This window comes from Lonchura striata, chromosome Z (genome assembly GCF_046129695.1).
Source record: "Lonchura striata isolate bLonStr1 chromosome Z, bLonStr1.mat, whole genome shotgun sequence".
Lineage (NCBI taxonomy): Eukaryota > Metazoa > Chordata > Aves > Passeriformes > Estrildidae > Lonchura > Lonchura striata.
In genome coordinates this window covers 4388819-4459576 of record NC_134642.1, presented here as the reverse complement: position 1 = coordinate 4459576, position 70758 = coordinate 4388819, and the positions used below count along the sequence as shown (strand labels likewise).

The 70758-nt window shown below is 40.7% G+C and overlaps 3 protein-coding genes across 6 annotated transcripts in view; 1 reads left to right on the top strand and 2 right to left on the bottom strand.

The window, feature by feature from the left end:
• The first annotated feature begins 19810 nt into the window (after positions 1 to 19810).
• On the top strand, positions 19811 to 64594 carry IDUA (alpha-L-iduronidase). 3 transcript variants are annotated; one of them, XM_021547992.2, is made up of 14 exons: positions 19811 to 19989; positions 23099 to 23239; positions 50275 to 50357; positions 50949 to 51056; positions 51695 to 51790; positions 52339 to 52541; positions 53522 to 53701; positions 55348 to 55564; positions 56153 to 56368; positions 56967 to 57088; positions 58315 to 58440; positions 59102 to 59178; positions 59956 to 60056; positions 61580 to 64594. In XM_021547992.2, exons 1-14 carry the CDS (start codon positions 19871 to 19873, stop codon positions 61678 to 61680), a joined length of 1890 nt encoding a protein of 629 aa, XP_021403667.2. In that variant the 5' UTR covers positions 19811 to 19870; the 3' UTR covers positions 61681 to 64594. The 3 variants fall into 3 exon arrangements, with proteins under 3 accessions (XP_021403667.2, XP_021403669.2, XP_021403668.2); XM_021547993.3 differs by lacking the exon at positions 19811 to 19989 and adding an exon at positions 20070 to 20292; XM_021547994.3 differs by lacking the exon at positions 23099 to 23239 and having other exon boundaries at positions 19881 to 19989.
• Positions 25278 to 61527, bottom strand: SLC26A1 (solute carrier family 26 member 1). Of its 2 annotated transcripts, XM_021547989.3 has the most exons (9): positions 61490 to 61527; positions 61109 to 61209; positions 46833 to 47070; positions 45105 to 45208; positions 42294 to 42376; positions 40255 to 40334; positions 39039 to 39118; positions 31683 to 32331; positions 25278 to 30336 (listed from the first exon to the last, which is right to left on the bottom strand). In XM_021547989.3, exons 8-9 carry the CDS (start codon positions 32298 to 32300, stop codon positions 28816 to 28818), a joined length of 2139 nt encoding a protein of 712 aa, XP_021403664.2. In that variant the 5' UTR covers positions 32301 to 32331; positions 39039 to 39118; positions 40255 to 40334; positions 42294 to 42376; positions 45105 to 45208; positions 46833 to 47070; positions 61109 to 61209; positions 61490 to 61527; the 3' UTR covers positions 25278 to 28815. The 2 variants fall into 2 exon arrangements, with proteins under 2 accessions (XP_021403664.2, XP_077646069.1); XM_077789943.1 differs by lacking the exons at positions 40255 to 40334; positions 42294 to 42376; positions 45105 to 45208; ... (1 more) ...; positions 61109 to 61209; positions 61490 to 61527 and having other exon boundaries at positions 31683 to 32329; positions 39038 to 39170.
• Positions 64595 to 68418: 3824 nt separating the features above from the next.
• Positions 68419 to 70758, bottom strand: part of LOC110480209 (purpurin) — a 4443-nt gene continuing 2103 nt past the window's right edge. The window contains exons 3-4 of the mRNA XM_021547975.2: positions 69692 to 69804; positions 68419 to 68648 (exon numbers count right to left, since the gene is read on the bottom strand). Coding sequence (XP_021403650.1) covers positions 68419 to 68648; positions 69692 to 69804 — 343 coding nt within the window. The remainder of the gene's footprint in view (positions 68649 to 69691; positions 69805 to 70758) is intronic.

Here is a 70758-nt window from a genome sequence, read left to right as displayed (position 1 = left end):
TGTGGTGAACTGTAGCTAACAGAATTACACAGCCATGTGGCTGGCTGCAGTCATGGCACATGCACTCCTGTTAAAGTCCAGTCCTTCTAGAAGGATGACATATGGTAAGATAGATACAATTTGAAAACAAATTCACCCCAATTTAAAATCTTTTGTCATTTTCAAACTTATTGTTCTTTCCAAAAAAATGTAACAGGCCAGGGAATCAGGTGGGAGAAGTTAACAGATCAGCACATGCATGTCTGCAGACTGAATGGTCTTCAGAGGTGAGGGCAATGGGTGTCCTTCCCCTCCAGAGAGAAGGAGAGCTGTGCAAGGACAGCTGGCAAAGATGATCCTTGCTGCCTCACTTGAGGGGAAGAACTGTTGTGTTTTGGGGAGCAAGGGATTGGGAAGCAGGCTGAATTTGGAGGCAATACCAGTCATTCAGGGAGCAGATGCCAGGAGAAATTGTGCTGCTGAGACGCTGCTGGAGTGGGTGCTGCCTTTGGGAAAGGCTGAAGAGGAAGGTAAAGGTCAAACCGAGCCATGGCAAGTGGCTGATGAGGCATCCAGATGGAAAATGCAGAGAGACGAGCTGATGTACTGCCTCAGCACAAGGATGCCAGCTGGAAGCAGAGCAAAAAGTTGTGAATCACTGCTGCTTGGAGAGATACCTAATTTAATCTAATACGAACTGGCCAAAAGAGGCGTCAAAATGCTAGGCTCAAACAGAAAAGCATATATTGACAGACTTTCATTTTTCGCCCTCTAGGCATGGAAGAAGAGGCTGATTTAGGTTGATTTAGCCCTTTTTTAGCCCTAAGCAGATATTCACTCAGAAAAAAACCCCTCTAATTTATTTTCTCCAGGTAAGGTGCTCAGGAAAAAGAGGGCAAGCAAGTTGCAGGGATGGACAAAATCTGCACACCAAAAAGGTTTCTAGGACATAGATGCACTTCTTAACTGGAACTTGATGTAAAAACTGCATGATATTGACAGTGAAATAAAGACCAACAGTGAGAGGACCCATTTGGAGGGTTGCCTATACACCCAGAAGCTGAAGGCATGCTCCCTGGTGCTATTTGCAATCCTAATGGCACATCCACTTGGAGCCAGGCTCAGGTTTGAATGGCTGATTACTTCCTCTAGAGCCAAGCAGTCCTTTTTTGGAAAGCTGTATCTGAGTATTTTTTAAGGATTTGACAATGCAATAGATTAATCTGAAATAGGACAGTTACAAACACCAGTTACAAGCTCTGTGACAAACACCTTTTCCATCATGAGGTACTAATGTCCTGATCATCTGCTGAGAAGCCCCTGCATCCAGTGGAGAAGTTCACAGTCTGTCAACTCTTTGCTAACTACCACCAGCCAAGTGAGTTTGCACTAAGGGCACTTTCCACCCTTTCCTGCTCTGGAAGCACTGTGGGGCTCTGAGCCACTTCTCACTGGCTTCTTGCTCAGGTCTACCTAAACATTTACTTGTGACACCTGCCCTGAAACAGCTGAGTGAAATCTCAGCAGCATTTAATTTTATGTCTACTCTGCTTCTTACTGCTTTTGTAAGCAGACAGTTATTAGCAAATCAACCAGCTCATCCAGAGCTTGGTCCTCTTTGCATATTCACACACAGTGCTTCCTCTGGCATGGGAACCTACTGCTAGTGGAAAGGGATGCCAGCAGAACAAAACTGTAATGGAACAGTGAAAGAATCAGTCAAGTCCTGCCACCTGGCTGACAGTTCTGTAATCAGGCTTGGATATCTTGTGCATTAGCTAAATTAAGGTAAACAGCAAACTTGCTTAAGCTCACAGGGGAGATTTCTGAGAAAGGCAGGTACTTAAACTGAGCAGGCAATTGAAGGACAATCTCTAAAGGCTGGAACATGAAGCTCCTTATGTTCTGAGTGATGAAGGAATTGTTTAGTTTGTAAAGTTTATATGGACTAGTGCTTTTTCCATGGGCAATGGAATGCATGGGCAATTCATCAGCATGTGAACACGGATATTTTACCTTAAAATGTTCTGTTCTGATTCGTGACATTTGGATACCATCATTTTCCATATCTTTCAAGACAGTTGACTGTAGAAATAAAGCAGACTTTTCAACCATTCAAGGCTTTGCAGACATTAGGCAGGGAGGCAGAGGCCACCTGTGACAACTCTCTGAGGGAAGTATTTGATCTTAGCAAGCACTGGGCTCAAATTAGGACTCCCCATGAGACATTTTTCACACAAGTACTTGGGCAAAAAGGGTCACAAAGATTTTTACACCTGGAGGCAAAAACCATAATTCTATTATTTTGTGTTGTCAGAGTTATCCTTCACTAAGAAGTGTGCATCTGTTACTAAGGCAGAGAAAATTGTTGCTCACTATGTTCTCCCATCTGACATCATCCAGATGCTTTCTCAGCTGTTTTTCTTGGTTGCTCCTGCTTGGTTTCTGAAATGCATTCTCCCAGCCCTACCCCTTCTCCCCCACTTCAACAGACAAGTGATTGTCTGATGAGCTCTTGGTCTGTGTTCTACCTCTCACCTCCCTCACACAGGATAATTTCCTACAGCTTCATAGAAGCAATACTGACAGTAGCCTTAAATGTGACAACTCTGGTCTCATAGAGGTAAAAGATTACTATTAATCTGTGTAAGCCCTGAGTGCTGTTTGGATCCAGTGTTTTGTTTCAACTTCTGGTATTACTATAATAAATCAGACTAATAAAGCATTTATCAGAAGAATCCAACTTTCACTGCCTTGTTGGAAGTCATTCAACTGTCACAGAAGCCTTTCCAGGACACTATCCTCTGCTGAAGTGTGAGTACAGTCCAGTTTGCCAAGTGTCACACCCTGAGCAGTATGTTCACACCCCCTGCAGCAAAGCCTGGATCTCATCCATGTGTAAGTCCTGGCCTTTGGCCTCTCTCATGTACTGGAACCTCATATGTCAACTCAATGTTTTCTCCCTGACCCACCAGACACAATGGCTTTCAGTGTGCAGATCTGAAACATGAATGAAGATGGACCTTCAACAACTACTGCATGCAGAATAATGTGCTCATGCTTCAGGCATAATTTTTTTTGTGTGGTTTTTTTTTTTGTTTGTTTGTTTGTTTGGTTTTTTGTGTGTGGTTTTTGCTTGCTTGTTTGTTTGTTTGTTTTTTTGTTAGTCAGATTTTAAATGATGTGTGGGAAGAGGCTTTGAAGCTTGTGTTGATTAGGGCATTTCCACAAACTGAGCACAGAATTTCTTCAGTTCAGTAGCTTGCTTTGTGATGAAGTCCTTTCTTAATTTTTCTTTTGTATTAAAGAGATTGAACCACAGCCCCTCTGTGAGTCTGCCCCTGCTGCCCCAGCTATGAAGTGGGCAGTCAGCAAGTCAGGCAGTCATCATACACTGAGTAGCCAAGCACATGAATGGGGATGGCTATTCCCATGATCTTGTCTGCTAAGGAGATGCAGTAAACAGAGTACAGCACGAAGATCCAAGCTGAAATGTCAACTGATGGCAGCATCCATTGTACTAACTAGCATAACTTTTTTTTTTTTACCTTCACTGACCTTCAGCTTGGACCAGTTCTTCTTGTAACCTGATGGAGATTATATAGACTGATAAAATCTGATTCATTTCAAGGAACTAAACTTCAAACAAATCACCTCTGTTCAGCTTTTTAAGACTTCTCTACTAAAGCAACAGCTCATGGGAGTAGGTTTTGAACATGTAATATACATGTTTCTACACTTTCCTAATGTAAGTGCCTTTCTTTGCTGCAAGCATACTTTGAAATTTATAGGGAAGGTGCATTGGATATTTCTGTACTTCTTTTGAGCTCCTCACTATAGATGCCATTTCTCCTTAATCCCAAGATGGAAATCACAAAATGTTTAGAAGCAGCTCTACAGAACTGTAACAGCAGAAATCTCATATAGCAGAAATCTCAATAGCAGAAATAACATGAAGACCACACAAGTTTGAATAGGATCTTATGGAAGCAACCAAATTCTATACTGGGACTATTCTATACATAACCTCCAGGGATGCTAGTATAGCCAACATTTTATTTCTAAGAAATTTAGCATTTCTTAAATAGGGAAAAAAAAAATCAAGCAGAAGTGTAAATGGGAATGCTCACAGGGATGCTATGATGTAACATCCTGAAAATGTTGGATTCAGTGACTGTGGGGGGTGTGGGTCTTCTCATGTCTTTTCCCTGCAGTGAGGATAATGGATATAGTAGCAATATTGTTAGGGAAAATACAATAGCAATGAATGTGATGCGTGGAAAGGGTAAGAGTATTAAACAAAAGGTACAGGGCCAGATTGATCTAAGAAATTATGGGAATATGACTGCAGTAAAGAGCTCCAAACTGAATGTCTGAAATCACTTAGCCTAAAAAGGATTAAGATGAAAATGCCCAGTTTTAGTCCTTACAAATTAATGAAATAATAGACCATCAGAAAGAGGAAGTAACTCAAGCACCATGTGTACAGAGCACACCTAACAGTGCTCTTGTTGATCCAACAATTCACAGTTGTGGTCATATGCTGGCTGAATAACTACTCTCAGGCCGTTATAGTGGACTGAGATTTGTGGGTGTGTTCCAAAGAAATAATAAAATTTATGGAGAACTTGGTGGTTGGAAAAAAAAAAGGGGGGGGAGGGGTGATGGAAAGAGTCTTTAAACTAATTAGTGTGTAAAAAAATCCCCTAACAATTGAAAAAGAAGAACCAAGTTGCCATTATAGAAATGGGCTAGTCAATGAGCTGGTGCAGCAATGGAACCTTATTTTTTGTTTATACATCTTTTCCCTCCTTCCCTCCAAACTTCCAGTGTCTCAACATCCATGACCATTCCTCTTGCTGACTTTTAGATCCCTAAGGGGTACAAAGCAGCATGTGTAGAATCTAGGTAGGAGCTATGTGTATGTATGGTGATTATTGAATAACATATATGTGCTGTCTAACCATGTGACTTCTTCCAGATGAGCTATATAGTCTGTCTGTTGTTTCTTCAGATGAGAAAAATCTCGAGTTGTTTGGTTAGTGCAGTTTTTGATTTACAACAAATTTACAGAAACTTAACTTTCTTAAAAATTCATTAAAAATTGACTTTTGGAAGGGTAACTGAGTAGATGAAAAAATGTCTGATGAAAAAATATTGTTTAAGCAGAAAGCAGGGGTGAAATAAAGAACAGTTTTATTCTTGCTTCAACCATTAGCAACATATATAGAAAACAAAGCCATCAGATGGGAAATAAATTAAGTACCTGTCTTATTTTTCATCTAAAATCTGGAGTAGAAAGAACACCAGCTTGAAGATGAAAGATAAATCTTCTCATATAAGGTTTAGCTCCTGGAATATTTGGGCCCCAACATATCCAAATACAGCAGAAATAACAGATGTTTGACTGCATGGTAATGAACACTGTTTCAATTTATATAATTAAATGTCAGATTCTACCTGTGATAAAAACCTCAGAAATACACCACATCTAGACCAGGCAACTTGACATTCCTCTGTCACTAATCTTCTGTCAGAGAATAGAATTTAGGAAAAGCTAGGTGAGGGGAAAGGTTTTGTCACGTTGAATAATGAAGTAAACCACTTTACCTTGCTGATGCTGGAGGAAAGCCTTAGCAATGTCCTGATAATCTGAAGGTGGAGCTCAGAACAGGCACCCCATCCAATTAAAAAGAAAAAAAAAAAAAGAAAGAAAAAAGAAAAGGTGCCATTTGACAGAACTTGTAAATATATGAGATAAATAATCCATGTCTGTAAGAACTCTGCCATTCACTTCTCAGATTTCCACTGTAACGAACCTAATCAATATCCCTTTGAAAATACCTATGGTACCTTGGCCTGAAATCTGAAACACTTTCCTAGGTGATGAAAAAGTTGAAGGACACAGCTTCTACACATATCAAAAAAAAGTTGGCAACCTTTGTTTGAAAGTTCTCAAAACTTCAGTCCTTACTCCTTATTTTGGAACATTGAAATGATCTACTAATGTTTCTCTTAAAAATTCTTCATGTCTAACTCTCCAACATTTCCCAGGATACTACAACATTTTATGGACACTGCAAAGATGTTTTCACATTGCAAAAAGGACTCAATATGTTCAAGACATACTCAAAATTTTGTGTGGGAACTTTCCTTATTGAATGCAAATGAATGGAAAAACAATTTGAACTTGGGCTGGAAGTTTAAGTAATCCTGGTAGTTTCAGAATCTGTTGAGATGCTTTTATCCTTAATGTCTTGTATATTTTGAAGAAACAGTCTTGTTTGGGATTATCTGTGCTTGGTTTTGTGAGCAATGTCGATCTCTTGTGATAGGTGAGAATGTTACTCTTATTAACTTAGCTTATTCCCTTTTTGCTCCTAAAGAACATATCACCACTCTGGAACAACAAAGTAGTAGTAAAAATGTTTGTGTCTGACTGAATCCAGTATTTGTCTCTCTGCCTGTTTTCCCAATCCATCACTAAAGGTTTCTGGAGTTTCTTAATGCCAGTGGGAAATGAGGATGCAGTGTTACGCATGGGCAACCAAATTTCAGTGTCAGAAATGTTCCAGTGTCAAAGAGATTTACTTTGCAAGAGCTCTACACAAATACACTGACAGGCAGAAAATCTTCAGAGGTGTCAATTTCTAAACTGGCACAGGAGGCAAGGCAAAGAGAAAAAGGAGAAGCTCAGTGGTCACATGAACAACTGGAACACCCAAAGCACTGAGCGATCAAGGAAGTCAACAAAAATTGAACATGAAAATGTGGGCTTTAATGCACTAACCACTAAGAGACTTTCTGGGCAATGAGACATATTCACAGTCATAATTTCATCTGAAAATAAGTCTCTTCTCTTTTTCATCAGATTTCACTGGAAATTTGTCAGGAGGAGCCCTTCTGACAAAAATTATAGACACAAGATCTTGAAAAATTTTAGAGCAAAATCAACAACAGAAACAGGCAGGAACTAAGTCAGACCTCAACAGTCATGTAAAGATTCCATGCAGAACTGAGAAATTGTGTAAATGTTTTTCTATAGACTCCCTGAAAAGCAGTCAAAGCACAGAGATTTACAGCAGCACTGATGTCAGATCCTTAACATGCAATAAAGCACATCAAGTGTGCTTGGATTTCACACCAGAATTCTTCACAGAGGACATTTTCCCCTCCAGAAAGAACTGCAGCCAAGAGTCTGAAGAATTTTGATCTCTTTGAAAGAGCAACTTGTTATCTCTGTGCTAAAACTAAGTGTGCACTCTACCATAGAACTTGTGCCCAGATTGTGCTGATGTGCCTTAGTGCTGTTTTAAATAGCCCAAAGCTATTTACCTGAGCCTTTCCCACAGTTTATCAGAAAATCATGCAGATTCTCACATGAAATTTTAATTTTAGGCAAATTGCAAAAAAATGAACTAAAAAAGTATTTGGTCAAACCTAAACTTCCTGGTGAGGGGAAGCATGCTATGACTGCAGCGACATACAACACTCTCAGAAGAGCAAGTAGCCAAGTGACATCTTCCATGAAATCTCATCATGGCATATCTCCTCCAAAAAATATTTCAACTGCCAGTTGATTTATATGAGGGACAGGGAGAGGACTCTTCTATCCTTAGAAAATGCTGCCATCCTTCTATAAGCAGAACTGCTCAGACAAAAATCCGTTTTCTTAGCAGAGAATATTTTTAATTATTTTAAAAACTAACTTCTGAACCCCTTAATTATTTACTTAATTGATGGCTCTCAAATGAAGCTTGCTGTGAAAAAGACTGCTGTGGGACTGACAGAATTTAAATTAGCAGCAGCATAAAGAATGAAGACACTGCTGTGTAAGTGACCAAAGCTGAGGAGATCCTGAGATTTTTTAACCTTTTTGGGGCTGGCTTAAGTTTGTAGCTGGAAGGAGAGCACTTCAAGTCTGCCAAAGGAGACTAGCAGCCCATTCCAGTTAAAATGGATCATGAATTAAAATACAAATCTTCTGTTAATTTAGAAAGAAAAAAGTAACACCTATCCTCTGTTATGTGAAGAGCAATCCTCCTAAGAAAACAGTGATTTTGTAACTGGAGGCACAAATGGAAGCATTTAGGTTGACAAGAAGTAGGTGGCAAGATTCTGCTTCTGGTAGGTCAGTGGACTTGTCCATCTCTCCTTATGGATAACTTTGTATTAGTGAAGGAGGCAGGAGGCCATCAGCAAAGTTGACTGACTCTTCTTTATATAGCAAAGCTTTATTTTTGTTAAATTACTGACAGCTACAGAGTCCTGTACACTTCATTTAATGCATGGCTTTGTGAACCTGATATGTTCTGACGTTTCTAGGACAGGCTGAGCCATCAATACCTCTTGTGCCTCTGGGCAAAAAGTCTAAGAGAAAGCCTGATGTCATTATGGTCAGAAACCATCTTTTCTTTTGTGTTCTGTTTGAAAAAGCTCTTGGAAGGAATATCAGCAACCTGATAATGGGCATTGTGACTGAGAGAAGAAGGAAGTGGAAAAATTAATTTAAAACATCATCTGCTTTAGTTACAAAAGTATTGCCATTGGCTATTATCCTAAAAGGCAGTGTCCAGGGGATGCCTTGGGGAAAGGCTTCAAGTCTTGTACACAGCTTTTAGATTAGACCAGGAGTGTTTGGTGATCTGTTGCCAATGCCACAGTCTTTGTGATGAAATTTTAGGTTTAGGCAGAGCTGAGATATTCCTGTCTTTGCTTCAGGCAGAAGTAGATAATCTGATTAATGGGGATTCATTTCATCTAGCTCTAGCTATACAGAAATGAGGCATCCCTTTCAAGGCTTTCTCTGTTATCAGTAGAAAATGGGCTGCTGCAGAGACTTCAGACAGAGACATCTCAGAGACTGTTCTGCAGGGACTAGTTTACTCTGCCTTCTGGGTGGTGTAGGTTGGGCTAGCTAGATCCCATCCTTTTACCCCCAATTGTTTCATTTGACACAACAAGATAAAAAAGTTTTGCATCTCAGATCTTCTCTAGGCTCTGAAACTGGCACAGAATCCGTTCACTGAATGCTTGTACCACCCAACACCCTTTAAAATTTGAAACATAGGCAGTAACAAGGAAGACATTCAGACGGATAGTAATCAGGGTAGACTAACATGAATAATGTAAGTCTAAAATTTTGCTTGTTTTTATGGACAAAATTGGGTTATGAATTGAGGAAAAAATGGCAGTTCCTTTGCAAGCCTCCAGAGGCTGTGCAGCAAGTCCCATGTCAGCTTTCTATGACAGATGCCTTAAGGCATTGTACAAATAATATTGTACATCTATGGTATTTGAGGTCATGACTCATCTATACTAGTACCTGATGAAGTAAAAATTGGTGCAAAACATATGAAAACAATCTCAATAGAGTTGGGCAGCTGAGTGCTGTAACGAAGTATTGTTCTTTGTTTTTTGTCAGAGCATCCAGTAAAAAATTATTAAAAGCATCTTAAATCATCCTGCATTACCTACTTAAGGAGGGATGTAAATATTAAGGCATAAACAAAGTCAGCAATGTGTTGAGATGGAATGTGCATAAAAGGGCAAATGTCAACTGTCATTCATTTATACTACAGATTATGCAGCAGTTTTGAATCAGAGGTGAAGAAGGTAAATGTAAATTGGCATGACACCCCCTGGATTCAGGGTGCAAATTCAGTTAAAAATGTTCTAGGGCCACAAATGCAAACAACAAGGGGAAGACATGGTGAAGATGAAAAACTGACACACCGTGTCAACTGGGCATCACAGTGTGTTGGTGCCATGCCAAACATCAGCACCAAGACAAGCAAGAATGTGTCAGTGATTGCCTGACGTATTTTATGTTGCCAATGAACTGCAGCTTGACAAAGGTGAAATTCCCTGAGCAGACCCATGAGAAGTGAACAGCAATAACAGCTAACATCTGCTGGAACTAAAGTGTTGCTGGCTCAGCTAACAGGATCCCCTTGTTTAGAGATGGCTAGAAGCCTTGTAATTCAGAAGAGGTCAAAGTTTGCAAGAAGGCAAAAAAATTAAATGAAACACATTTTTTGCAAAGAGCATCTTGTTTTTCTTGGCCACTTCTGTGGCCAGCAGAAATTTTTCAGGTAAAATAATTTGTGTCTAAATTCTGATTTGTGGGGTTTTTTTTGAAGATAGATCTCTTGAAAAAAAAAGGTTAGTTTTAGGAAGGGTAAACTATTAAAATTCAAAGCCAGTCTCATAAACACCTCTAAATTTTACTGCCTTGCTACCCTGTACCCACTTTGTTCCTTCTTACATTAGTAGCTATCAAAGACATTATTCATTTCTATTTTGTTTCTCTTGTTTCATCTTTCCACCTTCAACCAAAAAAGTCCAACAACTGTGAAGAGATTTTTATCAGTACGGTTGAAGTTTGCAAAATACAAGATATCTATGTGTTTATGTCTGTGCATGCATTTACATTTTAATCATGTCAATAGATAGGGAAGGATGAGTGCAAGGACTACTTGAAATGGATGCACTGTGTTAAGCTCATCTCTCCAATAGTGCTGGTCTGTCCAGATTAGGCTGCACACAGAATAGAATGGTACAGATGCACATATCCATAAAATCCCAAATGAGTGTGCAATGCTCATATCTGATGAGTTGCTAAATGTGCTTTGGGCTCTAGAGGAAAGCAGTTATGCTCCAGTTCAGTGAATTTACCAGTCCGTTTTCAGAAGGAGGTAAAACTGGGAATTCTAACTTGTGCAGAAATAGTCACATGTTCCGTGTGGGAAGCAGCTGCAAACCCCTGAAGCTGAATGACCTTGTGCTCTCTTTTAATATGTTGTGTGATCTTCAAACCCAGCCCATTTTAACATGCATTATTTTAAGCATTCTTTTCCTGAAAAGGAGTACTCAGTTAACATGAACACACCCACTCCTCCACTGTGCAAATGAGAAAACCTTACATCACAAGATTTCCCATTCATTTCTACCCACAATTGTAACCTACACCTTCTGCTTGAATGGAAACCCGTGGGCAAGCACAGTAACAATCTTTCAAGCCATGCATCAAGTCCACCTTACTTAAGTTTGGGTACCACTGTGCCCACAGAATTTCTTGTTTTCTCACTGTGCATCAGGCTAAGCGTGGCTATAAGCCTGAGGTGCAAACCTCACATGATAGTGCTGTGTGCTTTAGCAGACTCCTGCCATTACAAAAAGCCTGTAGAGAGCACTGTATAAAATGGTGAAGCAGCTGTCAAGAGGCTGTTGCTCTGTGACTGGTCATTGCTCCTGTAGAAGAATGGGTTTCATGGGGAAGCTGTAAGAAATGCTGTCCATGAATATTCTGTACTATCATTTGGAATGACAATGAAATGGGAATGTTATCACAAACCATCACCATTCATTAATGGCTCATGTACAGCTGTGACCACAGGTAAATCTCTCAAGATACAAGGTCTGTTATGAGTCTAAAACAGATAGTGCAGGGGAGGATATATGCCAAAGACTTATATGCAGGTACCTAAAGGAGATACACAGCCATATCACAGACAGCTTGAGATTGACCAACTCTGGAGGGCTTAGGGCATAAATTTGTTCTGGTCCTGCAAGGCAATGCACCTGCAGAGCTGCTCAACAGCTGAAGTTGCTGACATCTCTTCCTTTCTACCTTCTTGTGCCTTACCAGATGATGCCCAAACACTGGAAGAGCACAGAAGGGCTTTTGCCAGCATTTCACAGTGCACTGCCAAGGCCATGCTAAGACAGCAAAGGTATCTGTCATCCCCTCTACAGCTTCAGGGAACTGACAGTGTGACTTCTTTATGGAGAGAACTGTGTATATAAACCCATGAAACAAAAATATTGCAAGTCTTGCACTGCTGAGAAGATATCTCTGAAGCTCCTCTTCTAATGTACTAGCATTAAACCTTGCAAAACAACTAGAACAACTTAATGAATTATTAGGCAAAATATTTCCAGTGGCTTTTCTGAACTTTATTCCTTCAGTTTCTAAGTATCACTTAGTGGCCTGTTACTCTTCTCTGTTCTGCAGTTCATGACTAAAATAGAAAGGCTCCAAAGCTACAGGGAAGGTACTGATGGACAGCTCTGCAAATTGTTCCAGCTGAACCATAAAACTGTCAAACAAATGATACATGTTAGTTGTGATGGCCTCATGCCTCCCAGAAATAAAGTGAATCCTTAATGGAAGACTTTAGTGAGAAATTAAACATTAATTAGGACTTATATGAGATAGACATAAAAAGCATTAGAGACAAACCACAGGTTAGCTGTAGCAATGGTAGAATGAAAGAGCATTTATTTTTGAACTTTGGTTGACTGGTTAAAAGCAATAAAGATAAGAAGGCAGAGGAAAGCATCTTTATTGCTTGTTTTGAAAGGGGTAGTGCCCATTGCCTTTAGTTTTCCTTGCTTGCTTCACAAGCATAGTGCTGTGGAGTACTTATATTCTCAGTTATTGACATCGTTAATAGCTGGAAAAGCTTCTAATGTGTTGACTCATAAATTCATGTGATAGCCACAGGAAGTCTAACACAGAAATTATGGCTACACTTGGTGTCAAAGAGGCAAATAGCTTTGTAAAGGAGATATATTTTTAACTGAGTACATCTGGGTTGACTTGTTTAGACAAAAGTGCCAATGTAAGCTTTCCAGAGGACTCATAGAGTGGCTATTCTGATTTTTCTTGAGGACTCTTTGATTTGTTATTATTTTTGCCTCTGCCTCTCCACGGTCCACACAAAACATCAGTTAAAATCCAAGTCCTGTGGAACAAACAAGTGAGGATATGTACATCATTGCCTTTCCATTTTGGGGGCAGACTTCCAAACGTGTATTTATTAATTGTTGACTGGCATCTAACATGAACCTAAGGTTCCATCCATGAGTCATCCTTTGTATTAGCACAACCAGCATCACAGATTTCCAAAACTTCCTTTCAGACCAAATATAGAGTACTTTAATTCTAATCCACAAAAAAAAAAAAATTATTGGATTCTGTTTACAGAGCATTATGGCAAATGAGTACCTGGAAACTGTAACCACAGATGCCAAGCTACCAGTGGCTGATCACAACCTCCACTTGTTTAGTACTGTGAAGTGTAATTCAGTGCTAGAAAGATCCACTTGTTAATGCTCTCTGTGTGGTAGCAGACTGGCACTGCTGAACCACAGAATTTGAAACTTTACCTTCTGGTCTTCAGCTATTCCCAACCATGCAGAAGAAAGGTGCTGACAGTGGATAAAATAGATCCACCACCCCTTCTCATCAACACCCAGTGCACATAAGGTATCAGAGAGTTGCAGTGGGATCTTCTCCTACAATGATACCCCAGATCTTTGAGAAGCCATGATGGTCAGGAGAGGTGCCTGAGGACTGGAAGACAGAAAATCTCACCCTACCTTCAAAAAGAGCAAGAATAAGGACCCAGGGAACTACTGGCCAGACAGTCTTACCTCAGTCTCTGGAAAGATGATGGAGCACCTCATTCTGAAATGAGGCCATCCATATGGATGACAAGAAGGTGGTCAGGAGTAGTCAGCCTGGATTCACTAAAGGGAAACCATGCTTGACCACCTGACTGCCTTCCAACAATGAAACAAAGACCTGGATAAACAAGGGAAGAGCAGCTGATGCTGTCTACCCTGACTTCTTTTCAAATGAGCTTGGCAGATCAAGCTGTGGAAATCAACTGCCCATGCTCTGTCCACCCTGTGTACTGATGTCAGTTCTAGGAGCAAAGACAATACCAAAGATTGTTGAAGTTTGAGGGATAAATCTGTTCTTTCCTCCACACTCAGCCTCTCTTCCTCAAAGCAAGTGGCGGAACATGCTCTGGCCATAGGTAAATATATGCAAATCCTCATTCCACCAAGGGACCTAAAGGAATTGCAAGAGAAATGACTATGTGAGGTGCCACACAAATACATGGTAATTTTTATCCTGAGGAGCTAAATGCAGCCAAAGAGGGAGCTGAGGAGAGAAGGTGACTTGTTAGAAGGATGCATCCTCAGCTAACCAACATAGTGATGTCTCTCTTCTACCTGACTCCAGTCATAACAGATGTGCCTGCCATTAACATCAATGACATTCTCTCTGGTAGCTCTACAACACTCTTCCTACATTCTAAAATAAATTTTGCTATGGGCAGAAGGGAATACAAATTATACATGGAGCTCAGAATTTATGTTAGTCTATCTTTGGTATAGTTTTGGTAAAATCAACACTGAAAATAAGAGTGAGACTGATACATATTAAATTCCTGCTATCTATCTCTTTTCTCTGTCCTTAAGTTTAGCTCACCATTGTCCTTCTGAGTCCTAAGGTCAGGGAGGACACAAGCTCTCCCCAGGCAGGAAATGGGTATCACATTGAGTCTTTGGAACGCCAATTTTTTCATCAAATGTAGTCTCTTGGTCATTGTAGTGTGGTTGCCTGAGTCCCATTTGGGGCTATTTTAGATGTCTTGTTAATAAAATCTGTTTTGCTTTCAGCTGTTCCCATCTCATCTTTGACACTCAGCCATAGTGTTCCTCTTTCCTCAGGGACAGTGGAGCGAATCCAGAATTTTATAATTGGCAGTAAAATATTTCAGATTTATTTCCCCACCAAGTTAAGTGCAGATGGAATACATACTAGCTCAGGCTCAACATCCCAGTCCCCCTGAGTGGAGGAACTGGTACTTAACCCAGCATAGGAAGAACACTGCATCTTTACAGTAGTCCGTTCTATCTGTGAAAATTAAATATTGTCATTGTTTGCAACACAACTTTCCCCTTTCAGTCCAGGAGCCCCATTTCAGAGAGGCTTCAACTTACCCAAGCTATCTTGCATAACTGCTAATCTCAGCACTGCCTACACCTGGCCACAGACCTTTAATCTAGACTCTGATTCATAACTGACTTCCCAGTTCGGCCCCACAGTTGTCCTGTCACAATACTTGCCTGGTACAATTTAATGACCTGGACTCTGGGCTGGTCACATTTGTGAGCACCTGCCTTGCTTCTCAGTTCAGAAGCCGTGAACGAGGGTGCTGATGAGGATGCCAGTTTCCTCGGGGATAAGCTGGCCCTTGCTGAGGCCTGTCACATTTTACCCTGGATATTATTCACAGAGCTAAGCTGAAAAAATTTAGGAAGCAATCACACAACTATCAAACAGCCCTTACCACAGCTAAAACAATCTTGGGCCAAGACAAGCCCTGAGACAACACACTGTCAGGCTGATGTGAAGCCCTCAGCCTAAGAGTCATAATGACAGAATTAGATGTACCAGGTTACATCTATTGTCAAAAATAGTTGTACAGTGGTGAACTGTAGCAAAACAACCCCCTTAAGTCATGCTCAATCATGGTGGAAAAGAAGGTGACATCTAGATGATAAGGTCCATGTCCCTGTAAAAATAAGAGAGCATTTAACAAACAACCCTAGGCCACATGCATTGGATGAAATATACTCAGGTATCACAAAGGCAAGGACATGTCAAATTCCAGTCTTGAATATAGCCAGTTTTGGGATATTAGAGATATGCACATGGACGGTGTCTAGAATTTCAAGCATTCACATAATACTTGTTAAATTTGTTGTATTCAGCAGAGGTGATATCAAGACTTCCTACACAACTCTTAGGTAAACTAAGTAATGAAGAAGAAAGCACTTGTAAAGAGCTGAGAAGTATTTTCATCACTCTGAGTCTGTTTGCATCAACCCAGACTGTGTTGTACACCAGCAGTTGGTCTCCTCAGGGCACAGAACACATCCATCTTAGCTATGAAGTCTGGAAAGTCCACTTCTGAACTTGTCAGAATTGTATCTAGACCGAAAGTGGGAGATGGAAAAAAATTTATGGCGTCACACCAGGAAAGAAGCAGAAACTAAAAAATTGGAAGCTCTTGGGAGGAAACAGCACATCCCACCCTACAGCAGAGTTATGCACCCTGTTCTCTCCTATACAAATCACCAACCCTCAATAATTCCATACAGCTCTAGCATGATATGTCCCAGGCATCTTCAAGCTTTTAAATGTTTTTTCTAGTGCTAGAGGTACTGCATATCTTGAGGCAGCATAGCACTGTCCCACTCAGGGTAAAGGCAACAGATAGCTGCAGGCCACATCCAGTTCAACTACTCATCCCAAAGGCTGGAAATAAACTGGGGAAGAAGGAAATCTTGGGGATCACAAAGCCCACCAGATCATGGGTAAAAGCTGCAACATCATCATAAGCTGAGATTTGTAAACAAGCCATCCATAAGAAAAGCAGAACTAAGATTCATACTGTGTTGCTGATAAGAATCCTGATGTGAGATATGGATGTCTGATACCTTTAGTATGTTGCAGAGACATGAATGCAGTGGCAGTTTCGTGATTGAGATGGGCATATAGAACTGCCAGACTCCTGCAAGAAACAGCACCAGTTCAGAGTTAGATTGTACAAGGCCAACCATGCTATGGAAGCCACGAAGATCCAGGAGTTGGAGCACAATTTCACACTATGCCTTCTCCAGTCTACCAGCAGGCAGTTCAGTCAGGGCTGGTCTCATTCCCTCCTGCCTCTGTCCCTGTGCTTCTTCTGTTGTGGACTACCAGGCTACACGGTGTCATGTCTCTGCATCTTACAGGGAAGAAGAGCAGGACAGAAATCCTGGTTAGACTGGATTAGATGTAACACGAAAGTTGAGACCATTCAGCCAAGTCTATCTGTCCAAAGACCAGCTGCAACCATGTGGGAATGTGAAGTCATCCAAGCAGCAAAGGCTATCATAAACCTTGGAAGGCCTCACCAAGAATTAGTTAATTATAACAGTAGTTAGTTATTACAAAAATATCCAGAGAATTCCAGATGATTTTCTAGGCTTCAGGTTCCATATGCTACAGCAAAAGTCTTATTCCTGCCATGTGGCATGAGATGGCAGTGTGACAAAGCCATCTTGGCATATTCAGGGATGTTCTTTGAAGCCAAGTTTATAATTCAATTAAGTACTAAATTAGCTGGAGGCATCTGAACAGAAAAGCACACACACACATTCATAACTCACACAGACACATGGACACGCCCTCAACACGTACACCCAAATTTTCTGTGCATTGTGCAGGTACCTCTTCACAAAGAAAGAAATTGCAGCAGGAAGTTACTAGCTCCTTGATGTGTCTAAAGGAGCCTGGAATGTCTGTGCTCTCAGAACATCTGCAGGGATGCTGCTGGGAGAGCTGTTGGGACTAAATCCCTTAAGCACTCTTTCTCAGAGGAATGACTTGGTTTGGGAGTAACAGGTTTTACATCTCTCATCTCCCCAGTCTGAGACACTGGAGGATTTTAAGCTGGCCAGGCAGCTGGGAAGGGTCAAACTCAATATACTGGAAAGGGCCAGTGAACAATGCTGCTTCCCATTCCCCATGCCCGTGTGCCTCCTCAGGAATGCCTCAGTACAGGAAGAGCTCTCACTCAGTCTTTGCAGGGAGATGGGAGAAGGCCGTGGTAAAATCCCCAGAGTACTTTGGATGGGAGGGCCAGCTGTGGGAAACCTCACTGTAAAATGCTACATAGAAAAACTGCTGCTGGACACTTCCCAGCCCTTGGAGTAGCAGAAAGTCAAAGGAAAAAGAGAAACCTTTTTCACTTAGTCACCTTGACCGAGGTTTTTATCATGGCTCTGCTTGATTGTTTGTAGAACCATGCTCATAGACACCTAAGCATATGGGTTTAGCTATGAATCAGATTTTTAAACCCAGCAAACTGTGTGTTGGAAGTAATTTGAGGTAATCTTGGCATTTTTGCTGCCCATGGAAGTTGAGGACGGGGAAGACTGCAGAGCAGACAAGGGAGTTTCACCAGTGTAGCCTGGCATCTGACCTGCAAATACTGCCAGAACACGCTGATTCAGTCAACTACTGTGATTGAGAAAAGGCAAACCATATGCTCCCATCTGCTCTCCCTGCAGCAGCCCTCAGATGTTTTAGGAACAGAGGTGTATTGGGCTCCTTCATAGGGTGCAGATAATTCTGATGGATTTTCTTTCTCTGACAAGAGGCACCAGAGCAGCCGTGGTGAGCAGAAAATATTTCCTGCAGGCAATTGCAGCTCTTCAGAAGTACCTTAAAAACCTTGTTAGCTGCTTTGTTAGACATGGAAGAGAAACCTATGGGTGATGGAGCTATTAGCAGGGGTTTTACTTCTCTTTTGTCACCCAAGTTCAGGCCTGGTGTGGCCAGTATGCTACATGCAGCACTTGCCCATGCCTTGGGATAAGTTATAGAAAACAAGGGGGATGTTCTCTTTAGCCCCTACCCCAATCTCTGAGAAGGATCTTCCTGGAAATGTTCTGGAGGTCATGTTCTTGTCAGACTCCCTGGGAAGAGACTTTCCTGGAGCTCTGAGAGAGACTTCTCTAAAATGTCAACACAGCACCATTTTACACCCATGGCCTTGTGGTGTTTCAGGACTTTTTACAACATGCCTGAGGACAGCCAAAGCTTCCTGGCCAAAAACTGCATTGCATTGGTTTGACACTCTGTCTTCCAGATTGAACTTTGAAATCAGCCAAACTGAATGCAACGGATCTGTTTTAGCAGTGTCTGAGGAAAAGTCAGCTTGGTCTCCAAGGGTCAAGCCTTCCTGATGTCAAAAGGAATGGTCTGTGGTAGTACCTATGGGCTTCAGGGGATTTCTCCCTTGAAAACAACTTTCTGCTGAAATTTTTTCCAAGTCTTTGACTGGGGACGGAGCTGCTGTTTCCTCTGCAAGGGATGGTTTCTACGTCCATCAAAGCTAGGTGTTCAGACAGTTGGCATCTTGTGCTGGCCCCACAATGAATCTTCCCCACTTACAGACACAGAGGTGTAGGGTTGGTGTTAATAAGCAAAAAATCACAGTATGGTGTTTGGTTGTCAAGTGGGTGCAAGGTCCTCCTCTCATGGATCACCCTTTCCAATCGGCAAATGCCATCAGCCTTCACCGAAGCCCAGACAGCAGCATGCACCCAAAGGCAGCTGTGCCCCAGCTCAGGGTGCAGCTAGCGGCATAGAACCAGATTCCCTGCCTGGAAGGCTTGACAAGATTCCTGAAGGCACAACAGGCAAACGAGAATGATCCTGAAGACAAGTCATACCTTATGCAGGTTCTAGGTAACAAAGAAGTATTTACAGATCCAAGCTGCAGGCTGTGTGTGATATAGCACATTTAAAGCCCTTCATAGAATCACAGAATGTTAAGGGTTGGAAGGGACTTTCAGGGTCATCTAGTCCAAACATCCCCCTGCCATGGGCAGGGACACATCCCACTAGACTGGGTTGCTCAAGACCTTGTCCAGCCTGGCTTTGAACAGTGCCAGGAGGCATCCACAACCTCCATGGGCAACCTGTTCCAGCATCTCCCCACCTCCACAGTAAAGAACTTCTTCCCAACAACTAACCCACGCTTCTCCTGTTTCAATTTGCATCCGTTGTTCTCTAGGACTGAACAGCCACAACTTTCTTAGCCTGTCTTTGCAGGGGAAAGCTTGTAAACTTCACGGCCCTTTCCCGACTTGCTCCAACAAGTCCACGTCCTTCCTGTGGCGGATCCCAGACCGGATGCAGCGCTCCGGGAGGGGAGCAGAGGGGCAGCTGCCCACGCCGATTTGGAGGCGGCCGAGACCACACTCTCCCCCCGGCACTCCGCCATCAATCAACTCTTTTACACGTAGCCGGCGGACGCAGCTCCCGCCCTGCCCCTGCGCTGTTCCGGGGCAATGAGGGCGGTTCCGCTCCCGCCAGCGCGGCCCTGCCGGGCCCGGCGCGGCGGCGCGCACCGCCCCCGTGTGGGGCACGGGCGAGCCGCAGCCGCGGCCCCGCCGGCGAGCGGCGCGGCGGGCGGGACGCTGCCCCGGCCGCGGGGCCCCTCTGGGCGCGCCCCTCTGGGCCCGCGGCGCCATGGGGCCGCTGCTGTGGCTGCTGCTGGTGCCGCTGGGCTGCGCGGCGTACGAGGTGTACGTGGATGCCCGGCGAGCCGAGCGGCCCCTGCGGCACTTCTGGAGGAGCACCGGCTTCTGGTAAGCGCGCACCGCCCGGCTCGGGCGGCTTCGGCGCTCGCCCCGGCCGCGTCCCGCCTCCCATCGCCGGGCCGTGCGGGCGCTGCGCTCCAGGGCGAGCCGAGGCGCTGCTGGGCTGGCTGCTGTGGGATCAGAGGGCTCTTGCTGCCCCTTGTTGGTGCTGGAGCGGGACCGCAGTGTAGGGCGGGATGTGGGATGTGGCCAGTTAATGTGAGCTGTCCGAAAAATAGGCCTCGTCTCCCCTTCTCTGACTTGCTCCCTTGCTCGCTGGAACATGTAAAGTCCCTCTTCTTCCGCAGCGCAGTACGTATGTTGATACTCAGAACTCATTTCCCTTTACTTTTCAGTGTTTCCATTGCCAAGGCCCCTAAAGGGCCCCAGGAGAAACTTCTGAGAGTTCTAGTACTACCAAACAAAAGACTAATAGTTCTAGGAGTTTATTCTTCTTGACAGACGTTTTCCAGATGCACCACCAGATGCAGCCAGTGGGTCAGGTTGACCCAAGTTAGGGGGGAGGTGGTGACCATGCAGAAATTCCTGTAGTCTGGTTGTGCTTTCCTTCACGGAGAAAGCCTGGTCTTGCTCGGTTAACTGGGATTGGAACGGCCTTTAAGTTTTGTGAGATTACTAAAAGCTTCTGGCAGGCATGAAAGCAAGAGATGGTATATTGCACTGCCATGCTTGTATTTTACGCTAAAGTGATTGTTATCTGCTTCCTTTAGGCACGCAGTGGGTTAAGTAACACTTATGTGGAAAAGCGTTGCAATAGGCATGGAATGAGCACGTGCTTTGGAAAAAGGACTTTGTGCACATTTTTTTTATAACACATAAAGGCCCCCTAAGAAAAAACTTACAAGATTTGTTTTTTTTGGTTTCAAAGGGGAGAAGAACAGAGCAGGACCTAAAATACATTGTGATGAAGAGAAGCGTTAGGACTTTCAGGATTTTTTATTCTTTCATTGTTGCTATTTTTGTTAGTTTGTTTTTTTGTTTTGTTTTAAATTTTTCTTGTAATATTGTGAATCATTAATGAAAATCTGCCTTAAAAATAGTATGTTTAGCCCATTTAAACTGCAGCCTATGAAACACTCATGGTTTTAATTGTGCGAAAAACTTCGGAAAGCTGCAAACGTGAAAGATGCGTGAAGGAAAGACAGAGTAGCAGTAGCAGAGGCAGAGGCTATCCATCGGTCAGCAGTTACTTTTTTATAAAACTTGGCCAAAACTAGTATTTCTGAAAATCCCTTGAAAGGTCATGCAGTGGCACAACTGAGTTCCAGCTGCTAAAGCTTCTTTTCTGGGCAAGTGCCCAGCTGTGGATCAGCAGCGGAGAAAACCTGGGAGCAAGGCTTGAAGTTCTTTTGGATGGGCACTTTGCACTCAGAGCAGCAAAGGACAGATACTGATAGCACCACTAACAAACTCCACCATTCTGTCAGTTTTCCTTTGTATTCCATCACAGTTTCTGCAACAGGGTAACAGGGTGTGAATTTCAGAATGTTAATTCAACATGGACTAAGCAAAAATAATTGTCTTTGTTACTATTGAATGGAAGCCAGTTTGAATTTCAGAGTAGTAGTAAAGCACTCCATCAGAATCTGATTTTTAATATTGTCCTTATTCACTGGAATAATAAAAAAGACCCAAATGCTCATAACATTTTTACTAAGAGTAAAGCTGATAAGTTATCAGTATCACTTGTGTGACTTGAAGCTATCTTATGGAGATAGTTTTTAAGTGCCTTATATGCTGGTGAAACTGCAGAGGGGGCTGATTTGTAATAAGCATTGTAAATGGATGTGGTTTGTGTAAAGACTTGAACTTTCAGGTAAGGATGCAGGAGATGGGATAATAGATCAACAATATCTCTGTGGTGTCAAGTTCTTGTCCAGGTGGGGTCAGGTGTTTCTACCTTTGTACACAGATGGCTATACAGTAGGAGATTCATTCAGTAGTGCCATTGGTGGTGGGATGATTATATGGATGGGTACAGAGTAAGCAAGGATGACATAAATTACTCTTCCCAGCAGAGTTACAGTCAGCACAAGTCTGGTCGATATCATAGGAGACAGACTACAACAGGCGAGGTATAGACTACAACAGTTTTTGACTTAAACAGTTTGTATATAGTGTGTAGTTAAAGCACAGGTCATCTCTTGCTGCAGTGTGAAGACACATGGATGTATTTTACCAAGCTTTTACCAGTGTTGTTTTATTCTTCTTGTCATAAAAATGCTTTATCGTTCAGAATGTGCACAATACAAGGAGGTTTAATTAAAGTCCCTAAGGATGCCCAGACCCAGTGAACCGTGCAGCAAAAAGTTGCTGACTTGTGAAGAGTGGAGTTGAGATCTCCATCTTGCAGTATTTATCTGTGGAGATAGGATCAACAGAAATTTGCCACAGTGTAGTGTTAATTTCAGTGGAATAAGTAGGCATCAAAGTCAAGTTGATATGATTGTTACTGTAGAGCTGTGAGTCTGTTAAACTGCTTGCAGAATCAAACATAGAAATCTCAAACTGCACACCCCTGTGCTTTTTAATGCTTAAGGGCTAGCTGAACATGGCTGAAGAATATGAAGACTCTAAGTATCTAATTCTGCTTCAAAAAAGTTTGGTAGCATCCACAGCAGAGAAAGAAGTGATATAATTGCATGAACTTCATCAAGAAGGTTAAGAGCATATTTTTCTTACTGCAGACGTCAGCATGTCTGACTTCCACTGTAAAGCCTTAAAGATAGTGAGCTCCTTTATGATTAGTAACTCAGAGACAAGGCAGCTGTCACTGTATGGTTTCCTCTGGCCATTGCTGCCTGAGATTGCTGTCTGTGCAGCAGTGACTGCTGGCAAGGTTTTCCTTTGAGCATGGCACTGAGATGCAGCCTTGCATTCTACTTTGTATTTCTACTTTGCCAAACAGTGTACCGCCAGTTGGCCCCAAATAACCTGCAACTCCATTTTTCTTTAATCTCATGTTAGACAGTGCGCCTCAATCCCTGCAGGAATATGCACATGGTATAGAAATGTAGCGTAGGAACTTTTGCAATGCCCAGTGGAGCTGTTGTTTAATATTTCACTGTATTTCTTTTCTGTCCATCTTTTCCTAAAGCCCTCCTTTACCTCACAACCGTGCTGACCTGTTTGACCTGAGCAAAGACCAAGAGCTAAATCTTGCCTACATTTCTTCAGTTCCACATGGCGGCATTGAACAAGTTCGGATTCACTGGTTACTGGAATTAGTTGCTCTTAGGTAAGCAAACACCTCAAGTCCAAGTCTAGGAAAATGTGACACATTAAAGAGTTCAACAGATGCTCACTTTGATGTTAGCTGAATTGCAGGCTGGGCATATCTTTGCTTCTGTGGAATTCAGCTAAGTTCCAAGAGATGGGAATAATTCTGGAATTTTAAGAGATGAAGAAAAACAGTTTCTACTGAGGAGCGGAGGGATTAGAAAGGTAGCTTACTTTTTAGTGCTTTTATATAGGAGATACAGCAAAAATACCCAACAGGTTGATACGAGCCTAACTTACTGAGACGTCCAAATGAAAGCTGCCAGTAATCCTTCTGCCCATTTTAGATGTTATTTTTGCCTCCTGAAGCCACCTGTGCACTGCCTTAATTGACAGGTAGTGAGAATTAAAACAGGCTGGATTCAGGTAGTACCAGTTAATACCCTGTTCCAAAAGGTTTTATATACAAAACAGCATTTTTAGTTTCAGGGAAATATATGTCAGACTTTAGGAGAGCACTTGGAATTCATTGCCTTTCAAGTCCCTTTTAACTCAGCTTGAACAGATTGATACCAAGATGCCCAGTGGGAACAGCCAAATAGCCAGATGCCTAGAGCAGGAGCAATTGGTCTATGAAGAAAGACAAACCATAAAAACCCCATGAAAAATTGTAATAGCTCTTAAAAGTTCTGACTGGCTCAGACTCTTGCTGAGCTGAGCACATTTACAGTCCACATCATTGTTGCATCTAGTGTCCCAGAAACAGAAGAATGGGAATTTACCACTATGGGGAAGCAACAGGGAAGGAGAGCTCAGACTATAAATGCTGTGTGAGCAGAGGAATAGGGAGTTTCAGTCTGCATTAGGAGCAGGATTTTTCTTCTTCAATACTAAGCTGTGCTTGTGTATGTCAGTTTTTTAGGAAGGTGGTCTAAGTCCTGCACACAGGTAAGTATTGCATCAGTACCCCAGGGTGGCCTCTGTTAGTTCATCTGTGAGCATAGCAGGTAACAGAGCTCCTCGCTCTCTTCTTTCCCTCATGAAGTTTCCACTGAACACACTTTCCTGTGTGTGTCTTCCTCTCTTACTGGACTGTGGAAGGTGTACTCTTGGAGTGGACCAGTATCAAGGACAACCATCACTGCTCAACACTTCTGAAGTCCCTGTCTTAGAGAGTTCTCCTGGGAGGTGGGTTGGGTCTCTAAGGTTTCTGTAACCAATTCACTTAGGAAAAATCAGTGAGAGCCTTTGGAAATAAATAGCCACATCTACACTTGGAGCCCAGAATCCCTTCTGGCAGCCTGTGTTAGCTGTTGCCATTGTGTTGAATTGGGCTTTCCACATGACTGAGGGAGAGGAATGCAGCTGTCATGGATTCTGCTCAGCCTTTGTGGAGACTGAACCGCTGAGCCTTTTAAAAAAATCCTTGACACAATTAAAATTCTAGGACCATGGAAACAGCTCCCAAAAAAGCTGTAGTGTCTCAAAGGTAGAGTTCTACCCTACCAGCCTCAATCTTTAGCCCACCTTTGACATGTAGAAATTAGAAACTGCTACTGTTTAGAACCAAGCTAAACCTTCTAATTTTGCAAAAAAATGTGTGCATTTGTCAAGGACAAGAAGACATGTAAGTTGTGGGAGGACAACTAGTGGAATAAATGTCAGCACTTTTGTAAGGGGAAGGAGCATGGAGCCTGCAGACAAACATTGGGACTGAAAAAACCAACAGGAGCAGGACTACAGAGAAGTTTAGTGCTTAATTTTGTGCATGTGTAAATCTCTTCCTGAACCAGTGAATTCCAGAAGGATGTAAAGAGGCTTGAGTGCAACCATCTGAGTGCAGAACTGTATTATGTCATGGTGTTTATGAGTAGAGAGCACTCCTTGGAATGTAGAGATGGGCACTTGACTGAAGAAGAGCACTTAGGAAAAACAGACCTTTGTGGAAGTCTAGCAGATAGAGGCTTTGCTTTTCTTCACAGCTGCCACCGTCTGTAAAAAAGTGCCATAAATGTTTCTGCCAAGAAATAGATGTGCTCAAATAAAAGACTGCCACCTTCCCCTTCTCAATTCTGTAATGGTCTTTCTCACTATGTTTTTTAATCCCCCAATACCAAGTGCATCCCTTTATTTTAACTTTTCTAGTACAGCAACCCCCTCTCTTCATCTTTGTCTTTATTTGGAGTCAGCCCATTATTTCGCCACTTCTCAAAGGATTCCACAAGGCAAACTGTTTTCAAAGAACTCCTAGTTTTATTTTCCAACGAGTAGCACACGTTTTGTCTCTTGGTCTTGGTCTTGTGACACAGGAATATTCATGACTGTAGGGAAATCCCGGATGTCTTTCATGGACTGGACATTCCCAGGTTGTTGGTTACCAGTGCCAGTAAAAACAGCTATTTTGACACCTAGACCACACATTCTGGCCATGCTTCACTAGTCAACAAGACAGGACATTTTGAGCTGAAGACTCCGGCTCTTTGCCCAGTTCCAAGGGACACACACAGTCCACAATAAGAATCCTTTCCCATTTTTATGTAGCAGTACTAAGATCTGTTGGATACATGATGCATGGTAAATCACAAGGTATCACAGTGAACAAAAATATGGTCAACCTACATGAAGCATATAACATTTCTTAAAAGGCATATAATGTTTTTTATTTAAATATTAGTATTAACCTAGTTGGAATTACCAGCCTATCCCCAGCTCCTCTTAAAGACATGATAGCTAATTTCTGGTAAATTAGGAGAGAAGAGAATCAGTAGGTTTTTTGTTAATTTTCAATCTTCATCTCTTTAATCTTAATATAACTCAGTATAGCAAATATAGATGTTCCAGAAAAAGGCTTGTTTTTTTAGTTACCTTTTACATACTCCTTAGAAATAATTCACAGTCTGCCAGCATCCTTACATCATAGCACTGAAGCTGTTTCCATGCTATGTTTGACAATGTCCAACACAGTTGATTGTGAGCTCGGCTGCCAGTAAAACCAAAACAGGAAATTGTTTTTACAGTTTCTTCTGACCAATGGTTTCTTTCATCAAATATATATTGTAAAGTTTACGTTGTCTCTTATGTGTAGTCAAGTTTCTTTACTTAGGTATCCTTTGGTACCAACTTAAAATAAATATGGTGAATATAATTATTCACCATATATATTACTTTCTTATCCTCTTCATTATTCTCCAGAGACCCTTGCAAGGATACACCTTCCACTGGAATTTCTCTTTCTTTTTCCTTTTTTGTCTTTTAAAATGAGATTAATCTAGAGTTAAGGGTATCTTTGCATTTTTTCTTTGTGTTTTATGTTGGTAGCTGGATCTATAAAGCTAAAAAAAATGTAGATTGGTCGGATGTTTTATTTGACTTCCAATGACAGCTTGTTTTAGCACAGTTTCCTAAGAGTGTCTATATTGATACTGTCTGGTAGTAACTCTTACAACTCTTATTTGCCTTGTTAGGCCCAAACAGGACCTTAAAAGAGGTATTTCCTGATCAAAGACTGGTTACAAACAAAGCAGGTACTAAGCAGTTTTTGTCCTTGGGCACTACTCACTTCCTTTTAGAACAGAAAGAAACTAATCATGCCAAGTCAGCAAATTAAATAATAATGTGGCTTGTTTTATGACAGGAAAATACTGCTAATGGTCAATCCTTTAATCTCATGTCAGATATTTCTGTCAGGTTTTGCTGCTTTAGCAGTACTAACAGTGTGCGGCTGATTGGCTTCCTTTGCAATGAGTGTGTGAAAGTGCCAGCATTAATAACCTGCTACAGTGCTAGTCATAGTCCCTGTGAGGATATTTTTGGTTTTTTAGAAGTGCACTGCTTTTCCTCTAAGAAAATACTTGTTTCTGAGAGCCAGACAGATTCTGGAGCACCTAGAGAACCTCAGTTTGACTGTTCTTTCATTCAGTGACCTAAGAAATTGAAATGAGTAAGTCATATGATGTGTTGACTTGACTTTATTTTTAAATGGGATGGCAAAAAAACAACTTCTGCATATATGGAACCTATTTCTACAGCCTGTTAGTTTTGAGAGGCACAGCTGTGATAGAATTTCCTTCCATGCTTGGTGGTGTGTGAACATGACATGAAAAAGGAGGGAGAGTGAGCACAGCTGTCTTTTGTGCAGGTAATTATAAACTTGAGTATGAAACAGAATATTCTGCCCATGCCCATGGACTGGAACACTGCATACTGTGTTACAATCAAAATCCAAGTCTATTCTTATTTCTTAAGAGAGAACTTACATATACATCTGATGATATACAATACAACTGATGATATAAAGCATAATGAACAGCAGTTAATGCAAATTATTATAGAAAGTAACCAGCCTAGAAAACATGGTCTAGTAGACCTCAAATCAATGATTAATATGATAGGAAAAAAACACTAAGCAAACAAAACCCCTACAACATCTGTAGTATGTACAAACAGTGGTGAAAGCTTTTCAACATAGAGGGATACACAAGTTACAAAGCATTGCTCCGTTTACTTGACCCATGTATGTTACTTGTAATACTTTATTAGCATTGCATCAGTGAAGACCAGCCAGCAGTTCTGACTGATCCATCAATCCCCTTCAAGAAAACTCGTAGATTTACCTTCCCACCCTACCCTTATTTTCTCCTGTTTTTCTTTAAACCCAGGCAGGCATTTATAGGAAGATAGTGATATGCTGCATCACAGCTCTGAGGTTTTATGTTTGATGGTCCTATGTATCCCTGAATTAGAGTTGCATCTGCCCACCAGAGGCAACTTATTTTACAGGATGGTACAACTAGTTGGTTAGCTGCCAGTTAAAGTAATTCAGTTTTCTTAATCCTGTTTGTCCTTTTGCTAGTTACAAATTTGTGCATTAGAGTAATTTCTTCCAGCATGATCAGGGATATCTCAGCCTTCAGTAACTAATTACGACAGATTTAATCCAATAGAATGGATGACTCCTGTAACTCCAAAGCCAGCAGTTTTTGGAAATGGTAATTTTGAGAGGAACCTGTGATGGATCATAGTTATTCTCCTGTGGCATGTTATATTGTTAAGCTTGTGGGATCAAGGAGGAGAGATATTCTACATTCCACAATATTTTGTACATTTTATTTTTATGCAAACAGTGGGGACTTGTTTAGGAGTACACCTAGAATGACTGGAAGGGGTAGGTCCTAGCAAGCCACAGTTTAAACAATTACGTATCCAGAATGCCATATTGATTGCATTTTCATGGAAGTGGCTTAGCCTTCTTAACATAAACCAGCCATTAAATCACACGAACAGCAGCACTGGGAAGGCCTCCCACCACTACAGTCCCCTGACATCCATGTTGGGTCACAAACAGTCATGGTATGATGGACAAGTCAAACCCAAACTTCCTTCGCCTGTATTTTAAAGTGTAGATGCTGGTCTAACTTTTCCATGCTTGTCCTGGACTGCCTCCCCAGAGGCTGCCCTATGTAGCATATGACATAAAGTGGAACTCTTTAGGGGGAGTGGCTTTACACAGCCAACAGTGTGTCTGATCACTTACTTGCTGCAAACTACCCGTCTCTATCTGTCACTCTGTAGTAAATCATGAAGGAAGAGACAGGGTTAAACTGAGCAGTCTGCTGGAAGCTTTTGGGCTTTTGCAAACAGCACAGCATTATGTATGCTGTAGAATAGCATTTCTTGCATACACCCCAAATCCTTTCCGAAGTAACCCCCTCTTTTCAGAGAATCTATCACTGAGGGATTGCAGCAAGCCAGGAGAACAGAAATGTTTAAATTCTTGTAGTCTTTCAGGATTTCCTTCAAAGTATTAACTCCAGTGGTGTCCAAAAATGAGATGGAAGAGCAGTCGACAACAAGGGCTTGGAAATCAATTTGCTTAGGAACTAGTTGCAAAGTGGTTTCTCCGATGCCCAGTCCATTAGCCGTTCTGTGATTTCCCTTTTTCAGATGCTGCTTTTCCTTCTTCTCGTATTTCTTCCTCCTAGCAGCTTCTAGGTTAGGGTCTAGATTGGTCAATCTGTACAGAGACTTTAGGAAGAAGTTTCTGTTTGCATAGTAAAGTGGGGCCTCAAAACGAAATATTTTGACCTTTGGAACAGTAGAGAGATTTTCATATTCTGAGTCATCCTCATAAAAGCTTGTGTCTTGAATCTGACCAAGCAGGGCTGTGCGTGGCCGCTGGGTCCGAACAATGATGCATAACATGGAGAAAACAATGCCAACCAACAGCCCTATTTCTGTGCTGATCAAGGCAGAGGCAGACATGGTAACTACCCAAACAAGTGTGTCCACCTTATTCACATGGTACCGTGCTGGTACATCTCGGAACTTCCTCAGGGCTCCCCGAAGGCTCACAATGATAATACAAGCCAGGACACACTTCTGCAAGTAGTAGAAGAGAGGGGCCAGGAAGAGCAGCACCAGCAAAACCACCATTGCACTAATTACTCCAGAGATTTGAGTCTGGCAGCCTGTAGATGTTTTGACAAGTGTTTTTGCCAGAGCTGCGCTGGTTGCAAAAGAATGGAAGAAAGAAGGAATGATATTGCAGAACCCCACAGCAAACATTTCCTGATTGGCTCGGATGGTGTAAGCATATTTCTTTGCAAACATTTCAGAAAGGGATACAGTGAAGACAAAACTGACTATGGCAAGAGGCAAAGCATCTAGAGCAACTCGGAGCATTAAGTTGAACTCTGGTACCTTGGGAGGGATAAATCCTGTTGGAATTGCTCCAGAAACACTAGATGCATACACTTCATTTAACTTACCATAGTGTGACACCAATGTTGCCACAACAATAACTACCAGCTCTGTGGGAAGAGGAAATTTCAGTTTGTGCTTATACCGATCTCCGAGTTCCTTAGCAGTGACCAGCACCACGATACAAATGGCACTTGTGATGACATCACAAAGGTTAGCCTGAGAAATGTTCCGGAAAATGTTAATCCAGGTAATAACCAGCATCCCATGGCCTTGGCTGCGTGGAATTTTTATTCCAATAAGATACTTCACTTGAGCTGTTAAAATGGTTAAGGAAGCACCAGTTGCAAAGCCATCTAGTACGGACTCAGACAGGTACATAGATATGAAACCCAGACGGAAGATCGCCATTAGAACCTGAGGAAACAAAAGAAGAAAAAAACCCAAATAAACTATGAGCTGTAACCATTGCTGCAAATAATTAGGTATAGATCGGAGAGAACTTGCTGGAGGGCAATAGTATTTAGCTATTTCATTCTTGAAACAGGAATCACCCTTTTTTGTTTCCAATCTACTTTTGAAATGTGATTCCTTTTACTGTTGTGGAATGCTGCGAACCCAAGAGGTTAATGAGGAGTTTGAGACAGGTTGGTCAGTCAAACATTTGTCTGAAGTGTCTCCACTGAAGTGGCTTGCTGGATTTTTATTCCCCATGCAGAGGAACAGTAGGTCCAAAATACTTCTGGTTATACCAAAGTCAATTTTCCTTTTTTTCTGTCTTAAAGCAAATACAGTTAAAATGTATGGCCTTTTCCTTGTAAACAAAACTTGAATGACAGCAAATAAGATCCCTACTTTAGCTTTTGCATTAAACATATTTTAATTTTAGCCCTTTGGACAGAGGGGAAAATGGAACACAGATGGCCTTTGTGGCATGTCTAAGACCAGAAGTGTCAGAACAGCTCACAAACTCCATGATTCTCTCCTTAACTACTTGATTCTCCTACTTAGATGGTTTTGGAAAATACAACTTCACAAGGGTATTTTTTTATTCATATATGTGACGTGAAATTTCTTACTACAGCAGGAACACAGCCAGCTCTTCCTGCATTCATATATACACACGCACACAGAGTTAACAGAGTTCATGCTGCTTCCTTCTGTGCTCTCTGGATATCCTTGTCATGGCAACATGTTGACAAGTGTCAAGGAGTCCAGCACAGCCATTGTCTGAAAAGTGGGTTAGTCAGTCTATTTCTCCTCTTGTCCTTTCTTTGAGTTATCTGGTGGACAGCAGTTTGGTAGAACACAGCACCCCCTAGCAAAACACTGAGCTGCACATTTCTGAACCTGTAGAAGCCTTTAAGTAGGTGTACACCTCTATTAAAATATCTAGGGAAAGAGAGTTATTTATTTCCTCATTTTTAAGTACACAGCTACTTGTGAATTTCCTATATCTGTACTGGGCCTCATTGTCCCATGAAAGCAACAAGGTAAAGGAGCAGAAGAGTATCAAAAGAATGTTGATGGTCTTCCATAAGAATCTTGTTTTACCTGTGTTTGCTAGCAACTAAGAAAACTGCCTGCCTCATGCTGTCTCTGAGTTGCCTCCGGGTAGGCTTCCTGGAGAAAACAGCCCAAGGTACAGTCAAATTCAAATACAAATTATATATCTCATTGAAAGACAGTCAAACCAAAGCTTAGGTCATGCAAAGAGCTTTAGGAACTTCATACCTTGCCTCTGAATATCAGCAACCACTTACCTGATACACTCCAGCCATGAATGTCAAGGCTGTAGCAATGCCAATAGCGTAGCACTCTTTCCCACACTCGGCATTTATCCCCGCAATGGTAAGGTTGAAGGCAGTTGTGTTGGACAGATTGTCATTCTGCAGAGAGCCATCACCTGAGGCTGGTGGGGCATCATCGTTCAAGTCAAACCCAGCCAAGAGAAGTTCTCGGTCCACAACTTGTCCCACCATTAAGCTTATCAAGCTGAAAATGCCAACTGAGACGTGACGGGATGTGCCCATTAAGAAATAGATGATGTTGGCAAAGAAGGATGTGTAAAGGCTATAAATGGGCTTCAGACCTGCCAGCAGTGAGTATGCAATTGCTTGAGGCACCAAAATGATCCCAATCACTAACCCAGACATAACATCCCCCCAAATGTACTCTTTGCATCGGTACTTGGGAAGCCATCGTAAAACAGGAAAGAAGTCCATGAAAAAGTTCTTCAGCTTCTGTGGTGTGCAGGAGCAGCTCTTTCTCAGCTTAGCTAGCATGATTTCTTTCCTGTTAATCTTGACACGAGTCTTCCTTTCCATGAGAAGGCAGGATGAGGTGTTTTCCATTCTGGTAGCCTCAAGTGGTTTTTCCATTTTCCTAGTATTTACTTCGTTTAATGTATTCCTGCAAAGTTAAGAAAAACTCCCATCAGGTTGCAATTCGTGAAGGTGTTTTTTTAACAGTCAACACTAAAAGTTTGTCTCCTGATTTTGCTTTTAAGGAAGCATCATCCCAACAAGAACACTCTCACAGGGCTCCAGTGACGCATAAGACTAAAAAAGAAATCTGCCCTTTCTTGCACACATTAAGGAGTACTTTCAATAGAATCCAGCTTGTTCTAGTAAAGAAAAATGGGGTTAAATTAGCTATGTTTTTACTATGACAAAGATTTCCATAATCTATTCTAGATGTTCCAGAATAAAGGTCTTTGTGACCAGAAGTAGGACTTGATGGTGTAAAATAAACATGCACTAGTAAAGTAAATTGTAGTGTTTCTGTATAGTGGTCATTGATTAGTAATCATTGATTAGTAAATCTCATGGGGTATAATGATCTGTCACTGCAGTTGTTGTCAGTGCAGAGGAGAAAAATGTTGCTGATGGGATCTGTAAAGCAGAGTTTTCTGGAGAGCAACAGTTTAGTCTTACACAAAAGATATGCACATAAACAATTTATAGACTCTTGTAGCTGCTACATAACATTAATTTGTTGAATTGTAGATGGTTTCAATTTGCAGCTTCTGGTAATAAATGCCTACTCACAAATACCACCACACTGGAAACATAAAGACCAAGCACCGTCACGTTACCACATTGGAAGAGTGCTACATGTTATTATTTTCAGGTTTAAACCCATAGTTACCCAACTTTGTCCTGCCAGTAATGAGATAACAGAAATAATTATGTGTACAGCAGAACAAACACAGCAGTGTTTCCTATGGTTCTCCTGATTGTTTTTTAGTATGTGATGCCTGGGATGATTTGTAGTCCCCTGATGAGGGTGCTTTTGATGTCTCTTGCCTCAATGGACACAGCTGTTTTCACCAAACTTGACTTCAGCATTTTTACTCAATTGTCAAATTAAATTGAAATTAGCGCATTCCTAAGTAATTGTGAGGTAGGTGGGAACATGACTAAGAAGCAAAACATGCAAATGTCCTAACTTACATAGCTAAAAAAATAAGATCAGAACACACAAGTGGAAAATGTTAAACAGGCTCTGCCAAGTGGCAAATCTTTTCTGGTTAGCAGTAGGGGGAAAGAAGAGACTTCTGTGTGAGGATGCAGTGGGAGATAAGGAGTGACTTGTACTGATTTAGATGAAGAAAGTAGCTGCTAATACAACAACATGCAGGACTTTCAGGAAAGCAGATATTCTCTAGGCTCAGCCTCTCCCAGGGTCATTAACAGCCAGGATCTCTGCATCAGAGCTGTTTGGTGCGAGGAGTGACATTGCCATAGTGTCAAAGCTTATCTTCTCTCCTCTTTTGATGTTTAGAGACAGACTCTGTATCCATCAAGTTTCATAAAACTTGAAGCAAACTTAACTGGCACAGTATTCTGTTGGTAAATTTTAATGTTTTTAACAGTTTAAATTTTAATGGTTTTAACAGTTAGATGCTATTGACAGAATTCTCTGTAAATTTCATGGGATTTTTTTGTTGTTAAGAAGAACATTTTGATTTGTCAATGTTAGGTAACAGCCTCTTAAGGTGTTGAATTTTGAATTTAGAAAAAGTATTAATGAGTCCAATTGGAAACATAATTGAAAAGCAAAAGAATAGATTATCAATAGCCTGTAAGCTTTTGGCCTGGAAAAGTCCAAATAGGGAGGAGCTTTTTAGAAAGGCTTTTGTCTATCCTGCTTAGAAATAATTTTCAAAATTTTAATAATTATGTTTTGCCTCCAGATTTAAAATAATACTTAGATTATTATATATCTGTAACTAGAGCAGAACTTTTAAACAATTTCCCAGGTGTTTTGATGCAGCATACAGATAAGTGATACAGCATGATTTCTAAGGCTATGCAAAGTTTAACCACAATTCAAAGCAGGATGTTCACAGGTTATAGGTAATTTATAACTTGGTAAAAGACAGAGTAGAGATTCTTGCTAGAAATGTGTGTTCTGATTGTCCAAGTTGAAAAGTACCTACATAGTAGTCTAAATATATGTTTAAAAATTAGTAGAGTTTTATCCATCCCAATTACCTAAACCCATTTTTAGCTTCCATTGTATACATTTCTTTGTGTTTGTAAGTGAGGTTTATTTCCACCTTAAGGGAACACTAATTACAATTTAATATAATAATTTATAAAGATCCATGTCCCTTTTGTATCAATACTAAGTTTATTTTAGACCCTAATGTACTGCACAGTTATGCTATCCAAGATCTGCTTGGACAGGAAAATAGGTTGGATCTAGTCTTTGTTAGAATGCAAAGGTGTCAGAAAAGATAAATGAAGTTGCAACACCAGGTGAAGTACTTAAGAGCATATGAATAAATTTTACCAAATACAGAAAGCTAGCAAGTGTAATAAAGACACTCATTTCTAAAAGGCAAAATCCCAATACTCTGTCTTACCTAAATTAGTTTGGAGAATGAGAGACTTGTGCATCAGGACAGCAAGTCCTTATTTAAATGCCGCTCACTCCTTACAGCCAAATGAATTCAGCCAGCCAGGAAATAAGTATTGTGCCCTTGCTCGACATACTTAAAAGCTAGTGGGCAGTTCAATATCCAATGAGTGCTTTTTATAGGCTACATAAAAAAGATTGCATCAGCTTCTGTACACTAGGCTCATATATTTAATTGCATAGTTGCTGTCTGCCTCTCTCTAATCTCATACAGTTTACCTGGAAGTAATTTGTTTTTTACAAAAAAAAAGCATTACAGTTCAGGTATTTGTATTGTTTGTGCAGCTCCCTGAGGGATAATAGTGATTTTTATTACATAAGATGATTCTAACGTAATTTTTTTGGAAGTCTATTAAGAGATCTTGTGTTTGAATGATAGCTGACAGATATATTAACTATACTGCCATGCTGGATAATCAGAATAATAGCTTTTTGTAAAAAACAATGAAGCCTCCCCAACCCACAAAAAAAAAAAAAATAAAAAAGGTTGTAAAGTATGTTTCTTCTGTGCTGACAGTAAGTAATTTTCTGATTTGTTTTTCTTGAAAATAAAGGTTTCCTTCCTGTAAGTAACTGTTTTTTCTGCTATGTATGCTTTCAGATTCCATGTCAAATGAACGTGGTAGCTGTTAAGCAGTCAGCTCTCAACCTAAATTGGTATCCAGAGACTGTTAATGTTTAAAGTTTCCTTGTTGCTTTCAGAATGCAGTAAAGCCACACCAAATAAGGGCAGGGGCACTGTTATCAGCAACACATTTTTCAGCTGTGTAATCCAGTAATTGTCAGGCTGTGAAGCCTGTAACTCATTGCTTCACCTGAAGGAAATGGGATTCCACCACAGATGTGTGCTATACCCTGTACACTTATGTAGCCTAGCAGAGCTTGGAGATTCCAATATTCCTGCCATCTCCAAAGACAGAATGGAGGAGAGGAGATCTGTCTGCTGTTATGCACATGAGCAGACTGATTCTGACACTGAGATCCAGCACCATTCTTCCAAAGTGGTAATACTTGAGCAGTATGCAGGAGCCCTAGCGGGGTCAGTAAGTATATTCCTTTACTGTTTCACCAAATGACCCATTTTCAGTTTAGGCCACATTAAGAAATGGAAACCCACTATTCCTCCCTTTCTTCCTCCAGAGGTCCACAGAACATAATGTTTGCATTTTATTCAAGTCATCATTTGTTGAAAGAGCTGTTCTTAACAGTGCTGCACAGATGAAGCAGCACATAGCATAAAACATATTAGTTCCTTGCACTTGACTTCAGTATTGGAACAACTGTTTAAACAAGTGAAAGATGACTTGTGTGCATATTCATGTATATGTGTAACATTCTTATAATTACAATTATAATAATATATTATTATAATAACCAATATTATAATTGGTTATTTTTAATTGTACTTTTATGTTTGGAATCTTCACAGTGAAGTTTTTTCAAGTTTCCTTTGACCATATGAGCAAAACCAATTAAGCAGAACCTTGTCTGAACCACTCATTCTTATAGATTAAATGCGTTGACTCAGTTTATTTTGTGAAAAAGAGAAACAAGGAAAAGAACCATTCAAGCCAAACAAACTTCTGACTTTCCAACTGGCCTTAGTCCCACCTTTCTTCCTGACTATTTCTCTTGCCTGTGGCTTGAAAAAATCTCTCTGCAGGGGAAGAAACATTAATCACAGTACATTCATGTGGGATTTCTCTTTGCAGCTTCTTTGTCAGGCAATTTCTGCTGCTGTATGCAGTAGAATGGATAAATTGTTCTTTGTGAAACAGCATAACCCTCAAAAATTTCATTTTTTGCATACTTTTGCCTCTTCATCCTGAATTGTCGACCAAAAAATCTGAAGCTATATCATTATAAAGTCCAGGAGGAAGTTGTGGTGGTGAGCCTGTCTCCCTGTGTTGAGATATTTTAAATGCTTTATTTAGAACAGAAGTCAGAGGGTATCACAGCTTATAGTATAATTGCTCACTTGCTGAAATAGTGGTTTTCAAGTGTAAGTTTGAGCCAAGCGATGTTTGCTGTTTTCTCTGTGTTTGAACTATGAAAATCCACTAAAAACTAATGTGGTTAGGGTGGGTTTTGTATTTATTTGTTGCATAATTCACTGAAAAACATGAGAGACAACAGTCTAGTTAAACATTTGGTTGGAAACACAGGTGTTGAGTTAAATTGTTCATGTTGCTCATCCTTCATGTCAGAAGCTTTTTCTGTCTCATAGAATTCTTTCTTGGCTCTAATGGCTATGATTACGTTACTGCTCTGGTTTTGAGCAATGACACGATTTTGAAAAAACTCCTTGGTTAGACTCAGTTGTGGTGCATGGATTCAATGTACACGGGTGTGTTATTCTTGCAAATTGGATTTCTTTTCAGAGGAAGGTACCTAGAAACTATGCCCTAGTGCACTTTGACCCTTCATGGTGGCATAAAAACTGAAGTCAGCTATTGGTGCTTTTGGACATACTTGAACAGATGTGAGGAGTCCATTTACTTTGTGAGAACTGACTAGTGTGAAATAAAGTCCCTTGAGCTGCATATAGTATGAGACAATACTGCTTTAGCACCTACTGATTTGATTTATTAATCTTTTGTTCTGCAGGGTTGCTTAGATATATCAACCTAAAAGTTTTAGAAGTCATCAGGTACTAAAACAGAACAAGTGAAATGAATGTTTCTCTTTGTCTTGTGTTAGCCATTGTATTTTCATCTTTAGAACTAAGATGTACTTGGAAGCAGACTTAGGCAAGGTGCCAGCAACCAAAACCATTTATTTATATACTGATGCAGCAAGTTGTCAGACTACAGGCACAAAACATGGCAATGCCTTGTAGAAAAATCATATGAAACTTGTTAGGTTTGGTTAGTTTTTTCACTATATAGGGGTAAAATATTACTGCTTCAAAGCATTTTTGTGTTGCGTTTCAATGTTACACTAATTCAAACAAGAAAGATGAAATAGCTTTACAGCTTAGTGGTCTCTACAAGTCAGGAAAGCCAGATCATGTCCTCCACAAATTAAATTGCTATACTAAGGGGAGATTTATTCTGAGAGTCTTTCAGATTTGTGTATTTCTAATTAAAATCTCCAGTTCACAATTTTAATTTTCAACTGTAAATTGGCTTAGGATTTTCCAGGCAAGTTAAACTCTCTGTTAAATGCCTGCATTCACCAGCAGCTGTGATTCAAGTCTTGTTTTCCCAAGAATTCTCAGTTCCATATCCCAGTGAGTAAGGTGACAATCCCAGAGCTGATGAGCAGGCTACAGTGGAACTTGTGCTATCAGCCAGCACCTGTTGTTAAGGTTTGCCCATCAAGATCATCTTTGGGAATGATCATTCATGCACATACATGGTCAAGTAGTTTGACTCATTTTACAGAGACAGTTTTTGTGCAAGGATTCCAGAAAATGCTGATCTAACTATTGACACGCTCTTGAAGGCAAGACAGCATTATTCTTCTGGAGAATGTTAGGACATGACCACTAAAAAGGCATTTGCTGTGGATTCAAAAAACATTCCTAAAAATCAGATTTCTTGATTTTGGGAAAGTAGCTGTTTCAAAGTGAAAGTCTGTTATTAAAAAAAAAAAAAGAGGTCTTTCAAGATAGTTTTTCAAGACCTTGGCCATCATTCATGAAGTTAAATACTAAGCTCTGCCCTGTGGTTTTGCTGGATATTGTTTAGCCATACTAAGCTGTCACAGAGAAAACCAAATTGACAGTTAATTCTCATGGTTTTTCCTGTTGTTTTTTTATGGTATCTTGTGTTTAGTACATGCAATAAGGACAGTATTTTGAAAACAGTTTTTTGTACGTGAGCACTAAGAAAATGCTCTCAGTTTCAATATCAGTGTAGTACTTTGAGAAACTAATAAGCCTATTTTCTTAAGTAGAAATAAAAACTAACCGAATGGTTGAGCTATTGGATGGGGGTTGAGGAAAGACAATTGCTGTACCATTTACAGCTGGCTGTATGTTTTACAAACTTCTGCACAGTGTCTGCCTTACAAGCAATATTTATGAACAACAACAACATAATAATAAACAAACAACAGCAAAAAAAAAAAACCCCGAAAAACCAGCACAAGCAAAGTAAGTGAAAAGAGACAGTTTTGAATGTTTGAAAACAGACAAAGAACAAATAAACCTCAATTCAGAGGCATAGGAGGGGAAGCAAATCTCTTACCTGGATAGCTTTTTGACAGGAATGTACCAGCTCTTGTTTTGCACGTTGGAATGAATGGAAGTCTTCAGCCAGACATTGCTCTATTTGCATAAAGGATAATTATTAGCTAAATATTCCTCAAGGTAAGAATGGGTAGGTTTGGAATTTTGGGCTTACTGGTTGGTAGTGTGTTGTCACTTGTATCACTTTGTAAAGCTGGATATGTATGTATCGCTAGCTGAGGATTTGAGTTTAAATAATGCATAAGATTATTAATTAACTAGCACTGATCCAAAAATTGTGCTGAGTTCAGGCTAGCACATCTCTGACCTTTGAAGCTACTTCTCATCTGGGATTTGATCTGGTTTATGCATCTTCATGTAGCATTAGCTTTTGATTTTACATGTTCAAGGTGTATGAATGGAACTTCCATCTTCCTGAGATTTATGTCCTTTTCAGGCTGGAGTAAGTCCTTTTCTGCTCATTGCATAGGCTGGGAGAGCTGGAGGTCAGAGTTCTTTTTCTACATGTCAGCGCATTCAGATCACAATATTTTTTGCTTCTGTGTGAACCAAAGACTTCATAATGTAGGCAGATTAGTAGGACAAAGATAGATGTCTGTTGAAAGTCTGCTTCATTCTTGTGAGGTATATAAATGACCAAGTTCCCTCTCAGTTACCTAAGATCTTTGTATAAGTGCAGACCTCTCCAAGTGATAAATAAACATCCCTCTCCTCCCCTTGACAAAGGTGATAGGTAATGTTTAATGGTTAAAAGCAGTGCAGATTAACAGGCTGGGCACAAGGCCACGACCTGTAGGAACTGTATTCACCTGGCCTCCAAGCTTAGGGATGAGCAGATGTGTCTATTAGCCAAGGAAGAGCACAAGCTGGCATGCAGTAAGAATTTCAGATGGGAGTTGCAAGGCCACAAAAGGACACAAAAGGACTGGGTTGCTGGCCCACAAGCAGGATTAGAGAGGGCCAAGTTTCAACATTGTCTTTTATCCCTGTGCAAAAAAGTTGTTTGCTGCTCTTTAGAATTAAGAAGGAAACAGAGATTATGTAAATGAAAAGTCAAAACTTATTTGAGGGAGGAATAGAAATGGAACTTCTGTGATATTAAATTGGTCACAGATTCTTAAAATGGTCATAAAACTACTGGCTACTACTAAGAGCTTAGATTTGGTGGTAGTAGTTCTAAATACAAAATATAAAGAAGGTAATTTCAGTCTTACCAAAATCCTGTTGATTGCTTCTTTGTTATGGAAGGTCTTGTCAACCACTCCTATCCCTTTCCCCTTTGCTCAAGTAGCTCCTATAAAAAGTGGGATACATTAGTACACCTTACAAATTTTGCACACTGGTCACAAAGATCGTGCGTTTCTTTGATTTTGTGCTCTACCGAATAGAAGATTTTACTGCTTCTGTTAATTTAATTTTAGCCTTGAGGTATTTCTTCATTAAAAATAAAGTGACTTAAACTCAAGTCTCTCAAATTAATCCTTTCATTCATTTTACTATGTAATTCTTAGAGCCAAGAGTTGTCTTGTCTAGTGACCTCCTAAAATGTGTGTGCCATCTGCTTCTGTACTTAAGTAAACTTTTTCTCTGTTTCAACTCCTGTACAATATTTGGAAACTCTGTTACTTCTGCTGTTTTCAGTCTTGGAATTTGCAGAATAATTGGGGTTTGCCCATTTTCACAATTTTTTTGGCAGAGACCTCTCTGCATTTTAACAGCACTTTTCCCAATATCAGGCTCCTAAGAGAAAGGAGGATTGTGTTGTATACTTACCACTTGACCTCTTCTGTATTAAGTTGGTTGTAACTTTGTTTTGCCTCAAGCTAGCCTAAAAATAGCACTTTTTGAAATCTAAAAGAAAGAAACTTCAAATAATAATTTTGAACATTTTTTCCATACAGCACAGTGCTAGTGAGGCTAAATATCTCTGGACAGGACAGTTCCACACAGGAAAAAAAGTGATAAAATGAAACGATTTCTCATTCTGTCTGTAGAAATTTTGAAAATTATATAGTTTTGACAGAACTGTGTTTTATGATGGACAAGTTTTACTGAGCATACAAAAATACTGACAGCAGAAGTTTCATTAGTGGATTATGGAGATGAGAGTTCATACTCCATTACATGAAGTCATTCATCAAGGTTTCAGTCCAGCAGTAGTTCTGAGTGGGCTGGTCCTGGCATCTTGGTTGAGTTCCACTGACACTAATACTCGAGATGTGCTCTAGTTCCAAATGTGCTGTCTTTCCTTGTCAGCTGCTGAGTTGTGAAACAGTGGTAACTGGCCAAAACAGGTGAAAAAAGAGGTACTACAGTGAAACACCCATCTCTAAGAATAGAAACTCCAGTAGAAAAGAACAATGATCATTGACCATTAATTTTGAGTTTACAGGTGATTTTTGCTTGTGCGACTTACTGTTTATCTTTATGAACAGATGCACAGTTTCAACAGGTTTAAAAACTGTAAAGGGTTAAAAGTGGAATTGAACAGAAGTATGTATGAAATAATGTAAAGACATAAAATATATTTGACATTGTTGACATGTTTACTTGAGGATTTTCAGATGATCTTTAGAAAAATTAATGGTATTGCTACATACAATTCATATCTACTAACCTAACTATTAAAAAAATTAATGCTAGATTAGTCACATACACACAGTTAATCTTAGAATCACAGAATCATAGTTAAAAGCGCTTGTTTACTGGGTCACAGTCAATAATATAAAATCTTCAAAAGTACATAGTCCAACTGTAATATCCACGTTCTTCCTTCTGTGCAAGTGTTGGAAGTTCAGAAATTCAGTGAATTAAAAAAACTCTTAAGCCTAATGCCTACATTGTTTAAAATTCTCTCAAGTCCCAATTACTCTGCAGTTTCCCTTTATATCACAGCGAGCAGGTGATGTGCCTAAAAAGCACACATTTGCTTGCATTTTAATAGGACAGATGGGCACTCTGAAAGTAAGCATCCACGCCCTTCCAATCCACTATGCACTGCATTCCACATTCCTTCTCTAGCTGTAAAAGTGCCTGGTGCAGCTGAAAATTACGTGTGTATGCAGAGAGTCATGTTATTGATTTTTTTTTTAACCAAAAAATCTTTAGCTCCTGTTGTACAGTTTCCAGGAAAAACTGAGATCTGCAAGACTCAGTGCAGATTTGTATATTCAAAATTGAGGAAGGCTATCATTTAGCATGCAAGCCCTCCTATTTCCCACTACAGACACAGAACCAATGGATTAGCACTTACCAAAGGCACAAAGTAGCTGCGGTAGCTCCACAGCAGTTCTTGTATCAGTACCCAGTAGCACAGTAACTCAGGATCACAGCTTTCTGTAAGAATAGATTAGAAGTTTTATCGTGATATAGTGCAGGCCAATTGGGTATTGCTGTCATAATGTTTACAGTGAGATAATATAAATAAACACTAGCAGTTGAAAAATCTTTGTCCTGTAAAGTATAATCACTGATAAAAGATAAACTTTAAATCATTACATTATAGAAGCTGGTAACCTCTGACTTCTTACTCATCTCTGCTATTCTGCTTTATTAGAACTGCTAACACTGTGTGGAGTTCAAATAGAATCGCAGTCCTGACATAGCTTTTTACAGTCTTTTTAACTGGACTTTTCAGGGGTTTTATTACTAACTTCAGTTAGATTAAAAAATACTTTTTAAAGTGTTAAATGAGATTAGGGCAGGAATTATGTGGAGCTGTCCTTACACTTAGTGCTTAGTTGTCAATGGTCACTAATTGAGATTTGTCCTTTGAAAAAGCATTTTTATTGAAATAAATAATGAAGGGGGTCTAGCTGATAAATCTTGCATGTAGGAAGAATTTTCATACATCAGCTGACATTGAGTGTAAAATGTCTGAGCTTTTCTGCCTTCTGAGAAAAACTGTTGTTTTCGTCTCCAAATAGCCAGAACTGTAGAACCAAAGCCTGCTTATTGATGACATGAATGTTACTACTGATATTTGTGTATCATAGAGGCAGATTTAATGTAGCAAGGATAGCCTCTCTGAAATTCTGGAGCTTGTTCACCCATTCCTTGAAATTTTATGTAATATTAGCTGGATATTGAAAACCCATTTCCGGGTGCAAAGAAAATAGATGATTTCTTACTGCATTGTGAAGTAAATTTTTATGTTTCATAAACACAGAATGCAGTGCATCTTTATATTGAAAGGTGAGATTTTTTCATATTAGTGGAAGTTTTTCAGGGTGGGGAAGGAATGGAGGAAAAAGGGTAATACATGAACATGAAGATCATGGAATGTAAGAGCTATCAATACTGTATATAATAATGCACCACTAGTCTAAATTGTAATGCCAAACCCAGGTTCAAAATAGAATTATCAGGTCTCAGTTTGTAGAGACTTTCAGGTTTGTATCTCGTATAAAACTATAAATGCAACTGGCTAGTTTTACCTCCTTAATTGTAAGAAGTTTGTTTAATATTGGAGAGTGAAGAGCAGACACTGGCCTGCCATTTAAAAAACTGTACTCTCCGGATTGTCTTATAGTGATCATTTGTCAGTTCTGAAGTACTCAGAAACCACTCATCACAAAAATTCTGCAGGATTAAGAACAAGTCATGGAAGGCATATTCATTGTGCCTTTTCACCATCAGAAGTTATTAAACTGTAGTTAGAAAATGAACTTGGTATAATTTTTCAAAGTGATATATTCAGGTTAGATACAAAGTTGCCCATGGGGAATCAAGGACTGATAGAGAAAGGCACACCTGAAACTACATCTGATATGTAAAATAGATGGAGCAGCTGCTGGACTTCATCAGACACTTCGTGCCATCTGTATTTTAGATGTAAAAGAAGTACATCAGCTGAGAAATCTAGTTAAAAATCTTCACACTTTAACTATTTACCGTTTTTATTTTCTTAGACTTGGTTTGTCCAAGTGGAAACAAGTTTCGAGAATGGAAAAAGTTAAAGTACCTGGTTAAAGTAGTACATTGTGCAGTAGTGCAAAATTTCACGTCCAATTACAGTATGTGCATGAACAAGCAAAGTGCTTTCAAGAGCACTCTAAGTAAAGCATTGGTGAATTTGGTTCTTGTCGCATATTTGGCAGCAAAGAGGGCAATAATTCCCTCTCAATGTTACGATTTACACAGCAGTAAATAAACTATTTTCTGTGGTATGACTGGAGTCACATACTTTTGGAATTTATTTCCTTGTACAGCTAGCAGGCAAAATAATAGATGGAGCATAAACAGCAAGTAAAAATGTGAAAATGAAGAGGTGATAATAACAGAACTGTGAAAGGAAAACAGTAAGTCAAATATGTACCATGGGGGCGCATTTCAGAAGGTGCACTATTGTGTGTACTTGAATTGGAATGCTGGATACATACAGAGAACTGTTTTGTCACTGCTTGGGAAGAAAAGTTCAGTGACAGCTTTCCCAGGCAGTGCCAAAAGAAGTTATGTGCTTAAAGTAAGCTAGTTTTAGCATTATGTTTTCTCTTCCTCTTGCATCTTTAGTCTTCTCTATTGATTTAGTCTCCCTGTCAGCTCATTTCAAAACTTTTGCTTATAGGTGACTTGAAGTTTCATCATCAAGGGCAGCATCAAACCACAGTGAACATTTTACTTGTAGCCATGTGTTATGCAGAAGGAAATCAATCAGTTTCATACATCAAACTCAATCAGAAAGGTATCCTCTAGCAGTCAGCTCACATACAGTGACTGAACCTTTCAGTCACTTGCAAAGCCTTTAAATCTGTAGTGAAGAATCAGCTGAAAAGCATTTTCTGTTATTTCACCTCATTATTCAGTTGTTCCCTTTGCAAATGAATGTGAACATAGCAAATCTGAGCAAGGGATCACAAGGTCTCATGACAAGTAATTGTCCATGCCTAGGTGATTGGCTATTCACGTTTCTAGAGAGGTCAGATACTGAAATAGCATATACCTTTGCCTAAATCCTACAGCCTGTTTCTCCTTTTACATCTGGCATTTGTTTTAATGGGGAAGAGGGGTGTTGGAGGGAGAAGAAACACAACAGTCTTAACAATATTTTCCGAGGCTAACTCACCTCGGCACAGGAAGCTGTTGGTGCTTTGTCTGCCTCTCTCTTCCCCCCACACACAGCACGCTCACTGCTGAAAGAAGGACTGAGACTATGCTCACAAAAGCAGGCTGAGTAAGAAATGGAAAGTCATAGGCCATGATTAGCATCAGCTTGAAAACATCCATTGTTTGCTTGTAATTCTGTGCCTGTGAATTTCAGCCAGATCACAGCAAGGATTTTGTGAGTTGCTTTGCAAGGTGAAGCTGAAACACTGCTGATTTCAAAGAGAAAAGATGCTTATTAAGATGCTGTATAAATCAAAGTCAATGCTATTTTTACGTTTTTAAAAATATAGAAGGATTCAGCTGAATGCACAGCCTCTTGGCTGGCTTGTAGAAGAGGCAGTGATTTCCAGTAAATAACAGCTTCATTCTCCATTTTTGAAGCGGCTTATTCCTAAGTCACAGGGATTCATACCCATCCTTCTTTTTGCGCATGTACCACGCTGGTTGGTTGTGTGGATGGATTAACTGTGACAAGCTGTGACATCAGCAAAGGCTGGATGCTGCCTGGCTCTGTGATTTTGTAATGCATCCTCCTGTTACTGCTGGGCTGACTCATTCTCGCTATAGGGTGACTGAATTGTGCAAAGTGTGGGCCAGCACTGACTGAAGTGTTGGGCATTGTGCTTCTGTGCAGAGCCTGTGCCTTAATTGTAAAGCAAGCAGATTTTCCAGCCCTGCTTACGCAAATGATAGAGCTGAGATGCAAATGCATCTCAAAGAAAAATATTAATGATAATAAATAGACACACAAGTGGTAAAATATACAGGTTATTTAGTGTGGTCATTTAGTGTAGATTAGTGTGCATTTAGTGTAGATTATGTCAATTTTTGATGTATATGGTAGTTCTGTTTACACAAAAGGGAGACCACACTAGCTGAATGAGAATGTCAGGATGTGGATGAGTACTATTCTAGTATATTGGTGTTTCACAGCCATCCTTAATCCTCGACTCTCTTCAACATAGTATCTCTGTTGATGGTTACCCTACGTGGTACATTTTTATTCCTAAATGGGCTGTGACCTACTGACAGGAAGCCACAAGGCTTCCTATCCCAGGAGATTTAATTTGGTACATTACAAGAAAGTCTGATAAAGTTAGCTTGACGTGTTATCAGAGATTCAGTACTTGACTGAAGATCACTTGGAATTAAAACACTCCCTGCCTGTGGTTTTTGTTCACTCTTTTCTGTAGATAAGATATTTGGTTCAATATCTGGGTGTGCACATGTTTTTCAGGGCATGCAGCTATATTCCTGGACAGGATCAATGCAGGGCAGAAGAGAAGCAGCAGTTGCTGGGCACAGGAGGGAAGCAATAGCAGTAGACTAAGTAGTAGTATCTGCAGCTGTGCTAGCTGGAGCAGATCTGGCAAGCTGTTGACAGCTAAAGCTGTCTTACCTCTGCCCTCCCAAGAGATTAAGTTTGTGAATGAGGGTAGGCTGAAAATGTTATGGATAAGAAGCACAACATGAGTATCTTACAACACTTTGGCAAGCTGTCTAGTGCTACCTATGCACCTGAAAAGAGCACTTGAAAAAACTTTACTTCAGTAATAAGAGGTAGTAGAAAGCTGTTAAGATGGGCCTGTAGCCTTTGATTCAGCAAAGGCTGCCCATGAAGCAAACCTTTCCAAGGAAGGGAGCAACCAGATTGTGTGGCAACCAGCAGACAGCCCCCTGTACTTACCACTGCTCTTCATATTCACAGCATGATTGTTGCTCCCAAGAGGCAGCACATGGGTCTGGAACTGAGACTGGAAAGGTTCCTCGCCAGCAGGCAACAGTCTCTGGAATATAGCAGCCTCAGGCCTGATGTTTCTATGGGCCTTGGTGCCCGGATGCCAGTAAATGTGCTTTAGTGTAGCTGTTTATAATGACTGAAGATGATGAAGGTCTATGTGATAAGCTTCCTGGAGAAATCCCAGCTGAGGAGCAGAAAGCCAGGCACAGACAAGATAGTGATTGCTGCTTGACATTCAAAATACCTGACAGCAAACAATGTATGATCGTAGTCTTGCAAGCACTCAAAAGCAATGTTGAGTATGTAACCTTCTTCATGCTTGTAAATGAAGGCAGTGGTGTCTAGAAACTATGACAGAAAGATTGGAAGAGGAGCAGGCAAAAAATAGATTGTAAAATTCTGTGAGCTTGCAACCAAGAGCCCAGTCATAGGTACATGATGTTCAACCGACAATTTACATGTAGAAACATGTTTTGAACAACTTTGGACATGAATTTCTCCTCTGCCACACATATACCTTATCATGTGCCTGTAACAGTATTGATCTGGTCTTCAGAGCACTCCTGTCAAGGGCCTGGCAGTTGATCCAATCTTGTCCATACAAAACATTTGTAAATACTACCAGTTTCTGTGCCTCAAGTGCAACAGTCAGCATGGCTTCCAGTCACTACATGGCAGGCAACCATGCAACCCAGATTCTAGCAGTACCGTATATGCTGTAAAAAAAATGCATCCATCTCACATCAGGAATATAGTCTAGGTAAGGATAAGATCAAAATCTGAGCAAGTGTCAATCCTGTCAGTCAAGTAATCGTTTCCTTAATGGGAGCGTATTGTCTGTTCCGCTTGGTAGGAGGAAGAGATTCTTATAAAGTGACAGGTCAGCCAAAGAACGTAAGAAGGGCCTCTACACCTGCACACATAACAAGAGATCTCGTGTACCAGCACTCAGTTGTAGTTGGCAGTGGCATTCTGTTTTAAATGTGTTACTTAATTGGTGCAGTCGGAAAAATGTAAATGGAATGGAATCTTAAGTGTACAGGCATCATATGGAAGGTTTTATTTATGGTTATATCTTATATGCTTATTTATACTTATATTTTCACATAATACTGTGTAGACCTTAGACTGAAGCCAGGAAGATTCTAGTTCCTTTGCGTTTATCTGTATGGCATTATTAACTTTTTACAAGACAGTGTAGTTAATCATTCTTACGCACACTGACTGTAAGTGTGCCTGTAAGCAAATAATTCAATAGAACACAGGGTACAACTGGAAATAGTTAATGGATCTGAGGGAGCAGAGCTAGTTTTAGTAAAGAAAAACCTGTTTCTGAACTTTGGAACCAGACTTTTTTTTTTTAAACCTCTGTCTAAGCAAAAAAAAACCTTGAAAAACAAAAACCAGGTTCCAAATGGCCATTCCTTAGTCCAACAGTGACTTTTAAAATACTTGTAAGTATACTAAAGCAAATAAATTTCTTTCTGCTATTTGGTTCTTTTACAGCTGCACCATTTGACTTGGGCAGGAACCCCAAGCTCATCATCAATTGCAACCATGACAATTTCTGTCATGCTTGTAGGATATGCTTTAAAAAGAAAAAGCCTTCTTCAGGTCTTTGGTAAAAGAGTGTGGCCAGGCTAAGACTGTGTGCTCTGTTACACAACATGTGGAGCTGGCATAGTAGAAATGGCTTATGTTATACTTTGCCTGCCTTGTCTTCCTCTTCTAGATCCTGGTCAGAGATTTGTCTTCTTCATGTTTCATAGTTCCCTTATTTATTCACTAGGCAATTTTGTCAGCTCTTCTTAATTCTCTGGGAATTTGGAACTGATATTACACATTCTTCACTAAAACCTTTCCTTGACAAGAAAGTACAGAGAAAGAACCTACATCAAAGAGGCTCGGAAATGCCTGGAGAAGTACAGAAAGAAGCAAGTTGTCACTCTGATCATAGAGCCTAGCATTGATTTAAGAGCTCTGTTGATGGCCCCCTTCTCATGTCTGATCCTGTTTGCTTGTCATGATGTGCTAGCACTGATCAGTTGCAAGAACTGTGATTATCTCTCCCCATTCCATCATACCAGCAGCATTGCATCTGTAGTTCACTTGTATAGCTTTTCACTCAAGCAAAGGCAAAGTGCCTATGAAAGAGCAGGCAAGACTTCAGGAGAAGTGGTCAGGTTGCATTGTACCAGAGAAATCAGTTGTAGTGCCCTGGCATGGTTGGAAAAATCAGCTTTGAGAGGGGTTGCCAAGGCTTCACTCAGTGCTGTTGTGTGACCAGGGCTGGATTTATGTCAAGGGTGCTTAAAAAACCTTTTGCTCAGATCAAATTGAAGCCAGAATTTGGCCACCAGGTCAAGGCTGTTTCTTGGGCCAAACAGCAGTAAGTCACACTAACAGAATCTTCTCAACAGAAATTCACTGTTAATTCTTATTTGGCACTTCATACTGGCAAAAATTCTCCATCCCTTTCGTATTTCAGTTAAATCAGGTCATAAGTTCAGAAGTTGTAGGAAATTAACCTGCATAGTGCCTTGTATTTGTTTCTACTGGGTGCCAGGCAAGAAAAGCCTTTCAGGAATTTAAAGCAAATCTTCTAGTGTATCACATACAAATTGCAAATGCCATTTTTCATTCCCTGGATAAAACAATTCCAATGTTCCCATCCATGTGCATGTCCACATTTTGGTACCTGTGTTCCTGCAAGATTCCTTGACACAAAGGAATGCATCATAGGGTGCTAACTACTTGAATATATTTATTCAAAGCTGGATGAAAGATTTTCTGGCTGAGATCCTGGGAGTACAGGAGAAATATTAAACAAATGCTTACAATGAATAAAAATTACAGACATTGTGTTCATGAATTCAGCATTCTTTGAAAGATACAAAGTAATTTTTCATCTGGACCTTAATCCATATGGGATGCTACTAAGTAATCTGTATTATATACTGCAGATTAGAAGTACATTAAGAAAGACTGCATATGGGGCAGTGTGAAAAGTGCTGGCCTAGCAGTGAGGAATCCAATGGAAACTGAGAAAACAAATTAAGCAGAAAAAGAAAATTTACGTAAATTTTACTTCATCAGAGAGTTAAAAATCTTAATATTCTGTGAAAAACCAGAATGCAGTGAGCAAATCCACATATTATACTGCTTCTATTGCTGCTAAAATAAGAAAAGGGCATGCATTAGTCAAGAGACATGATTTGCTTATGGTGAACACCTGTTACTTTAAAGGACGGAATATTGTGTACAATTCCAAGAACCCAAGTCTTACGCAAATTTTGAGAAGGAAGCCATCTGACTCATTATCTACTAATCAAGTCCTATCTTTGCTATAATATTTACACTTGTATTTTTTATTACCTTTTTTCTTCAGAGTGGTGAATGGCAAACTTAACTACGATTTTACTGCCTTGGATAACCTTATGGATCGCCTGTGGCAAAATAAGCTGATTCCAGGTAAGGGCAGCTCCCTGCCTCCACAGCTTGGTATATCTGTTCGTCCATATTGTATAATCATTAGAATATTCTTAGAAAGCTTTTCCAAAGCTGACTTTGATAAAAGATTCATTATTTACCTATTTGCCTTTACATCATGTCCCAGTGTGAGCAAAATTATATTGTAGCAATTAACACAATTGGTTTTACATTGCCTTTGAAGGCAGTTTCATATGGTTGTACTTGTAAATGAGGTCTCTTGAAGAGAATATTGTATCCATTGACATATACCTAAAAGGGTCAGAGAAGCAGATATTCCAGGTATAACTTTCCATAAATTTATGCAAACATCCACTGGTTCAAGTTTCCTCAGAGCCCTGCATTTATGTTGACAACTATCAGCGTTGACTACTATGGTTACTGACAAGTAACAAGTAAACAACCTCAAATCTGAAATATTTCTGGTGGGAACATGTGGAAACAGGAAAGAGAACCCATTTAATTACACTTCTTCATTAACAAGTTTGTTTCAGATGATGTGATAACCCTTCATTAATAAAAATGAGATAGCATTCACAAAAAAAGGAGACCAATTTCTTACATCTTTTTTAGGATTCGAATTGATGGGGAATCCATCAGGATATTTTTTAGATTTTGAAGATAAGGAACATGTAGTACAGTGGAGAAACTTAATTACTGTTCTGGCCAGGAGATACATAGGTAAGTTAAAGAAAGAAAAGCCTTGTTATTTGTTCTGTTGTAATCCTTTCTAGCTGCTTCAAAAGGTTCTGTGTATTATGATCAGTTTTAAGACCCTGGATTTCAACACAAAACTGGAAAACAAACATACCAGAACAGACCATGGAAACCATGGGATAATAGTCCCTCTTTTTACTGATCTGTGGCCAAGATCCAGAATGAATAGAGTGTTCTGGGTAGCACATTTGGCCAGCGTTGAAGGACTGACTTTTAATCGTGTTATATTGTTGTGGCTGTAAACTACCAGTTTTCACTGGAGCATGATAACCTGAACACTTCTTGTATGCCATCTTCAAATATATCTAACAAGGCAGAAGGCTTAACCTGAATTAAGGGTAGGTGAGTGCCCTAATCACAAAGCTGTAAGCCATCTCCCTCTCACCTTCCATCTTTTTCAAATATTGCTGCATTTCATCAAAAATGAGAAATCATTTTGAAACTCACAAATTACATTTCCCTCATTATTTTTAATAATGAGGGAAATGATCTAGTGATAGTTCTGGGTGCTGAGCCTCACCTGCAGCCTGAACTAATAATATAAGTAACTTATTGATAGTATTGGATATGCAGCTCACTGATAAATGAGATCTCTCCTACAGATAGGTATGGATTGGAGCATGTTGCTAAATGGAATTTTGAGACATGGAATGAGCCAGACCACCACGACTTTGACAATGTGTCTATGACAGTAAAAGGTGAGCATGTTTTGGAGCACTTCTGAGTGTGGTGAAGTGAGACAGGTGTATGGGCTGAGCAGAGGGGTGACAGTGAGATGTAAATTATACTGACAGAGAAGTAAGGTAGACAGCAATGATAAGGAATGTGACAGGTATGCCAAATCTGTTTTGCTAAGGTCATGTTACTGGCTACAATTTATTCTATATTTGGGTATCAGGGGTGGCACAGAAAAAACAAAACAAGGGTTACACTAAGAAGATGCAGTTCATTAACAGCATATAAAGTACAGATAGTATAGCCATAAGGGGGAGAAGGGTGGAATAAGAGGAAGACTTCACTGAAGTTGTATGCTTTGAGAACATGCTCATACAAGACCTTTAGAAGAACCTTGTGAAGGCAGCTGAAATTCTGATGTCTTCTTGTGCTGTCAGTGCATAGGAAAGAGTAGTCCCAATTCATGAGGTTTTGCAAATAAATCAAATAACAAGGCTATAAGATCTCCTCATAGTTTTAGATCCAGTTTCTGTTTTACCATCTTTGATACATTCATCTGCTTGGACTTCAGGGTTTCTCAACTATTACGATGCTTGTTCAGAAGGATTAAGAGCAGCAAGTCCTTTTCTAAAATTTGGAGGGCCTGGGGATTCCTTCCATCCCTTACCCAAGTCACCCATGTGCTGGGGTCTTCTGTGTCATTGCTACAATGGGACCAACTTCTTCACAGGGGAGACTGGTGTAAGGCTGGATTACATCTCTCTCCATAAGAAGGTTAGTCCAAGATTTCAGTTTAAAGCCATTTTTTTCAATCAGTGCCATCAAAGTTATATTTTATTCTGATTTACAAAGTTGATGATGATGATGATGAGTGTCCAGCCTATAGCATGAAGCACACCGTCTTGAAAAACTTCAAAGATGTTCAGTTACAAGATTTCAACTCAAAGCAAATTTGTCTTTGCCTAATTCCCAGAAGGAAATAACTCTTCTGTTGGAGTCCAGAACATCCCTCTGGCTGCCCTGGCTGTCTCAAGACCCTAGCAGGGGTGTCAGAGACCCTGGCAAGAAGTCAAAAACATCTGTGGTTTCAGTTTTAGCCCATGGAAAATTCCCAGCTCTAGATGAGGGATTACAAGACACAAGGGTTTTAGTAGTGTGATATTTGAACTAACACAGGGTAGAAAAGTATAATTTTCGATTTTTTAGGATATCATTCATGGGGGTACAAGCTGGTGGAATCTGGCTGTGTCCTAGCCTTCTTTTCTTTCTTCTTGTCCTCCATGTCTTGCTGTGATAGTGACACTTTTCTATTGGTTTAGAGACACGGTGTCCAACATAAATATTAGGTATTGGTAATAAATTGTAAACATAGTATATGTAACTTTTGATATCAAAGCAAACACCACCCAAGAGGGCACAGCGGAATGTTATGCCTTCTTGCTAGCCAAAGCTTGGCAGGTCGAGAGAAAATATTATAGATAAGAAGAAATAAACAACCTTGAAAGCACAACTGGAAACATTCCAAGACTCCTCATTTGGCTGTGTTTGGGCTAGGGAAGCAAAGACTCTTTTCAGATCTCTCTTGGAGTCACCCTGACTTTCAGGAACCATGAGAGAGAAAACAACATTGTTCTGCTTTTCAACTTTATGTTCTAGGAGGAGCTGATGTTTTATGTTTTATGACTCTAGGTTATGTCTGTATTTTTACCACTGTTTTCTCATTACCACTAAGCAGATATGGAATATTGTTGCAGGGAGATGGGAATTCTCTCTACATCTTGCAACAAGAAATAGAGGCAGTTCAACAAATTCAGAAGCTGTTTCCAAGTTTTTCTTCTGTTGCCATATATAACAATGAAGCAGATCCAATGGTTGGATGGTCCATTCCACAGCTCTGGCGAGCTGATGTGACCTATGCTGCTATGGTTGTAAAGGTAATAGTTCACTGGAGCTTTGGAACATTGATAGTTGTGTCCCTTAATGTTTTTGCAGTTGAAATATAGACTTAACCGTTAATTTTTAAGCAGCTACTTAGACTAATAGATCCAAAAAAAGATCTCCCTACTGGGGCAGTAGGGGGTTTCCGTAAATAGTCTCATTTTAGTAGCTTGATTTAATTTGTAAATTTAATTTCATTTTTGTTTTCTTCATCTTTCCTTAAAAAAAAAGTCCAGCCGAGAACCAAAGTGAGAATTTGTCAGAGAAGTGCTAGAGAACTGAGTTGTAGAATGTATACAGTCCCCCAGTTAGAGCTATCTGATAAGATTACTCCCATAGATGCCCTCTCCATGCAATACTACTGCTCTGATATCAGTACTGCTGGCTGTCACCTCACATATGTGAGAATTATTTCCCAGCTCCTTCAGAAGTTTATCTCATAAAGAAACATCAAGTATAATAAAGAAGTGCCTTGAGCTCTCACTATAGTCCATTCTTTGGTTTGGAATACTGGTTGTACACATGATCTTATTAATTACTTCTGGTAATTACTGATGTTGACCAGAAAAGCAGGAGAAGAGAGTGCTCAACATTCCCACCTCTGCAGTAATTGCACCCTGGCCCCAGGGCAAGCTCAGCTCTTCCCCTGCATAGTAATAACTTCCACTGCAGGCCTGGTGCTTTGTGAGTGACTACCTTAAACAGCACATAGAGTCCAAGTGCTCCTTTACAAAGGAATAATTCCCAAACACAGGAGCATTTATGTCATCCAGAAAAAAGGTGCATCTAATCAGCTGCCCCTGAGGAGACAAACACTCCCAGTTCCCTGAGACTGCATATACAAACCTCTAACTGCATGTACATCTTCTCTAAGGCAACAAGTCATTGACTGCATCACAGAGAGTTTGCAAGACAAAATAGCAGTTCTTAAAATGATGTGGTGATATGAAGGGCAAAAGAAAGACACATCCGGTGGAAAATTAACACCTGGTTGTATAGAAGTTGAAGCACTGTGTTCCTTCAGAGACATAATTGTGGAACTGTTCAGTTGTTAGCTTTCTGAAGTTCTGCTTAATTCTGATACTTGGGCACAATATAATAAGCAGAGGACTTGGGGATTTTTATGTTTTTCAGGAGAGCAGCACAGTACCCAGTGAAACACCAGGAGAATTAATTCCAAGTTAGCACCAAGTGGGAAAAATGACTTACTGAGAAACAGAATGCAGGATCAGACACTGATGTAGTGGGTACAAAGCAACTCCAGATTTGGAGAACCATTTAGATTTAATTTAGATGGTAAATCCTGATTTCTAATTAAGTATTTGAGACAGAGTGGCATAATTCGTAGTGCAATAGACAAGGAAATGTATTCATTATCTGTGAAGAGTTCTAGTATTAATTATTTCTAAGACTTACTACTGGCAAAGCTATGTGGGTGCTTCAGATTTTACAGTGATTAATACATCACCTAAAGTACAGTTTTTCCAAGCTTTATGGTAAACAGCTATCTTCTACAGTCTTTTCTAAAAGGCAGAGTCACAGTTCTTCACAGAATGCTGTAAAAATTAAAAAAAAATGCAGAGACTGCGTGCTTGTTGTTTTTTCTCCAGGGTGAACGTTCATTTTCTCTATGATTTCGCAGGTAATCATCCAGCACCAAAATCTGCTCATCTCCAAAGCCAACAACACCATCAACTACTCGTTACTGAGTAATGACAATGCCTTCTTGAGCTACTACCCCCATTACTTCACCCAGCGGACTCTGACAGCACGTTTTCAGATGAACAACACAAAGCCACCTCATGTCCAGCTAGTGCGGAAACCAGTGCTGACTGCCATGGGCTTGCTGGCACTGCTAGGTATAGTAAAGAGCACACCAATTACCCGTCCTACCTAGAAGCTTCCAGCCTAGAAAGAGAGTTCCAGCCATCTCGCTATGCGTAAAAGCATGAGTTCCCTTACTCACTGTTTACTAGCTGTGTTAGGAAAATGAAACTTCATTTCCTCAGACAGATAGCTCAGAAAATATTCCTGAGAGTCTGTTATCTGTTTGATTTAACTTACTGCTTTGTTTATACCCTCTGTATGCCAACCACTCATTTTTGTTGACTGGTGCTTCCCTCTTCTGCTGCAAGGGGTACAGCCCCTCAGGCTGCAGCTGTCTTTAAGAAATCCCTGTGGCTAGAAGACTCATGCAGCATATTACATGGAGAACTTCATCCATTGTCACCTGTTTGTATGTTGCTAGCTGAACTGCTAAGCATAAGGACTTCTGTAGTATATGCATACTCTGCTGTTGTAAAATATATCTGACTGAAGGCTGTAACTGGTAAAATAAGGCAGAACATAGCTCAACCTTTGCTCAATCTCTTTGCATGCTTTGACCCTGAAGCTTCTGACACAGGACTGACTAACAGTGATGCTTACAGTTGTCACATTTTTTAAAGGAGAAAAGCAGATTTTTGCAGAAGTGAAGATCAGAGGAGATGAAAGCGCTGAAAACAGCACAGTTGGTGTGCTGGCATCTGTGCACACCCCAAGTGAGACACAGCCCTCAGACAGCTGGCAAGCTACAGTCATGATGTATTCAAGTGAGGATAACAGGACTTCATCCAACATCAGCACTGTCATAGTGAATGCCACCCACTTCCCCAAACACAGAGGTAAGCAAATATCATGTAGACAGCTCATGTTAAGTGAGCTTCAAGACAGAATAGCAGCTGGAAAACTTCTACTGAGTTACCTTTTACTGAAAGACTGAATTTAATTTCCTAGCTTCCTCTGTCATCTTTTGTGCACTCCTAGATTTTCTGAGATATAATGGTGTCCTTCTTTGAAAAGTTCATTCCTAATGTCTACACTTTGACCCTGCCTTTAATGGCAACTGCCAAGTGCTACCTTTTTGGAAAACTGATCTCAGTGTACTTGGCTGGATACTGCCAGGCAGCAATTGCCTTAATGAAATGACTCCAAGACAGCCAGCATGAACAATTGCACAGCTGATGCAGTTACCCAATAAATACATGCAAAAAGAGGATTTTGGTTCTGGTTGTGGAAGTAATAGTTTAAAATGTAAACTTGGCAAATGCAAATTGTACAGCCTCATGAGCATGCTAGCCATGGGACTTTGCAGTGGAAGTCAGGCTCCAAAGAGCTGAAATCACTTTTGAAAAGGTAGACTTACACACCTGCTGAATTTATTCTTGTTAATCTTTAAATCCAAGTAAAGAGTTTGCTTCTTTTTTTTTTGTGTTCCTACAGAGATGGTGTATGTGATGTATTACATGGATAACAACCAAACCAATCCCTACCTGAAGTGGAAGAACCTAGGAAGCCCTGACTTTCCATCTCCTGAACAGTTCCAGCAAATAAGGGATGCTGAGGTATGATTATGTGTTTGCTTGAAGTGTTGTACAGCTAAAGTGCTTGTGAAAAAGACAACAAATCAGGCCTGTTACAAAAATTTATGTAGCCTACAGTCATTCACTTTTTATATATACAAAAAAATACATTTGCAGTCCTGCAGAAAAGTGTAGCTCATGCACAAATTATGCCTTTGTGTTTGTGTTATATGACCTCTTCACTCTGGGCCTACCCATAAAATAATGCTCTTGGGGAAGTTCCACCTTCTCTCTGAATCTTCAGTCGGCTTTGAGACTCTTTCTGTTCCATCTCCCCAAGTAAGTCACCTGGCCCTGTGTACATTACAGAATAGCCAAATTGCTGCATTAAAAAATTGAAATTAACCCCCTTAATAATAAGAAACAAATACCTCTCTGAGGTGAAAAATAACAAGTGCAAGTTTGGAAAACTGTGAGGGGGTCACAGGGAGACCAGCAGTTTTGCCTTATCCTCACTAGTGCTGAATGCACCATAGAGGTAATTAAGGAGTCAGTCTTCTCTGAGAAGTCCTCTCCTCCCTAGGGATGAAAGCCATGCGGAGATTACTTACTGTATGTGAGCATATGTGAGCAGCCTGTCACTTCAGGTCCCCCTCCCATAGTTTCCCCTATGCATTCAGACTCCCAGGTTAAAAACGGAGGTCATCTTTATCCCCTTCAGGACCCACAGACAGAGTACTCACTTTCTGACTTTGGTATACAGTACTGTGTCTTCTCTTCAGTCACCATGCCTGTGGGATACTGTAGGAGACATCAGCTTTTCCTTGAAAAGGGCAGCAGCAAGATTTTAGATGCTCTTGGCTATCTGTTACAGCCTCATCCCCAGAGACCAGCTGTGTAGCTGTTGTAGCTAGCAGTAGCTTGCTGTGCACACTGGGGAGAGATGGGGCCATGGTTTGTAAAGACCTCTAGCCTGAAAGGCATCCATGGGAGGTTACAGAAGTGACAGATTGTGCCTAAAGGGCATTTGTGATCAACCCAGCTTGTGAGATAGACAAACCCTCTGTTTCCTAAAGAGCTGGAAAACAGGTGAGTATAAAGTCTCCCAGTGTGGAGAACTTTGATGCCTGTAAGCATTAGCAGTACCAACTCTATTGGAAATTTAAGAGTCCTAAAGTAAATACACAGGCACTTTACACTGGTTTAACAGTTGGTCTGTAGGTGCTGTAATGAAAGATTTTTCACAACATTACTCTTTGGCTCCACAGGACCCACTGGTAGCAGGTCCATTCCCATTTCCTGAAGCTGGCATCCTGACACTGAAGCAAGATTTTCCTGTTCCCTCAGTCTTTCTTATCCACATCTGTGCAAGACCCAGATCAGCTCCTGATCAAGTATGTGTTGTAGTCTACCATCAGACACAGCAAAACTCAAACTGCTTCCTGCCTTAAATCTTAGAAGAACATTTGAGTTTATTTATTGTTAAAAGTGTAAGAATCAGTAAATAAAATATTTTTCTCTCTTTTGATGAGAAGGCTCTCAGATATAATTCAACATAAAGTACTACATAGCAAGTGATAGGAGCCATCACTTGCTATGTGACAGCTCCTATCACTTGCTATGTAGTACTTTATCTTGAATTACATCTTATAGTACTTTATCATGACAAAAATGAGTGGAAGTTCCCATCATGGGAAATCAGTAAAACAGTCCTGAAAAGTGCAATCTCTCTTTAAAAATTACATGGTATGCTACAAGGACTGACAAGTTAATTGACAGCTAAAATGGAATTGTGGCTGCCATATTAGACATCTGTATCTGCTCATTCAGTCTCACCCATGTTCACAATGGTACCCAGAGCCTCTGAAGGTCCTCTGCAGTGTTGATGAGTGGGAGACATAGGCTGCAAAAAGCTACAGAGCCAAGAATTTTGTTTTTACACCTGATCTCAATGGAAAAAAAACCAAATAATTAGTAAGGAAGGATGAACACAGAAATTTGACCTGGCTGATTGGTTTGTACAGTTTTTTTACATGGGCTTGTGTCTTTGGACAGGTGACTGGTGTTCGTTTGATCCCTCTCACAAAGGGGCAGGTCATCGTGCTGTGGGATGACGACTGTGTGAAGTCAAAGTAAGTAGCTTTAAAATCTATTCAAATGAATTACCAATGTACTACTCCCTAAGTTTCTACAAGCCCTACAGAGTAAAACAAATTCAACAGTTAATGAATTGTTGTTTCTTGATAGTTAATACAGTGCATTTGTCTGAAAAAACGAGCTGTAGGACCTGTGTGCACAAACTGGGAAGAGCAACCCTGCCTAATTTGCTGCCTGATCAAAGGAATCTGCCAGTTGGTCACAAGCATTCAGTGGCATTTCTGAAGGGATTCTATTCAGCATAGCAGGCAGGAAGATTAATGGTAAAAGTTATGTTATCAGCAGATGCCTAAGTGGGATCTTACACATTTCTCTAAGGGATGTGAACTAGAAGAGAAAACTTCCAGTTGCTTTCTTCAGTAAGCTATACTCAACTGGAAACCCTCTGTAGGTGAGCTCTGAAAGGTGATCCAGCGTACAGATAGCCTCAGGAAGCAGTGACTTACATCCTTTTCAAGTGAGTCTCCCTAGGTTCTTAATTCTTCCTGATGTCTGACTGAAAGATGCATGACATTTTGTGATGCTGCAAATCCCAAAGCAGCAAGTCAGTCTAGGTGTTTTTCTGAGGGCTGTTGGAGCCCTGGTTCTTCCTAGTAGTGCCAATTCATTCCATCCTACATTTGTTAGGAATGAATCAACTGAACATTTATTATTTTTGTCCTTCTTGTTGAAATAGCCCTGATTTTTCATAGTACTCGACAGTTCACACATTATCAGTTGTAATTACAAACCTCTATGGTTCTCTTTTCTAGGTGTATAAAGACATTTGAAGTGGAATTCTCATCAGATGGACAAGTGTACCAGCGGATTAATGCCAAAGACACAATATTCACTCTCTGGGTCTACAGTCCAGGTATGGCAAGAATACTCACATCAGGTAATCTGTCATGTGATACTGCCACTCATGAGTGTGTGAATCATTGTTTAGTAGGTAATGAAGGCAGGTAACTTGCTAGCAACACACAGCCCCTCACAAATAAGAGCGTGTCCCTTCCTTTAGGATCATATACTCAGTAAAAGCCTTATTCTCAAGGACAAGCAGAGGTCAACAAGTAGTCATGAGGACATTATTAGTAGTATGCTATGGGTAATTCCTTGTCACAAAAGCCAGTCACTGGTCCTCGAGAAGTTAAGGAGCATTTTTGTAGCAAAAATGATAACAAAGAAACCCATAAAAAACCATGACCAGACCTTGCAATAGAAGCTTACTCAGATGAAACATCCAAGTGAAGGAAGATACTGATGTTTTATTTGGGTATTTTTTTTGTTTATCTGCAGATGGAGGGTGGTGGTTGCTGGTTTTTTGTTTGTTTTGGTTTTTTTCTTTTTTAAGCAAATGCTGTCTAATTTGCAGTATGACCATTCAACAAATATTGATAATAAGCACTGATGAGAGCTGAGTGAAACACAGACAAGCCGTGCCTTAGAGTGATACTATTAAAAAGCAGCTGAGAGATGTTTTTACCAGAAACAAGGGCTTAACATCAGCAGTAGTGGCATAATAAGAGTTCAGAGCTATTATTGCAATGTAAGGGCTGCACAGGCAAGCAAACACTGTAAATCATGGCTATGACAAATCTCTGAAATTATTAGTCATTATTGTATTATAATATTATATATTTTAGTAGTTTGTTTCAAAACTAATAGCAACAAAAAAGACTGCTTGAAAAAATATCATGTCTCAGCAGTCCTTATTGCTAGGAACTTCATCCTCAGCCATTATTTCTTGGATTCTTTTTTTCTAGAATAAAAACACTAAAACAATTATAAGAATCAATTAATTAGATAAAATACCTCCAAATTTATATTGCTTGTGTGTTCAAAGATTCTGCTAGGGCAAAATGTGTTCTTTGAACTGGATCAAAGCTAAAAAACAGCAGAGCCACAGAAGACCAGGTCACATACCTTTAAAGTAAGTGGTGCAGCTTCCTGAGTAGAGCAGAGAGTTTTCAGTCAGCCTGCGTGCTTCTTGTTTTGCTTCTTTGTTGAACCTGTCCCCACATAACCTGTTCCAAAGGCAAAATCCAGGCAGAAAATTAAGTCAGAAAACAAGGAAATTACTAATTGTGAGTTGCAGATGTCACAGCCTTTTTCCAAAGGAACTGGTGGGAAAGCAGTACTATAGTTGTACCTGCTAATCCTAGTAAATAGAGAGGACATCTTTGGTGAAACAAGAGAAAAAAGTCAGTACTTGGCCATGAGGAATTTGTTACCATTTTAAATTAGACAGCCACAGACACACATAGGGTGCAGAACTGATTTCCCCAGCCTGTTCCATGAACCTACATTTTACAGGAGTAGTGCCTGCTTCACATCCTCCCAGTACCACAGGTGTCAGCATTTCACAGTGACCATTTCTAACCTTTTCATTTGCAGGAAGCTCAGTCTCCGGCTTTTACAGAGTGCGAGCCATTGACTACTGGGGGAAGGCAGGCCTGTCCTCTCTTCCTGTGGGGTACATTGAAGCTTTCAAGTGATGCTGAAGAGTGATGCCTGGCTTGGTGTCAGAGTGGTGTATGTTCTTTGCAAATGACAACTCCCCAGAAAAATAAACTCCTCCCAGGCTGAGGAGGGCGTATGGAAATGACCTGATGAAGTTAGGAATGCAAATTAGAAGCAACTGCCCCTGTTAACTCTTTACAGCACAGAAGACAGCATTGTCAAACAACCACAACTGCCAACACAATTGGCAAGAGGCTGCCGTAGGACAGGGATTCAGCCTGGTAACTAGGAATTATGGGAATACATATTTATTATTCCCCTTTTTTCACTGCCAGGGCAAGCTAAGATTTATAGAGGTCACAAACTGTAGCAGGAACAGAACCATGGCTTTACTGTGTGAGTGAAGATGGTAGCAGAGGCACATGGAGAACCTGTCTGAGAGTGGCTGAACTGATTGCCTTAGCTGCCAGCCTGTCTTGACTTAATGGTTTGATGGAAAAGTGCACAGCAACAAGACACATTCAGAGCATGAAGTAAAAGATCCCTTAGTTCCTTTGGCTGGTTAGTCACAGTGGGTTATTTCAGAACACTTGCCATGTCTTCAGGTGGATGAGGTTTTTCTCTCTCTCACAGAGGGGTTTCTGCCCAGCTTTCTCAGTATTTGTGACCATTACATGGATGCCAGAGTTATTTCCCGTAGGCAGAGACAGGGGTGTCAGCTCATTCTCAGAGGAGAGAAGGCACAGAAAGCCCTACCCTCCAGACTTCCCTGCCTTTTTTCTTTTGTTCTTTTGCCAAAGTCACCTGTTTGAATATTGGCCGTCAGCTGCTGCCTCTTTGTGGTAGAGGCTCTAACCCTGAAAGCCCTTCTTTCTCTCCATTGCTGTCACCTAGCCTGGTGTTCTTCAGCCCTTACAGCTAACACCTCCCCTCACAGACTCTAAGTGGTCACTCAGCTCTGCATGGCCAGGAGAAAGCTGAAACACTAGTTAGAGCCTTTTGTGTTTTCATATGACACGGCAGCACACTCTTGAATGTAGCAGGGCTACTACTTAAGACACTTAGGAAATTAATGAGGAACAGTTTAAGCTCCTGTGCACAAGTGTTTGATGGCCCTAAATCATGGGCATATGATATGTATGATAGCAAAGCATGTGCACCAGTGTATGATGGCCAGTGTATGGGCTACAGATCACCACTGGCTGTGCTTGCAGGTGCCAAACACTTTATGTAAACAGCAAAGTTCCCTGAAATTGCAGGGGTGCTGCTTTATTCTTCCCTTTTCACAACTGGCACAGTTTGAGCTGTGCCTTTAACAGGCTTGCAGAGAGAAGGATAATGCCAGTGAAAACAGCTGGAGTGTTTTCCATAAGAGGAGTGACTTGTCACACAAACAAATCCCCTACTGCTCTCTTTGCTGACATCAGCCACCTCACCAACATAACAACAAAAACTGCATATTTGATGAAACATTCAGGTCTCAGAAAAAAAGAAGTGCCCAAGTTTGCACAGTAGGAGAGAGCTGAACTACCTCAAATACCCTCAACTCTTACAGCACAGACAAGAAACATATACAAAAAGTCAGTGTGTGTGAAATGTGACCTTGTATCTGCTTACTTGCTGGTTACTTGTTCAAGTGCATTACTGAAAAATAGCCTTAAAAGATTTACTCTGTCACAGAATTCAGATTAAATGGTTCTTGCCTCATTTAAGTTTTAATAAGGTGCACTTGTCACATCCCAGTCCTCCAATTCTTTGTCCGTACAGGCAGAACAGAAAAGGGCCATGGGACCTACTGAATTGAAAACCCTCTCAATTTAAGAAAAGTTACTGAGACATTCTACTTGGATGGAGATGGTAAAAATACATTTTAAACTTGTGATAATTGCCCCTGAGTGTATACAGTTAAGTAAAATCTAGCGATCAACACATGTTGTTTTGCTAGTATGAGGTGGAACCAAAAATAAAATTATTTAGAGGAATACAGGTATAGGGTCTTGAGAGATTTTAGTGTGTCTGGAGCAGGGGAAGATGTAGGAGCTTGAGTGGACAGTTCAGTGTGTTAGGATGTCCTAACTGAGTAGCCCTTCTGCTTTAAAATTTTCCCACCCTGGCAATCAGAATATAGCAGTTTTTATCAAACCAAGGACTATGTACTAGTTACAGGTGTATAAAAAAAAACAAAAACAAAAACAAAAAAACCCCAAAAAACCAAAAAAAACTCAAACAAAAACAACAAGAAGAAACATAGCTGTAGTGAATAGCATTGATTTTGTTATGCAGGGATGAAAATATATAGATGTGCAAACCATGAAAAATAGAAGATTTCTTCTGAAAATCTTCTTTGCTGCTATGATATAAACTCATTCCTTTAAGAAATTAGCATGTATTAACAATTAGAGAGAGAAGTTGGTATTTTCAGGTTTGAGTTTATTTCTAACAAATTATAAAAGTTTTTGAAATGGCGTTTTCTTTTTTTATCATTTGATATCTACAGAAAAACGCTATTTAGTACTTGAAACTTGAGATTTCTGTAACCATCTGTTGCTGACTTTGATAGTGTTTCCAAAATTGCATGTTTGACTAATCTCCTCTGTTACATATAGTGATCAGCCCCTCATTACAGTTTGAGTTTCCAGCAGTTCCAAGTATCCATAGCACCAGGTGTGGATAGCTGGTGCTTAGTAGTTCTGTAGTATCATAACCAAAGCAAGGCTGCAGAGCACTCATGTATGTCTTTTGCTGTTCATTAATCCAAATAAGAATATGTAACTGCAACTGCAACATGGGATTATTTGCCTGCGCTTCAAACAAAAGCTTGTGAGGCTATATAACCATTTTGCAACTGAAAGAACCTTTCAGGTGAGTATTGTTGAATTGTGTATATGCTACATTTGTTACCGTCTTTTGTGACAGCAAATAAAACTGGTTATTAATCTTTCACATGAACCCTGTAAAAACAAGATCTCATCACTGTGTTGTAGAAACTGCTTACAACCCAACTTACTCTTGGAAAGTAAATACTACTCTCAAGGACCTGTTATGTTTTAACTCCAGCCAGCAACCAAGTACTATGCAGCTGCTCGCTGTGGCTACCAGCACAAGTGGTAAAATAGCTCAACTTGTGGAAATTCCAACATTACATCTAACTGAAGCATCAAAATGTCATGGCTGAAGTAGAAACCTAAATGCATAGATTGCCTCAGTTACCAGAACTCAGGGAAAACTGCTCAAACTCAAGGTGGTATTAGAGTGTCTGATCTCAGGACTTGCAGTGTCCTTGCTGCAGGAGGTTCACTGGTGTGTGAAGGACAATATCCTTGCAGGGTCCCTCCTGCTGTTGCGCAGTCATAGTCTTTCTGCCAGCACTAAAGGACCTTCTGAGGACAAAACAACAGTCCTTTTAATGAATAAACAATTTTTTTATTTTGTCTTGTTAGTGGAAAGTTTGCGCAGGACAGAAATTATGACTTGGGACCTATACACACACTTAAAACCCAGGAATAATAGACTGCTTTTCATCAACCAGCTCAGACAGCAAACAGAAGATATCTGCCTCTCGATAAATGTGAGATGTTTCATGTTGAACTCAATAGAATTTGAAGAGAAGTGTAAATCTCATCAGCATACACTCATGACCACCTGCTCTATCCTACCTTGTCTTTCGCATTTCCTGCAGTTATTAGAGACAAATGAATATGCTATATCTCCCATCTGTTCATTAACTTATCACATCATACAGTGAGGACTTGCTTGTGGTCCTGATGGTCCCAGGTACAATTCCTGAGGCGTGTGAGCTCTATGGTGTATTCAACCAGAATCACCTCTGTATTTCTGTGATCCTGCAGGCTTTGTCTCATGTGGCTAAGGAGGAATTTCACTGCCTACCTTGTCTGGACAGACTACACCAAGCACAAAAGATCCTTCATATTTATTGTATCTTCTCAACTCTCATCTACTCTGGTTTTACAATTAGTATAAACATTAAAAATCCCACTTCTCTAAGGCTGGTAGTATTAGTCTGACAGTTTTGGCCAAAGGCCATGCTCCTTCAGCTGAGGGTTAGTGCTTTCTAATCAGTTGTTACACGAGTCCTAAGGTCACAGATTCCACCCCAATACTTCCTGGAGAAGGGTGGAAGTGGAGAACATTCGATCAATGCACTGACCTTGCACTTAATCCAGCAGAAAAGGCTGATATTTTTTCAACACTCAGTAGTTCTCTGTCTATGTGGGGTTTTGTTAGGATTGCCTGCTAGTGCCCCTGTTTCTGTCCTTAGCTTTAGGTAGTAGCTCACAATATTGTTCCCTGTCAGGGTAGCTTTCCCTAGACCTGAAGAGCAAGGACACATTTGTTCAAGCAGGTTGAGAGCCTTATGAGTATTGCCAGGAAATTCTGGGGAATACAAGTTTGAGAGACTTCACTGCATCTCTGGGATAACATCTCTGGTCCTGGAGAGTGCCTCTGGTCTTTGGTTTCTATACTCTTTCTGGCTGCTGTGGGTAAGATTGTGCAAGCACCTTGCAGAAGCTGTTTTAACAGTGTACTGCTCTGAAGATCTTCAGTCAACATCAGCCTCGTTCCACACACCTTTTGGAAGCCTCAGGAGTAGGGGCTGTTCAGCTTGGTCTTACCTCTATGCTTCATAATTATAACTTGTAAAAATTGTGTAGTTGATAAACTGCGAGGTTTGGCAGGATACTGGGGTGTTCTAGATGGGTATTTTTATCACTAGGAAACACAAAGTGGATGTGATTATAGTAAAAGCAGTGGGAAATACATGTCAATAATGCTGGCCCGGGTTACCCTTTTTATACATGGAGATTTCCAAGTACTCTTCATTTTCTTTATCTGTGAAATTCTTTGCCATAAATCCAGTCTATTATATATCTTTCATTTCTATACTTTCCAGATACTGAAAACTGGATTATGAGGGCAGAGAGGAGCAAATTACTGTTAAGGCCACTAGAAATGCAAGCACCCACTTATTTAAAGCATTGTACAGTGTTACTGAAAGTAGCATCTGTTTCATTGCATTTGTGGTTCTCCCCTTGGGAACTTTGCTGCAGGTAGCTCTGCCTCAGACATGCTCTTGAGTCCTGTTTTTGGCTGGAGCCATCTCCTTGATGTGCCTGCACACTGCCCTGCGTCTTGCTGCCCTCAGTTGCTGTCTTGCTGGGGGAATCCCAGACTTACCCTGTCACCATGCTGCTGTCTGACAGTCAGCCCTGTCAGGGGACATGCCCCTCTTACCATCCTTGCCCTGCCCCCCCGTTGAGTGCTGGGGAGTGACACTGCCCCATCTGTGCTGGGAGCACCTCAGTGAGCATCCTCAGTGCTTCTGCTCCCCAACAGACTGGACAACAGGCAATAAAAAACAGTTTCAGAGGTGCCTTTTTTCCAAAAACATTTATTGACAAATGCCACATTAGGTATTCCCTTGAAAATTCAAATATCACTATTATATTGCACACTGTTTAAAGATCCCCCAATATTTTCATGTGTTTTTCAGGAAAAACACACTATTCCATACTATGTTATTTTTTTTATGATTAGTTGAGTGGCAACTTCAAGACCAAGCGGTCTGGTTTCTGTGCTTAAGGATACAATCAGAAGCGTACTTTTAGCAGGCCCCTGGAAAGAAAGAAAAGTAAACTTTAGTCTGTGTAAGTAAATTTATAAAGTGCTTTAACAGCCATTCAGTCTCCAGTGAAACAGTAACTACAGCTTTCCTAGGGTACTTGTACTGAATCACAGTACAAGACTAGGATTCAGGGTGCAAAAGTTGCTGTTTGCATTTCTCTCTATTGGCACAGACACAGGCAGCATTTCCCAGTTTGCCAAGGGCACTCAGCTTTCCTGAGGACCGAGCCATGACCCTGCAAACCATCTGCCTTCTCTGCAGGGGAGCAGCACAGAGGGGTATGGGGCAGGGATGCCCACGCCATGCCCATGGCCTTGGGTGATGACAATACCTGCTTTGTAGTAGAGGACTGGCTGACACACAACAATTCAGTAGATTTTAGCTGCCATTCCTTGTCCCACAGTGCAGAAAACATGTTATGTGGCTTAGTAACAGGTCAACTCCCAGGCCAGGTAGTGAGGTTGTGAAGGGTGTGAATGCTCAACTGCCAACAAAGAAGAATTTCTGCCTTCTGCAGAGCCCTAAAAATGTGTCTGCCTATTTCATAGGCAACATTTGGACTAGAAGATCAACTCCTATACCTCCAGAAAAATGTTCTCAAAATGGCATTAGACATGGTCTGTTTGTGTGTATGTGGAGCAACTGCTGACTCCCACTGCCAGCTGGTGCAGTCAGAAATGCTGCTCAGGGCCCCTCACCCCTGCTACTCAGACCACACAGGACACAAGTCATGATGGAACTGAGTGTGAGAGTGGTCCTTGCTGGCACCTTTTCATCTTTTCCTGGAGGACACTTTTCAGACCCAAGGTAAGATGCTATTATGCAAGTGGCCAACACAAGCATTTCCAAGAGCAGAGACACCAACTTGTTGCATCCATCCTTGTACTGTCTACTACAGTAACAAAGCTGATCTTCATCTGGTCAGGTACCAGTTTCAACACAAAGGATTCTGGTAAGTAGCAATCTTAAGGCTGCAGACCCAGCCTTTTGTTCTTGTATGGTTTGCCCTTTGTAGCTCTTTTCCTATTAGATCTAACATGAGGAAAATGTTGCTCAAAAAGAACAACTGAATTTGTTTTGTCACATTAACAGCAAATGCAGTCACCTACTCTGCAACTCAGTGAGTTTGCTAATTAGCCAAAGTACCTGACTGAAGCACAGGCTGGAACTGGCCAGACATGCAGATTTCCTCCTGCTTTTGGCGCACAATGCGCTGGATGGCTGGGGGGAGGCCGCGGGGGTTGCGCGAGAAGATCAGGGAGTAGCCATCGTCACAGGAGCCGTCCTCCTTCAGGCTGCGGCAGGCGTAGGTGATGGCATAGTTGTCATAGTCAGTGTCAATCACCCAGTAGTTGTCCCCTGAAACAACAGAACACACATCTTTGTCACAGTGGGCACAGCAGAGCAGAGGTGACAAACTCGACATGACAGTGATAGCTTTCCAAAGGATGTATCATCATGTCAGACATCCAGCTTATCTCCACACCATGAGGGGAAGAACTGGGACAAGCACAGGGCATCTTGAGACCATGATTTTCCCCACGATGTTCAGTGCATTTTCACCTTTTGTTTCTTAGGCTAGAAATATTAGGAGGACTATGATTTTCTAGGTTTTCAATGAAAAAATGCCTCTTTCTGTTGCTTGCTCAAGCATGGTGGAAGGAAGGACATAGAGTACAGATTACATTTCCTATACAGGAAGCCTCAGTAAAACATTCCTCATGTTTTCAAGCCTTGCTTAACATAGTTCTTTTTGGTGTGGTTTATCTGCCAGTACTAAGGGAATGTACTTCTTTGTTACACCGTAGAAGTCATCCCCAACTTCCACAGCTGAGGAATTGCAGCTATGGTAGGCTCGGCCACAAAGGATAGGCTTTGAAGGGCCCTCAGTGTAACTGAGGTTCAGCATTAGCAGTTTCTGAAAGATGGACTTGAGTTAACAACTCCATTTCTTTGAGTCCAGCTGTGTCTCTCTGAGGAGAAATGTGTCGTGTTGCTGGGGTGCAGCTGTGGTTCTACCTGTCTCCTCTGTTTAGCTATGAGGAGTACAGGGGTGACTGACTTTAGCACTTCCCTAATGCCTGCAATGAGCCCCAGGAAATGTGTCTTCCGTAGGCTGACCACCTCAATTGGCTGTACATTGTGTGTGGCTCAATGCCTCTGAGCCTCTTTGTTAAGATATAAAGTGTACGAGAAGGATCTGTGGGGAGTCTCTGGATGCTGGCCTTTCTGTGGAGATAAAATGCACTGCTTGGATAAAGCATCCTCCCCAAAAAGGATGTTTGAGGGGGGACTTGCAGCAATCTTGAGCTGAACTGTTTTTTCTGCTTATCTGTGGTAAGGCACATCTGGACAGCTGTAAGCAATTGAAAAGCATCAATGGGCTGGAGAATTTAACTCACCACCACTGGAGAGGTAGCTGGCCAGTCCCTGGTAGGTCATATACATTTTTGCTGGAGTGGTTGGGTCAGGTACTGTGTACTGAGCAGCCATGTCAGCACAGATCACCCAGAAACTGCAATGAGATCCATAAGATTCAAGGTAAAATCTAGCAGCATGAGAGCTTCCAATGGGTGTCCTTCACTCAGGGTTTGGGCACAAATGCCTCAGGCATGGGCATGGCCTTTCTTAGTGCAAAGTCACTGTCATTAAGCAAAGCAAATCTGTGACACCTCCCAAACACTGCCAGTGATTGCTGCTGTTCTCTGGTTCCAAACTCTGCTGTAAGGCAGCGCTGTGGCTGGGGCAGTGCCCTGACCCTCCTTCAGTTCAGTAAGATTTTTGCCACCCATTTCTGTACAAGCAGTCAGCCACCAAACACAATAATGAATGTTGTTTCTTGGCTCCCTGCTGGCAGTCTGCAGGGTGAGCTCACCTGCATTTGGGCTCTTTCGGGGTCAGTAGCTGTCCCCCAGGAAGATGCAGGGACTTGGCTCTCCCTTGTCTATCTTTTCCCAGCAATATGGGCACAGGAATGTGTGTTACAATATTTACAGCCCCTCTGCCAGCTGTCAGCTGGTGAAAAGCTGTCAGAGCCTTTGAGAACCCTGTGAGTGTCCATTTGTTCCAATACCCTTCTCTGTTTGGTATCTGTTTCCTTTAAATGCCATCCACATTTCAACACTGTTCATCAAGAATTACCTGGATTAATGAAACAGTGGAAGGGTCTTCATTCCCTTCCTTGCTCAGGCTGGGCTTCCCCTTATCCTGATTTTGCAGAAATAAAATCTGCAGCAGCCTTGAGACTCCACTTGTTTTCTGAAGAGTCCTTTCCAGCATCTTCCCCCTTGCACAGTATGGCATGCCTGCAAAACCTCATTTGCCCATTCTCAAAATATCTTGGTGTGCTGCACTGTTGAGATGTAAAAGGTTCATAGCCACCTGCTAGTGCTAGCATATTGGAAGCCACAGATTTTCTTTTTTGCACTTAGGAAGCTATTTAATCTCTTTACATGCTGTAATTCCTTGC

Bases quoted from the DNA above. Each gene is read 5' to 3' on its own strand.
- IDUA (XM_021547992.2), top strand. From the start codon at position 19,871: ATGGGGCCGCTGCTGTGGCTGCTGCTGGTGCCGCTGGGCTGCGCGGCG. The intron at 51,057-51,694 runs GTAAGTTAAAGA...TCTCTCCTACAG, and splicing joins TCTGGCCAGGAGATACATAG to ATAGGTATGGATTGGAGCAT. The intron at 60,057-61,579 runs GTATGGCAAGAA...TTTCATTTGCAG, and splicing joins TCTCTGGGTCTACAGTCCAG to GAAGCTCAGTCTCCGGCTTT.
- SLC26A1 (XM_077789943.1), bottom strand. From the start codon at position 39,128: ATGCAAATAGAGCAATGTCTGGCTGAAGACTTCCATTCATTCCAACGT. The intron at 32,330-39,037 runs TAAGAGATTTGC...AACTTTGCAGGA, and splicing joins CTGTCAAAAAGCTATCCAGG to ATACATTAAACGAAGTAAAT. The intron at 30,337-31,682 runs GTAAGTGGTTGC...TTGTTTCCTCAG, and splicing joins TCATGGCTGGAGTGTATCAG to GTTCTAATGGCGATCTTCCG.